Below are 72,089 nucleotides of genomic sequence, written 5' to 3' on the forward strand. Positions count from 1 at the left end.
TGGATTCGTGGCTACGTATTGTTTAAATTTGTTTTTATCCTGGAATGTCTTGATTTCTCCATTTATAGTGAACGAAAGCTTGGCTGGGTATAGTAGTCTGGGCTTGCATCCATGGTCTCTTAGCTTCTGCAGTACTTCTATCCAGGACCTTCTGGCTTTCATTGTTTCCATAGAGAAATCAGGTGTAAGTCTGATTGGTTTACCTTTATAAGTTACTTGGCCTTTTTCCTTTGCAGCTCTTAGTATTCTTTCTTTAACCTGTATATTTTGTGTTTTGATTATTATATGGCGAGGGGATGTTTTCCTTTGATCCAGTCTGTTTGGTGTTCTATATGCTTCTTGAATATTCAAAGGAATATCTTTCTTTATGTTGGGAAAGTTTTCTTCCATAATTTTGTTCAAAATATTTTCTGGGCCTTTGATCTGTGACTCTTCTCCTTCTTCTATTCCTATTATTCTTAGATTTGGTCTTTTTATTGTGTCCCATATTTCCTGAATGTTTTGTGATGAGAATTTGTTGGCTTTGCAGTTTTCTTTGATCAGAGCGTTTATTTTCTCTATGTTGTCCTCAGAATCTGAGATTCTTTCTTCTATTTCTTGTATTCTATTGATTATGCTTGTTTCTGTAGGCTCTGCTCGTTGACCTAGATTTTCCATATCCAGCTGGTCCTCAGTTTGTGTTTTCTTCCTTGCTTCCATTTCAGTTTTCAATTCTTGAACTGTTTCCATTACCTGTTTGATCGTTCTTTCTTGGTTTCCCAGGGTATTATGTACGTATTTACTCATTTCTTCAAATTTTTGGTTATACTTCTCATCCATTTCTATAAGGGCATTTTTCACATGTTGTTTAAGGGACTCTACAGCTTTCATAAAGTCAATTTTTTCCACTTCTTCTGTGTTATGGTGTTGGAGACCTTCTGTTGTAAGATCGTTGGGTTCTGGTGTTTTCATGTTGTTTTTCAGATTATTGGGTGAATTCTTTCCTTGGCGCCTGCCCATCTCCTCCTATCGATGCTATCTAAGGGGTCTTTTAAAACTGGTTCAGGTTCCCCTGCTGGCCAGGGGCTCCTCTTACAAAATGCCCTTGCTCTGTTTCCTGGTTCCTGCCGGGGGCCAAGATCCCTCTCACCCCTCAGAAAGGTCTTCAGGAATAGGACCCGGCTCCTCCTTTGCCAGGGACCTCCCCAACCGAAGGCCTACCTCTTTGGTTTAATTGTAGTGGGGCGATCTGTTCTTGGTGTTGTGCGCGGTCCCTGCAGCCTGCTTCTCCTGCTGGGACGGTTCCCGCCGCCAGTAGCCTGTGTTCCCTGCTGCCGCTCTGGTCCCAGTGGGTCCCCGCCCGCTGCGCTGGGCGTCCTCCGGCCGCGTTCCGCCGCCCGGTGTTCCGGCCGCGTTCCGCCGCCCGGTGTTCCGGCCGCGTTCCGCCGCCCGGTGTTCCGGCCGCGTTCCGCCGCCCGGTGTTCCGGCCGCGTTCCGCCGCCCGGTGTTCCGGCCGCGTTCCGCCGCCCGGTGTTCCGGCCGCGTTCCGCCGCCCGGTGTTCCGGCCGCGTTCCGCCGCCCGGTGTTCCGGCCGCGTTCCGCCGCCCGGTGTTCCGGCCGCGTTCCGCCGCCCGGTGTTCCGGCCGCGTTCCGCCGCCCGGTGTTCCGGCCGCGTTCCGCCGCCCGGTGTTCCGGCCGCGTTCCGCCGCCCGGTGTTCCGGCCGCGTTCCGCCGCCCGGTGTTCCGGCCGCGTTCCGCCGCCCGGTGTTCCGGCCGCGTTCCGCCGCCCGGTGTTCCGGCCGCGTTGCGTTCCGCCGCCCGGTGTTCCGGCCGCGTTGCGTTCCGCCGCCCGGTGTTCCGGCCGCGTTGCGTTCCGCCGCCCGGTGTTCCGGCCGCGTTGCGTTCCGCCGCCCGGTGTTCCGGCCGCGTTGCGTTCCGCCGCCCGGTGTTCCGGCCGCGTTGCGTTCCGCCGCCCGGTGTTCCGGCCGCGTTGCGTTCCGCCGCCCGGTGTTCCGGCCGCGTTGCGTTCCGCCGCCCGGTGTTCCGGCCGCGTTGCGTTCCGCCGCCCGGTGTTCCGGCCGCGTTGCGTTCCGCCGCCCGGTGTTCCGGCCGCGTTGCGTTCCGCCGCCCGGTGTTCCGGCCGCGTTGCGTTCCGCCGCCCGGTGTTCCGGCCGCGTTGCGTTCCGCCGCCCGGTGTTCCGGCCGCGTTGCGTTCCGCCGCCCGGTGTTCCGGCCGCGTTGCGTTCCGCCGCCCGGTGTTCCGGCCGCGTTGCGTTCCGCCGCCCGGTGTTCCGGCCGCGTTGCGTTCCGCCGCCCGGTGTTCCGGCCGCGTTGCGTTCCGCCGCCCGGTGTTCCGGCCGCGTTGCGTTCCGCCGCCCGGTGTTCCGGCCGCGTTGCGTTCCGCCGCCCGGTGTTCCGGCCGCGTTGCGTTCCGCCGCCCGGTGTTCCGGCCGCGTTGCGTTCCGCCGCCCGGTGTTCCGGCCGCGTTCTGAACATATATCTTTGAGACTATTGGCCACTGAGTTCTCACTGACAATGCAAAAGTCCAGAGGATTTTATCATTTTTCATGGTTATTCTCTGGAATTTGATGGAAAAACTGTATTACTGAAAATACCACTTAATGAACCTGATAAATTCAAATCTTTATGGACCTAGAACTAGGTCTTGTACTGGTATTGTCTGTACTTTTATAGTAATAAAAGGGAGTACAATAGCTATAGGATATGAAATGTAACATCAGTTATAACTAGCTGTGACCACTTCCAGGTACAATAATTATCATCTTGGCAAGATGTGCCCATCACTTTAACAGTAGCCCAGATGTCATGGGAGAAACTAACCATATTTAGATTGTGTTAAACTCCTAATTTTGATATAAAAACATTCTACACATGTGATTCCAAGGTCTGAAGTTTTTCCATTAAATATAATACCACATCTTTGGAAATTATATGGATAGCATTAAGATTGCCGTGCTGGAGAGATACTCTATCTGCTAACCTATCATGACTTTTTAACAAATTTTGATTGTCAAATTCAACAGTATGAATTCTTTCAGATAATTTCTCAGTATCCTTTGACATGGATTCAATTTTGTCTGTCAAATTAATGTGACCCTTTTCAATAGTATTAATTTTTTCAGGTAACTTTTGATTGTCAATGGTATTAAACCTGTCAGTTAGCTATTCATTATTAATGACTTATTCTTGGCTGTTATTATACCATTTTCTTAAGGATGCAATATGAAGAAAAAAACTGTAACATGAAGAAAAAAACAAATATCCAATAAATATCACCATAACCATATAAGGCTTGAAGAATACAATCCATAGCATTAGCAAAATAGTTACTAAAATTTTCCATGATAATGTCTTCAGCAATCATATAGCTTTCAAGTCCATTGATTTATTAATTAATAAAATATATGCCTGGTATGATTTCTGATAGATTATAAAAGACTGCTTTAGGTGTAATAATCTTTTTTTCCACATGACCCACTCAGCTTACCTTCTCTTACAGCACCTTGTAGGGAAAAGGGCATGGCAGAGAAATTGAAATCTAACCATAGTCACTAACTTACTCAAAGTCCTTCTTAATTTGAAGTAACTTTCTCTATGTAACTATGGCAAACACAGCAGTTTTGTCACATAAAATATATCTTCCACGACATGTTGTCAAACAGTCATCTAAATATTTATTTTATATCACTAGATTCATTCTTAAGTTGGATCAGAAAAGCTTCATTTTGCAGGGGCAGCGGTTAACATAGGGGCATATAGCTACTCAGAGAGCATTTACATGCATTCCCCCAGTGTAGCCTGCCTAGGAGAATGACTCATGATGTTCCATTGTTAGCTAAAGAATTGTTGGTAAGTGATGACTGCTGGAGAAGCCAATGACATTTGCTTTCATTGTAAGGCCACTCGTAGATTACACAAGCTTTTCTGTTGTGTAGCTCTATACCCAAGGGCACGCAAGCAGGACTAATTGGATTCAAGGGTTTGTTTCCTTAAAAAGATAGAATATGAAATGGTAAGGGAATAGATAAGAGTGATTGGGAGAGTGGTAATGAGAGGAGTTTGGGGTGGCTATAGTATGGATACATTGCATACATTTGTACGATTTTAAAGAATAAATTAAACTATTACTTTGAAGAGATACACAAATTTTTTAGTTACTATCTCAGCATAAGAATTAAACTTATCACTCATTTCCTCCCCAAACAAGAAACATTCTATTTTCTGAGGATCAAATATATAATCTAATTGAATAAAGAAAATTAAAATTAAGATAATAGATGATGAAATATATCTTGGTTATTAATTCAAACTTCTTTTTTCTTTCAGCCCTATAACATGGTAAAATAATATGTATATCAAAAATTTTAATAAATTTTATTTTTTGACAGATTCATATACGTATTTAATAAATTCTGAAGCTTGTTACTCACCACCACACCAGCTACTTTATAATCCACCCCTATTAGATCCTCTCTGTCATAAAAGGTATTTTCTACATTTATATCTTCTTTCTTGATTTTTCCAACACCTTGAGTTTGACTGGAGCCCTCTTGGGACTATGAGCTTGAAGAAGTTTATTGAAGTGGGCACAATTCTGAAATTGATTGCTATCCTTCCCCCAGAACTCATCAGTAGCTAATCGTTCTACTGGGAGTTCTAGTGCTCCGTGAGCCCCTCCAAGATCCATGATTGAGTTTTGACAGGCTCAATCTTGTCTAGTTTCACTTCATCTTCTGGGAGATCATGATTGCCATGGCTGTGTTCTTCCAGAAGGTAGCATTTTACAGACTTTCTAGCTTCCGGCCTTAGCCTCACTTCTTTTTTTTTTTTTTCTACTTGTCCACAATGATCCCTGAGACCTGAGGTAATGTGAGTCATATCAGTACCTAGTTTTTAGTGCCTGGCATTCAACATCTCTGTATTCTCAGCACTGTGAACATATATTTTTGCTGCAATCTTACTATTCACTACCAATAGATGTTTCTCTATTGAAGGTAGAAAATAATATGTGTCCATGAGTAAAATATTGAGAGGCAACTTGGTACCATATCAAATGACCTTAACAACAGTAATAAGATCTGAGGCTGTGGAGGAAGGGGTACCCTCATCCATTGCTGGTGGGAATGCAATCTTGTGCAACCACTGTGGAAGTCAGTGTTTCGTTTTCTCAGGAAATTCGGGATCAACCTACCCCTGGACCCAGCAATACCACTCTTGGGAATTTACCCAAGAGATGCTCTATCACATGTCAAAAGCATTTGTTCAACTATGTTCATAGCAGTATTATTTGTGATAGCCAGAACCTGGAAACAACCTAGATGCCCTTCAATGGAAGAATGGATGAAGAATGTATGGAATATATACACACTAGAGTACTACGCTGCTGCGGTAAAAAACAATGACTTCTCTAATTTTGCATGCAAATGGATGGAAATAGAAAACACTATCCTGAGTGAGTTATCCCAGACACAAAAAGATGAACATGGGATGTACTCACTCATAATTGGTTTCTAGCCATAAATAGGGGTCACGGAGTCTACAATAGGCGAACCTAAAGAAGCTGAGTAAGAAGGTGAATCCAAGGAAAAACATATAGTTATCCTCTTGGATAAGGGAAGTAGACAAAATTGCCGGGAGAAAAGTGGGATCTTGGGGGTGGGGTGGGATGGGGGTAAGGGGAGATGGGGAGAGAAAAGGTAGAAGGGATGGAGGGGGGACTTGGGGAAACAGGAGGATCGGGATAAAGGAAGGTTGGATAGGGGAGCACGGAACCACAATTCTTAGTTAAGGGACCCACTTTAGGGTGGGCAGGAGAATTGACATTAGAGGGGCTCCCAGGTGCCCAAGCTGAGGCCCCCAGTTAGTTCCTTGGGCAGCTGGGGATAGGGAACCTGAAAGGACCCTATCCTAGAGCAATACTGATGAATATCTTGCATATCATCCTAGAACTTTCATCTGGCAACGGATGGAGATAAAGACAGAGACCCACACTGGAGCACTGGACCGAGCTCCCAAGGTCCCAATGAGGAGCAGAAGGAGGGAGAACATGAGCAAAGAAGTCGGGACCACGAGGGGTGAACCCACCCACTGAGACAGTGGAGCTGATCTACTGGGAGCTCACCAAGGCCAGCTGGACTGCTACCAAAAAAGCATGGGATAAAACTGGACTCTCTGAACATGGCGAACAATGAGGGCTGATGAGACGCCAAAGACAATGGCACGTGGCTTTGATCCTACGCAATCTGCTGGCTTGGTGCGAGCCTAGCCAGTTTGGATGTTCACCTTCCTAGACATGGACGGAGGGGGGAGGACCTAGGACTTACCACAGGACAGGGAACCCTGACTGCTCTTTGGACTGGAGAGGGAGGGGGAGAGGAGTGGGGGGAAGGGGAGAGGGGTGGGAGGAGGGGGAGAAGAGTGGGAGGAGGGGGAGAAGAGTGGGAGGAGGGGGAGGGAAATGGGAGGCTGGGAGGAGGTGGAAATTTGTTTTTTTCTTTCTTTATTGTCCTTTTATCAATAAAAAAAAAAACTAAAAACAAACAAAAAAAAAAAGATCTCCGTTAAAGCTTAAAACTACTTCAGAGCCCGGCGGTGTAGTGGTGTAAAATGACTGCAGACAGATTGTAAAAAGTATATACAGCTTTAATGTAGAAATAGACTTACAGTACCACAGTTCCCATGGAGAACAGGAAGCAGAAAGGGTGGCTGGGAACAAGCCTTGCAGATTTATAGGTAAACATTAGCCTGAGGCGAACACGCCCACAATGGGCTGGACTTGGACTTATCCCTACAGGGCGATGGTGGCACATGCCTTTAATCCCAGAGCTCAGGAGGGAGAGGCAGGCGGATCTCTGTGAGTTCGAGGCCACCCTGGTCTACAAGAGCTAGTTCCACTTTTTGGGTCTGGCTTACCTCATTCAGGATAGTGTTGTCTATTTCTATCCATTTGTATGCAAAATTCAAGAAGTCCTTGTTTTTTACTGCTAAGTAATACTCTAATATGTATATATTCCATACATTCTTCATCCATTCTTCCATTAAAGGGCATCTAGGTTGTTTCCAGGTTCTGGCTATTACAAACAATGCTGCTATGAACATAGTTGAGCATACACTTTTGTTGTATGATAGGGCCTCTCTTGGGTATATTCCCAAGAGTGGTACTGCTGGGTCCAGGGATAGGTTGATCCCGAATTTCTTGAGAAACCGCCACACTGCTTTCCAGAGTGGTTGCACAAGTACTCAAGAACAATGGTAATGGGTTTTTGATCCTACTGCACGTACTGGCTTTGGGGGAGCCTAGGCAGTCTGGATGCTCACCTTACTAGACCTGGATGGAGGTGGGTGGTTCTTGGGCTTCCCACAGGTCAGGGAACCCTGATTGCTCTTGGAGCTGATGAGGGAGGGGGACTTGATGGGGGAGGGGGAGGAAAATGGGAGGCGGTGGCGGCGGGGAGGAGGCAGAAATCCTTAAGTATATAAATAAATTAAAAAAAAAGAGCTAGTTCCAGGACAGGAACCAAAAAAAGCTACGGAGTAACCCTATCTTGAAAATCCAAAAACAAAAAACAAAACAAACAAAAAAAAAAACCCCATAATTCAGGCATGGGCTTTTGGCAGAATTTACATTACCAAACATGTAAGGTGGACTGTAAGTAAAATAAATGATGTGATACTTCCCTATAAATGTTATGCCATTTTTGTACCAGTGGGAAAGTTTTTCAGTCAAGTTGTTATAACACATAGAATTCAAAACTGTTCAACAGTGGACGCCTTTTCTGCACAAATAACCTGTTCTGCACTGCAAATGCTAACCAGCAGGAGAATGTTTCGAATTAGATCCAGTTTCATTTCTGTATGTCTTGCAACAAAGTGCAAAGTGCATAGTGTCTTTAGCAATTGGATCTGACCAACACTACCTCATGATCAAGCAAGAGGAATGGCAAAATTCTGAATTTTTTGGAGAGCCTCTGAAATCTCCCTTACCAACATCAGAAGGTAATTCAGACTGAGCACTGCGATTTTTTTTTATCGAGTAATACACTGCTTATAAGAGGAACATTATCCATCTTATCAAACACCTCTCTTGAAACTTTCTCATTTTTAGCTTGCATAATTAACTTGTATTTTGAATCAACACAGAGTAGTTAGTTTTCATGAGACTAACTCAGTGTCTTTTGTTCTGGTTAAATCTCTCTCCATCTCTTCTCACATTTCTCCTTCCTCCACTTTTCCCATGATGAGACTTTCTATTTCCAATAACTCCTCTATATATTTTCATATGGTATAGTATATCTTCTATACCTCCCAGCCTTAAGGAAAACCCCATAATATTAGTGCTTTTGTAACTTTCCTAGTTTTGACAGGTATTCCAAAGTAGCAGAAAAATATAAAGATTCAAAAACAGAATACTCACATGAAATACAGCATGTGATTTTTTTTTCTTTATGGGCCAACTTACCTCATTATGCATTTATTTTTTTCAGTTTCAGTAATTTTCCTTGGAAAAGTTGGTTTAATTTCTTTTCCTAGATGGCTAATACTTTGTAACATGTTATAATATTTATTTTCATTTGCATGACTTCTTTTGGGAATTCTCTAAACAGATACATGAGCCTTTTTAAAACAGATTTTTCTCCATGTTTACCTTTTTGACTTTTTGTGTGTAATCTAAATATTAATCTTCTGTTGGATCAATATCTTGCAAAGATTTCCTCTAATTATGTGAGCTGCATTTTCACTTGACTGAAAGGTTTTTTTCCTCTCCAGAGTGTTTTACTATCTATAATTTGCGAAGTTCTGTTTATCAGTAGACAGTCTTATTTCCAGAGCATAGGGAGTCAGATGAACTCCTGTTTAAAGGATATTCTAGAACATTTCATCTAACAGATTCAGTTTTTTATGTTAAATTTGGGTTGATTTTTAATGCAGGATGAGAGATAAGAATTTTTTTCCTCTTCTACAAGTTGAAATACAGTTTTTCTAGCACAGTTTTTGAACATGTTATCTTCTCTACAACATATACTTTTGGCATACTTGACAAATATCAGATGGCGAAAAGTTCTGTGTGCTTGTATCTAGTTTCTCTATTCTATTTCACTGATCTGTCCAACTCTTTTGTGACAATACCTTGGGTCTTCTCTCTTGTTACATTACTTTTTTTTTGTGATCCTGTATATTTGGTGTATTGTGGTCTTGTGGTAAATGTATTAACAATTCTTTGGTTATATTTGAATATTTTTCCGTAATTATACTTAAAATAATTTTTCCTTTTTTTCTTTTTTTCTTTTTTCTTTTTTTTTTTTGGATTTTCGAGACAGGGTTTCTCTGTAGCTTTTGGTTCCTGTCCTGCAACTGGCTCTTGAAGACCAGGCTGTTCTCAAACTCACAGAGATCCGCTTGCCTCTGCCTCCCAAGTGCTGGGATTAAAGGCGTGCGCCACCACCGCCTGGCACTTAAAATAATTTTTGTATCTTTTACTTGAATTATTCTACTTTGTTTATGCCCATAAATGTGTAAATTTGGTCTTTTTTGATAGTCATTTTTATCAAATAATTTTTATTGATACTGTCCCCATTCTATTTTAAATTCATTATATTTTTTATTTATATTCAATATTTCTACATTACATACAGGCAAGTGAAATTTTTTTCTGTGAGATGCTTAACCATTACATGTTTTACTTACATCATTTATTATTGATTTGCTTATTTTGATTTTGTTGTTTACTTTGAGCACCATTTCAGCTTCTGTTTTCTTCTTTTTTTCTGGATCTTTATTAAATTTTATTTTCTTATCATTATTTTTTCCAGTTCATTCAACACTTATCCTAATTATTATCATTAGATTCTTAGAATCGAGTTTCTGAAAAATGGTCATAGTTCTTCTCTGCCATGAAAAGGTTTGAGTAGTGTATTTATTTTTGTTTTAATATAAATGTATACATGTATATGATGCATAGTATTGCACTATATAAGTCACCATAATTGTAAATCATTATTGATTAGCAACAGACCACATGAGATCAAAGAGACTATGAATACAGCCTATCAGAGCACTGTAAATTTATTCAAAATATAATTAAACAATTTGTGATTTTTTTAGGCATGGATATTATGGCAATAACCAGCACTTTCTGATAAGATTAAACAATACTCAATAAGATCAAATACATACCTCAGGCCATTATATGAACCAAGATTTCTGGAAAGATAGGTAATGATCCTTTTATTTTGCTTAATGCAAATAGAATTAAAATTACTCTTCAGACTTTTTGTTATACACCAAGTTTAGTGAATCTCTCAACCATCATCAAAGAAACTTTTTCCTGTAGGAGATGGCAAAAACTACATAGATCTACAAATAATAAAAATTCTGTGAATAAAATCCTGTGGAAGAGTCATCCCTTAAAAGGATATCTATAACACACACATACACACACACAATATTGTAGAAGTCAGAATTGGTATATGACTATTAGGGAAATATAGACAGACATTCAGATGTAGTAAGACAGTTTTACATATAAAAAATATTTTCTCTGTCAGAATTCACAAGTCTTGAAAAATTTAAAGACATATACAATTTAAGCATAGAGATGGAGGACAGGAAACCCCACACATATTCGATAAGGATGTGTGCCTTGTGGTTCTGATAAACTCTGGTGAATTGTTGCACTTACAAGCATAACGCGACCGAAAATATTTAAAAAGAGAACACAGCATTACGTTGGTGTGGACAAGAGCTGGATCTAGGAAAAGGCATAGAAGGGGCATGAAATTGCATTAAATACAACATATAAAATTCTTGAAGTGTTAACAGAAAGACTCTTAAAAAGATGGCAATAAATTAAAGAAGCTTTTATTGAAAGATCATTAAATATTTTCCGCAGGTAATGCCTAAATGAATAATGTTCTCTTTCCTTCATGTATTTAAATTCTAATAGATAGGAAACCATGTACAAATAAATGTTTATTGGAAGGTTAAAGACTCAACTCAATTATAATAATCTTTATTTAGATGTAATTAATCCTTATATAGTAACTGGTACATATGTAGTAACATAGCAGTTATGTGTGTATGTATTACATATATGTATGTAGTAACCAATTACTATGTAACTGGTACATATGTAGCAACACACCAGTTATGTATGTATGTATCACATATATGTTTGTAGTAACCAGTTACTATGTAATGGTTAATTATATCTAGATTTTCACACATTTTATAAATGAACTGACATTTATCATAGGGTCCTATGAAACAACAATAAATTAGACTCACTGGAAAATACACAATTATGTAGAAAATGTAAATTAAAAATGAATTTTAACAGTATGGCAGGTACTATGTGTCAGCAAAAGAGACATTATCACATGTAGCCTATCACAGGAGATTGTCAGAAATGTATTTCAAGGTAATTTCTTTCATAGTTGAATTAAACAAAGAAAATGAAACTTGGTTCATGTTTTGACCATATATTAGATGAAACAAGGCCAAGCATTACTCTACTAAGCCCTCATAATTCTAGAAAATGTGTAAAAATTATTATAGACATAGTAACAAACAGTATAAATTTTTTTTTCCTTATTCCATCATCAGTAATGGATTTCTCCACATAGATTTTTCCTGAGCCACCTAGAAATTGTTTATAGGGTTTCAATTGCTTTGAAGAGACACCATGGCATTGGCAACTCTTATAAGAAAATATTTAATTTACAAAGCATAGTTATCGTTCAGAGGTTTGGGTTCATTATTATCATGGTGGGAAGCATGGTGGTACGCAGATGTGGTGCTGGAGAAGTAGATGAAGGTCATACATCTTGCAGGCCACAGAAAGTTGACTAAGACACTGAGCCTATCTTGAGCATAGCAAACTTTAAAGCCTGCCCCTACAGTGACACACTTCCTCCAACACGATTATACATAGACCATCAAAGACAAACCTCCTAATAGTGCCTCTCTCTAATAGATTATGGAGACCAATTGCATTCAAACTGCCACAAAAGTAATTGTTCAGAATTTTTTATTTATTTATTTATTTATTTATTTATTTATTTAGGATTTCTGCCTCCCCCCCTCATCCGCCTCCCATTCCCCCCCCCCCGTCCCCCGATCAAGTCACCCTCCCTCATCTGCTCGAAGAGCAATCAGGGTTCCCTGACCTGTGGGAAGCCCAAGGACCACCCACCTCTATCCAGGTCTCCAAAGGTGAGCATCCAAACTGCCTAGGCTCCCCCAAAGCCAGTACGTGCAGTAGGATCAAAAACCCACTGCGATTGTTCCTGAGTTCTCAGTATTCCTCATTGTCCTCTATGTTCAGCTAGTCCGGATTTATCCCATGCTTTTTCAGACCCAGGCCAGCTGGCCTTGGTGAGTTCCCCATAGAACATCCCCAGAATTTTTATACACTGATAATATTGATATTATTGATAATAAAATATGAGAAATCAAAACAGCAATATCACAAGCTTATTGATGCAAAGTTATTTTTGCTTGATAGATGCTTGGAATGATTTGCAGAGCTGGGTAAATAGGGACTAATCTGAAAAGTAAATAAACTATGATCATAATCCAACCTATAGAAACTGGCACAAAATAGGGAAATAAAAGGAAAAGGAGGAAAAATGTATGCAGACACTTTGAACAGAAGAGATCGTCTAGGTATGGGTCATCAGGAAAACTACTGCAAAGTTATAAAACTCAGATAGACATCTAAACCTTAATATCCTGTAAGAGACACTAAATCCCGCCACAGAGTCTCTATTCACTCAGTTTTAAATTCCTGATTATTGAGCAAAAACATCTCATTAAAGTAAAAGATAAAAAAGGATTTATAAGATAAAGTGCACAATCTTCTGCTTAGAAGATATTACCTCAGAGTGACATTAGGTCTGTAATTAGATGTAAGCACCTTAGGAAATAAGACACATACTCTGATATATTCCTTATCAGTCTCTTGAAGTTTACTAGCCCATGATATATGGCACTTAAAATTGTATTCTATTTTGCAAATATGAAATATTGACTCTTCATTTCTTTTTTTTTTTATTTTATTTTATTTTCGAGACAGGTTTCCTGTAGCTTTTGAGCCTGCCCTGAAGCTAGCTCTTGTAGACTAGGATGACCTCAAACTCACAGAGATCCACCTACCTCTGCCTCCTGAGTGCTGGGATTAAAGGCGTGCACCATGACCACCTAGCTGAACCTTCATTTCTTTAAATGATTGTGCACCCCTCCTTTATAGTTCTTCAAATTAATTCATTTTCATAAAGTATATACTTTGTTAATATTTTTCATATTTTAGCCAATTACATAAAACTTCAGTTCACAAAATATTTAATTAGTAAAAGAGATATAGATAAATATAGAACTTTATAATTGTATAGGAAAATGTATTATTTAATTATTCTTTATTTTAAAAGATTATCAAATAGCTTATTCCTACAGTGTAATAATTGTCATAATTAAATATCACATTTTGAGTTTGCAGAGATGGTTCAGCTTTTGGAAATTCTTGCTCATCTTCCAGAGTACCTTTATCTGTATCTCAATACCCACATAAAGTGAATCACAGCATTCTATAACTTCAGCTTTAAGGGATCCAAGTTCTTCTTCTTGCCTCCGCAGACATATTACACATGTGACATAAGCTCACACAGATATGGACACATGAACGCACAAAAGTAAAAAGAAACAAAATAAGCTTTTTTTTTCAAAATAGAACATCTTATTTAGAAAAGATGCAACTCAATTTCAAAGTAAAATAATTCTATACTGCTTTTTTCATATTAAGTTCACTGAGAACCTTGTGACTTTACCCAGGTAAGTAATATATTAAAAAGAAAGAAAAAACAACATTATGACTTATAATCTTCTTGAACTAATTTTATAAGTATTTTCTTGAAATAAAAATTAACTATATTCATCATATGTAATGACCCATAATCTTTGCTTTGTGTTATGTCTTTGTATAGTTTAATGATAGGTCTGACAAAATATGTTCACTCGTACAATAGTGGCACAAATGTTCAGCAATACCCCACACCACTTACCGTATGGATTTAAGTCCTATTTCTCAAGATGGAACATATGTCTGGAACCATTATAGAGGGGAAAAAAAAAACAGTGACAAGACAGTCAATTTTCACTAAAGAAGAACCTCCTTACTACTGCTATTCTCATCAAAGAATACTTTTGGAACATCGTTCAAGAATGGTTTTCCATGAGGAAAATTCGGAATGCCTGTAAGAAAACGCCAATAAACCAAGATAAGAGTCTTACGACCTCATTTTCATAAAAAAAAAACAGAATTGTTCTTAGAATATGCTTTTGTGCCTCTCCTATGTGTAGTGGATATGAGTGAGTTTATTTCAGCTGACTCATTACAACTTGCTATTGTTATTACTTTATGTACCTCCATGGAAAAAACATGTTTTTGCCATGTGCAGCTTGTCTACCATGTGAAACTTGCCCTTGTGATTGCACGTTGTTCTCATGAGACTCCTTTTAACCCTCAGAGTATACATTGATAATCTGAATAACGTTGGCTGTTTCATGAGACTTTAGTACACCTCATATATAGGCTCCATTCTCCCAGGCCCCATTGCCTGTAGAACAGAAAGAAACTGTTCACCAAAGAGGAACCTGAAATCGGCTGAGTGCAGGGACACTACAGAAGTATCTGTCTGTGAATAATAGGGCAGAAACTGGGAAAGGTTTTGCCTTCTCTTGAACTTGTGCAACATTTTTTTTTAAAAAAAAGTAGTAGCACAGTTTTGTTAAAATAACTATTAGATTGTTTGCAAGTTGTTTATGAGTATAACCCCTAGATTCCAGAAGAATAAACTTTAGAGAAAGAAGTATGGGACAGGGTCAAAAGAATATTGAAAAAAACATATAGCAAGGTGAAAAGATCCCAGTTCAGATTGGGATCACATGGGCATTAATTTGTACAGTTGTAAAAATTATTAAGGAAGATAAGCAGGATATCAGTCACAAAGAAGAGAGGGTAAATTCCATGAATGAATATAAACTGCATGATCAAACCTTGAAATTGATAAAAGGCAGAAACAGAGATTTAACCTGTTCAAGACAATCAAAAGTAAATCAGCACAGCTGTGGCCATGCCAGGGACAGTTCTCTTAGCTCCACTACCAGAGCCTCCTTTAAATTTGCATCCTCCGTTGTCTGAAAATGATCCTGGAACATAGCATGAGGAATTTGATAATCAACCCAATCTTATATTCACTCCTCTTCCTGATGAAGAGTTAGGAGATCCAATGAAAACGCGAAGTTTACAACCTAGACATGCTAGAGCCTGGCAGGGATAGGGAATTTGTTTGCCAATTAATCCCCAGTCGTATGAAATGCTCTTGGTATTTCCAATTAACTATCCAATTTATTGTAAAATTCTAAGAGAAAAGATGGTGTTGTATAGTCCTGCCATATTAACTTGAGAGCCAGCAACTATTTGAATTCACACTAAAAGACTCTTTTTTCCCACTACTTTCAAGCATATTTTTTACTCCATTAAATTGTCTCCTTCAGTTTAAGATAATAAACATTTGAAATGGATTTATTTACAGCGAACAGTACCTAAAATATTGTGTGTCTATCTTTGATTTCTTGTTTGATTAGTGAGTCACTATTATGCATGGTGCTTTCTCTGCTGTAGTATTGTATTATTCACAGTGTTTAAAATTTGCTTGCTTATAGGATACGCATGTATCCACTGACAATTTGATTTATCTACAACATCTCAAGTGAAAATGACACTGGATATCTAGTGTTTATAAAACAAAAATGGGCACAATATCAGAACATGGACTAAGAAGGCCTAAGAATGAAGCTGTTAGCAGAATTTTATGTGCTTTTGAGAAAACTCCTAGAAAACGAGACAAGAGTCTTATGATCTGCTTTTCTTCAACAAAACATTCAATTATCAACTCCATTCTCCAAGGTCCCATTTCCTCAAAAGTAGTAAAAAGGACATGGTTTTAGAGGCTCCTAGAGACATACACCTATAGATTAGTGTGTCTCTCAACACTTATCAGAAAGACTTTATGACATCTAACACAGAGACAACTGGTAAAAGTGCATAGAAAAAGAATTGGATTGCTTTGTGGGACATCAACAGCATAACACTACCACAAGGCTAAAATACTGTTGAAGAGGTGATGAAATATTGTAAGTGTCAAAAGTGGCGGATTACTACAGGAAATGTTTTTCTGAACATAATACGACAACTGCATATATGAAACCACAATGTAGGAAAAAATGCCAAAGTCCTATGAAATCTCATTTGCAAACTCCCAGTGTGCAGGAGGGGTGTTGGTAGTGACAAGAGGATAAACAGCAATGAAGCTGAACCCCTAACTGAATGGAGACATGGGCATTGGTCAGTCAACCATGTCTCTGGGCCGACTCCACACCCAAGAGACATTGGCAAACATAAATTGGACTTCATGAGGAGAAAGAAGGGAGAAAGGGAAAGAGGGAGAGAAAATGAGAGAGACAGAACAAGATGTGGTGTAGGAAAGAAGGAAGGTGTAGAAATGGTAGAAGTTAGGGCAAAGGCAGCGTATAATCAAAATAGTGAGAAATTATAAAAAAAAACAAGAAAAATAATTAGAACATTCTCATTTGATGTGATAGTACAAGACAGTAATCAAAGAACTGATAAAGTTTAAATGGATGGACCCTGAAAAATAATGAGTATCATTGACTGCATACTAGGATCTTCTTACTCTGTCATATCATTTCTCTTCTGTTAAATAACTTACTGTCTAGTCATCAATAAATAGTTATTTCGCTGCTAGCAAAATATTATTTATGTTAGAAATGGATAAAGAAATAGCCAAAAACAAAGAGGATTCTTTCAACTCTAAGCTGATATGTAACAAATACTGATTGTTCACTTTTCAAATTACATTTAACGTTAATTATCAGATAGATAGTAATTAGTAATCATTACTAATTACTTCATACTTTTTCACTTGATACATATGTTTATCCTTGGGTCCACTAATAAAATATAAGGACAATGCTTCTTCCAAACAAAGAGATGTTTCATTGTATTGTACAAAGTGTTGCTAGATTTTTAAAAGTGTTTAGTACTAGTTTTCTACTTAATTTCATCATTTACTCAGTAGCTTAGCAATTACAAACAGTTTATAATATAGGAAAAATGCTTTTTATCACACACATACAAAGTATCTGTGAATTTTATTAACTTGGTGATAATAATTATTACCCCAGAGAAAAAAATTAATTATTTTGTATTGCCATCAAAAGAGCATTCAGCTTCTACCTTTAATCAAAATGTATTATTCTTAGTAACACAAGTTATATAACACTGAAAACATTTATAGCTGTATTCTATAATTGTATGTCTCCTAAAATAACATAGAAGTAGGAAATCACAAAATATTTTCACAATCTCTTTAGCATTTCACTTCCCATAACAAAATGTCTCTAACTTTCCAAAGGATGTGATTAGCATGGAACGCCACCATGTAGACAGATGTCCTCTAAGAATCTTACCTTTATGTTGGTGAAGGGCTCCTCTAAAGCCTGACATTTGAAATGTGGTAGAATCTAAGGTGGCGGAGACTTCAGGGAGCTCAAATAGAGAATTCTGTTTGGAAAAATGTTGGCTCAGAAGCAATGAAACACATCTTGAGTTTTAATTTTGGATGAGGATTTAGACTGAGATCAGACTGCTATTGCAAGCATCACCCACCGAGTGAGCACTGCTCTGTGTGCCCCACAGTCACCAGCAGCCCACAGAGTGCGGAAGACACTGCTTTTTTATAGAGCGTTGAACTTTCCTGTTTTCACACCTCCTTCACACGCAGCTGGAGCGCCTTGAAGTCTCAGTAATAGTTTGGTTCATTGCTGCTGCTAGAAGACTCAGTTTTCATATTTTTAGACATTCACTAAACGGGACAAAACATACCAGGAATTTATGTGATTGAAAAAGCATTCCCACTATCATTGTATACTTTCAATATTTTTCCTTCAAATTAAAATTTCCTTGGCTGAAATTAATAATAATGCATACTCACAAAATTGACATTCTCTTACACTCTTTATGAAAAATTAACTCATACTAGTGTTATTAAATAACTAACTTACCAGCATTCTTGTAAATTGTCTAATAACATTTCAAAATCTATTAATATAAATAACATTATATATTATTTGTTTTTAAATGTATCTGTAAAAAAAGAAAAAAAAGAAAATTTGAACTGGAGATAATATATATATATATATATATATATATATATATATATATATACCAGCAGTATGTAATATTTACATATGCTTTATATACATATGTATGTGCTGACACATATATGGTTAGCCCTGTTAAATTAATATGGATCTTAATTATTTTTAATTTGTTATAAATGCATGTATCTGCAAATATTATTGCCTTTTTATATAGTTTTCCATTAACAACTTAAACTCCCATTATATAGAGTTAGGTAATCTTTCAAAATCATAGTGAATAAATATTAATCCAGTATATCAAGTTCCATAACACTCAGCTACTTGTCCTCATGTACATACACAGATCAAACCACACATGTGCCAGTAGAAGAACAATAACTTTTTGCTTGGTATAATAAATTATTGACAGTGCTACTTATAAATATATTCAATATTAAGATTGAATAAAAATACAAAGTATAAAAATTAGTGATTTTGTTCTAATCATTTCCTGAAATACATTTATATAATATGATGATTCTGTGTTTTCAGAACCAATTCATAATTTATGTTCCATAAACATTTGTGGCTATATTTTACTAGCTAACTCTTACATTTGAACTTTCAATTTTCTTTTCTGTTTCAGTACCTACAAACAAATGTTGAAAATAAGACTCTACTGGTAGTGTAATGTATTTAACTGTTGTAACCAGGGAGATGACAATTTTTTTTAAACTTCAATGAAAGTATTTTATTAGGTTAACGTGTATAATTTAAACTACATTACGATATTCTCTACAACCTAGAATGAATGCCATATAGTTTATAGAATTTATGCTGCATATATATAGATGTACTGAGATGTATCATCATCTCTCTGATGGCATATAACATCTAAATGTGCTCAGATCAGACATCTAAGGTCCTCAGGTCATCACAACTGAAACCAAAAGACGTCAAGCCGATATGAACACACTTAATATTCTCATGTAAGATTTTTAGGAAAGGGGCGGCAGCTTGTTAGGTTGGTTTGAAAGTGACTGTAGAAAGGGGGAAGACCAGATTGGTGACTACCTTAATTGGCATCATCCAGAAGTTGATGGAATCAGATGAAGAGATGCAGAGCTAAGCAGTAAGCAGAGCCTCTTGGGACCAGAAACAGTTGACCCGAGTTAGTGAGAGCTCACTTACTCTGGACTGAGAGCAGGGGAGTCTGCATACCACCAAACTAGGCCTACTGAATGTGGGTGACAATTGTGTGGACTTGGCAGTCTGTGGGGCCACTGGCAGTGGGACGAGGTTTTATCCCTAGTGATTGAACTGGTGTTTTGGAGCCCATTATTTTTGAAGGGATACCATGCTCAGCCTAGAGATAGGAGAAAGGGCCTTGGACCTGCCTCAAATTGATGCATCAGACTTTGTTGACACCCTTGGGAAGTTTTTCCCTCTCTGAGGAGTGGATAGGGGGCTAGGGTAGGAGAAGAGTGGGGAAGAGGGAGGAGAGGAGGGAGTGGGACCTGGGATAGGTGACCTGGGATAGGTATGTAAAATGAGTGTAAAATGAGATAATAATAATGAAAAATTGTAGAAGATGGATGCTGGTTTCAGGGTTTTGTAGTTGCACAGAAAATCTGAAGTGTGGATTCCCAAGTGGGCAGAGGCTTCCTTGGTTTACCATTCTCCATCTGCCAAGAGAAATAACACATGGGCTCTTATCACTCTGTTGCCATGTAGGGTACACAGGCAGAGTGAATGTAGGTGCTTGCCAGCTGTCCACAGTTAAACATCCAAAATGGAGTCAGAGTCTACTATAATGTGACAGAATAAACTATGGACAAGCAAGTTATCATTGGTTAAAATAGGAAGCTCAATTTTATTTAACTACAAAAAAGATTATTCTCTGAAACCATTTTAGATTCCATGTCTGCAGTTGTACTCATTATAGTGAGTAATACCGTATAATATATGCATCCATGCATCACATTGTAGCAAATTCAGCTGAAGAACTCTGTCTATCACTGTAAGAGTCTGTTTTTAACATAGGCAATATGTCTGACTTGGTTGCTGCCAGCATGGCATTTCCAATTTTCTTAAGCATCTTTGAGTTTTGTCTTTAAGAAATAAAATTGCATCCTTCCAATTTCTTACACGGCATTGCTATCAAAGGGATTTTCACTCATATCTCTATGACTTCTCCTCAAAGCACATGCCAACACCACAGACAGAATTTTCTTCAGCCTAAAATTATTTTTCCTGTCTTTTCATGTTTTTTATAAACCTCCTAATACAATGAAAAATTGCACTACTTGATGAATATTCAGAGTGATGTTGCAGTTTTTCCAAGATATTCTCAGTGGATCTTCATTTCAGAGCAAAAGCAAAAACAAAAGTCACGAGTGACATAGAGGGTATTTTAGTTCACTTGCTTCACTTAGAGTTCAATTTACAAAATACTATCAGTAACTATTCAAGATGACCCCCAATTCACTTTTACACATGGATTTCTAATTCATGAATTTACTTAAATAATTTATTAGTGTATGAGGGTATTATGAAAATACTTTCACTAACTCAAAGAATTTCATACAATAAATATGTTTTGGTCCTATTCTCCCCAAACCCTTAGTTCCCACTACATATACACCAACAACCCTGTTCCAGTTAATTGCATGGCCTTTTTAAGATTTACTAGTTACTGCCATGTTGAATCTAAATCAACCCCTTTTAATTAAATGTAGACATTTATGACTTCATAAGTGATGCTTTTATTAAGCTCATGAAAGCTATACAATACTTACAAGTTTCTAAATCTGACTTAGTATGTTAGCATAATATTAAATGATTCAGAAGCCTACTCAAAATATTATATAATACTCATATTAAAGATGTTAATATTTTGAGATATTCTTTTCCCTAAAGTTTTATGTTAACATGCATTTTTGAAAACAGTACTCTTTGGGTTTTATATAATTAAAAATAAGTTTAAATTTCTCTTTATGATTCTGTCAGATTTGTTTTTAATTAGGATGAAATTTAAAGTATTAATTTCTGAGGTGAGAACAATAAACAAAGATTAAGACCATGAGAGACTCAACAAGAGAGTGGATGCTACAGGTTTGTCCACACTTTGAACAACACAATAATGTCATTTACAAAGTTCCTTGCTGAGGACTGTAATCATTTAAAAATATTTTAAAACTATGAGGGAAAATATTTTGCACATTAAAGTATTATTTTACTTTCATAAAATATAGACAATAAAACCATAAAGAAATGAGAAATGAAGCTTTTACTTTTATTATTCTGTAATGAGAAATTATTATGGGAATTGAGAAGAAAGAGAAATATTAGAAATTTACAACAAGGATGTTCGATGTCCTTTTGTATCTGTGGAAAGAGAACATAAGACAATCTAGTTGTCTAAATATGCTAATTTCACAGTAGATTTTATAAAGTAGATGAAATTTACATACATTGACACTAGATAGTTCTGATGGATACTTTCTATTTCTCCAAACATTTCTAATATTTTAATCCACCTTTATAATAATTTAAGCAATAATAAACACACTGAGATATGAAGTCGGCAATTCTTCATGGTAGAAAGTTATTCTAAATCTTCTAGGATGTTTAGCAATAATCCTGGCTTCAGCCCACTAGATGCCAGTAAAAATGAATGCCTGCTTTCATTTTTAGCATTAGAAATATCTGCAGACTTTGCCAAGTGCTGTCTGTGGGGGAGGGGAAATACCACAACACCCAGTTGAGAACCATTAAGTTAGAAAAGCAGAATCATTAGTCAATATTGGTAATCACAATGCAGTTTAAGAACAAGACAATGAAAAACAGATCTCCGGAAAAGGTGATTTAGTCAGTGAAGAGAAAAAATGGGGGAATCTAAAAGATAATGTGAAAACAGTAAACAGATGATGTGAAATGGTTCAAATAAAAACCATGGTGAAGAGAGTCTGACCAAGACAGGGTGCCTATGAAAGATTTTATTACATATTACTGTTTCAAAATAGCTACTTATTGCAAATGTGTTTGCATCTGTGCAACAATAATAGTTAGAGAAGAGGTTATGAACATAAAAGAGAATATGGACTCAGGAGAAGTTCCATAATTAGAGAGGGGCTTGGATATGCTGTAAACAACAATAACAAAAATCAATGATGCTGTGCTCATGTTCTCAAGCCTGTGCATATTATGATGGCATTGCCTATGAATAGGAATCAGTGTTAACGAGAATGAAGCACTTTCAATAATATCAGGGCTGCTTTTGAAGCATTGTAAGCTGTAATTTATGATTGTAGCTATTCCCAGTGACCTTAAGCCTTAAAATATTTAGAATTAAGTCATTACCTATATAATATTTCAGAATATAACTCAGAAACACATGACAAGTCAACACAAATATCTCTAGTGAGCATTCAGATTAGATCTAGCATTTACCAAATTTTTCTTATCTGAAACCAAATTTTCAGGACAAATGCAATAGAAAAACCTAAATGAGAAAACTTTAAGTGTGCCTTTACATAATAAAGATACAAATATTTAATACTTACATTTATTTTAGTAAAACTGATGAAGGTGAGCCTGGATCTAAAAATTATTTTGACCTAACACACTCACTGAAACCTATACATGCCCTTTAGAAGGCATGTTTGAGGACTGTAGGAAAATAATAGAAAAGGAAATTTTCTAGATGACTCAGTGGGCCTGGAAGCCACTGTGTGATATTTTTTCCTAGGGAGACAATGAAGAAATGTCTGTTCATATGAGAAATCGACCAACACAAAAGTCACTAGAGTCTAATTTAAGAACTAATGGGACTTTGGGAATGAGATATTGGAATATGAGTGAGAGCTTACTTACATAAGGAGAAAGAACTCAAAGATACTGCTTCAAGGAAAGTCAAAAGCAACATGGAGGTCGCTCACATACTGGAAATGGAGGCTGTAATACACAACCTACAGGCAGCTCAACGGGTTGGAGGGTGTCATTTACCTCAAGCCGATTGTCTGAAGGTCTTCCTGGCATCTGGTACTGCTTCCAGGGTGTTCCACTGTTCTCTGCTTCTTACTTTTTTTTTTTAGTTATAACTTTTATAGAATCTTTGTGTATTTCTCATCCTGCATTGCGATTCTACTTATCTCCATGATCTCGCTGCATCCACCTTTGTGCTTGTAACCTGCCCCTACATCAAACCAAACTGACAAGAACAACTAAAAAATAGAAGCTACACAAAAACAAAGAAATTGCTTCTTTAAGGCTGTTTGGCTCATATGTTTGTTTGCTGTCCCTTTTGTGGGCTGAGCTCCTGTTAGGCAGCTCAGCTGTTTTGGAGTGTCTCTTTAGTCTCTTCAACTTATACGTGCTTGAGGAGGGCAAAACCTAAGAATATCTGGTTAGTTCCAGAAAATGACTCAATCTTTTGACTTGTTATTTTGTAGGTTTAGCTTCAGCAAGCTTCCCTGAAGGATGGAATGTTTCACCTCTCCTTAAAATAGCTTCTTGCTTCCACATCCTTCCTAAGCTTCTGTTTCTCACAAGCTTCCTTCCATGATTGAAGGTTTTAACCTCTGAGGGACCTGCTCCACAAGAGAAGTTCCTTAGAAACAGTTTCTTGATAGAAAAATGGACAAGCAATGTGTACATAGGAGTTTTCCATGAAACAAGGGCATTCGGTTTATAAGAGCAGAAGTATAAATAGAGGACTTCAATCTACGTTGCTTATATCACGGTAAACTGGGTACCCATCACAAATGCTCCATATCTACAAAGCATATGACTTAACTTTATTGATGTTGAAAAGTGTGTATCATGGGTGGCCGTGGGGCACACCGTTAATCACAGCACTTGGGAGGCAGAGGCAGGTGGATCTCTGTGTGTTCGAGGCTATCCTGGTCTATAAAGCGAGCTCCAGATAGGTTCCAAAGATAGAGAGAAATCCTGTCCCACCCCCCACCCCCCGAAAAAAGAAGAAAGAAAACGTGTGTGGAAAAGTTATATTGTATGCAATGATACAAAATATTTGAAAAAAAATTTCTTATTGTCTACTTCCCATTACTCCTTATTTCATCTAATCCTGTTTTTTCTCCACCTGAGTAACCTGACAACTTTTATTTCTCCAGGTATTCATTAGAAGTCATTATTCAAACTTCTAGTTGGTAAGTTTTCATTATAAAAATGAAGTTATTTGAAAAGAAAAAAATGAAATAGTTTTAACTTACATTGCAAAGGTCATTCAGTGTTAAACATAATATAACATTTGAAAAAATATTTTAAAATAAAGAATTATTGACTAAATTATTGCTGAAATCATTCTACATTTCAAATGACCTTCAATTCTAAATGAATGTTCATGATTTCATGTGTATCTGTCTTGTTCCATCATAATGAATATTACTTTTCTAAATTACATGTGGAAATTTTGGTAGTGATGAATTTTCTATATGTTGTGAATATGTTTTCTTACCATTGATTAATAAAAAATTAAAAATTAAATTAAAAAATCTTCAGTACATTACACTAATTTATAGTTTCTTCATAATATTTATATTCTTTTAAGTTCAATTATAAAATTTATATATTTTTATTTCAAAATGGAGAAACTTGCTTACATAATAACAATTTTATATTTTTATAATTTTATTGTCTTATTGTATTTTATCTTTGAAGATACTCTGTTCGCTTCTGTTTGTCAATTCCCAAATAAACATTCTGAGGCTTACTATTTATTACAAACTATTTGGTTGATGACTCTGGTTTCTTACAGTATAGCTCTTATATACAAGTAAACCCATTTCTAATAATCTGTGTATTGTCACGTGTTCCATGGATTACTCCTCCAGTGGCTGATGGTGTCTTCCTGACTGTGCCCTTTTTTTCTTTTTTTAAAAAAATATTTATTTATTTATTTATTATGTATACAATATTCTGTTTGTGTGTATGCCTGCAGGCCAGAAGAGGGCACCAGACCCCTTTACAGATGGTTGTGAGCCACCATGTGGTTGGTGGGAATTGAACTCAGGACCTTTGGAAGAGCAGGCAATGCTCTTAACCTCTGAGCCATCTCTCCAGCACCCTCCTCCCCCCTTTTTTTCTTTTTATCTTTGCTTGGATTTCCTGCCTGGCTTTATTCTGCCTTGCTACTGCTAAGCCGGTTTCTTTATTAATCAATGGTAATAAAACATATTGACAGCGTGTAGGAAGGCATCCTGCATCAAGATATTGCTAGTATTTCATGTAAATAATTTTTTGTCAAGTGATGAATATATATATTTTTTAAAGAAGAGTTTTTCTTTTCTATCTTTCTTTTTTCTTTTTCTAGAGACAAGGTTTCTATGTAGCTTTGGAGCCTGTCCTGGAACTTGCTCTTATTGACTAGGCTGACCTCGAACTCACAGAGATCTGCCTGCCTCTGCCTCCCGAGTGCTGGGATTAAAGGTGTGCTCCACCACCACCAGGCCAAAGAAGAATTTCAATAGAAAAAAAAAAAGGAACTATAAAACCAATGGTCAGTGTGTGCTAGTTAAATGGGAATGAAGTTGTTCTGTTTGAATGGAGAATGCTTATTGTGAGAAAAAAAAATTGGCTCCAAGACCTCCAGCTCCTGCTGCAGGGTCTTCTTGGCTCCGAACAACCGTCCCCTCCCCCTCAAGTTCGCCCCAGGGGTAAATAAACAATGATACCTTGAACTACTGAGTGAGATAACCCAGACCCAAAAAGAGGAATATGGTATGTACTCACTCATAAGCGGATTCTAGCCAAAAACAAAGGACATTGAGCCTATAGTTCGTGATCCCAGAGAAGCTAAATAAGAAGGTGAACCCAAAGAACAACATTTATCTATCCTCCTGGATATTGGAAGTTGACAAGATCGTCGGGCAAAAGTTGGGAGCAGGCGGGTGGGGGTGCATTGGGGGTAAGGGGAAATTGGGAGAGAGAAGGGAGAAGGGGAGGATTGGGGAGAGCTTGGGGGAATGGGATAATTGAGATGGAGGAAGGGTGGATATGGAAACAGGGAAGAAGTTATTCTAACCAAGGGAGCCACTTTAGGGTTAGCTAGAGTCTTGGCTCTAGAGGGGCTCCCAGGTGACCAAGAGAATTTCCCCCAACTAGTTCTGTGGGCAGCAGAGGAGAGGGTGTCTGAACGGGCCTTATCCTATAGCCACACTGATGAATATCTTGCATATCACCATAGAATCTTCATCCGGTGTTGGATGGAGATTACAGAGACCCACATTGGAGCACTGGACTGAGCTCCCAAGGTCCAAATGAGGAGTAGAAGGAGGGTGAACATGTGCAAGAAAGTCAGGACCCTGAGGGGTGCACCCACCCACTGAGACAATGGGACTGATCCAATGGCCAGCTGGACTGGGACTGATGGAGCTTGTGATCAAACTGGACTCTCTGAATGTGGCTGACAATGAGGGCTGACTGAGAAGCCAAGGACAATGACACTGAGTTTTGATTCTACTGTATGGACCGGCCTTGTGGGAGCCTAGTCTGTTTGGATGCTCACCTTCACCTTCCCAGACCTGGATGGAGGGGGGAAGACCTTGGACTTTCCACAGGGCAGGAAACCCTGACTGCTCTTAGGACTGGAGAGGGAGGGGGGAAGGCGTGAGGGGAGTGGGAAGGAAATGGGAGAGAGGAGGAGGTGGAAATTTTTAATAAATAAATAAGTAAATAAATTTAAAAAAGTTTCTTGACCTTATAAAGATAAAGTCATAGAGATTATAATTATGTAGTTTACATCTAAAAGCTCTGCTTCCTTCTAAATTATATGAGCCTGTGTCCATAGTCTACATAATGATCTTATAACTGCTTTGCCAAGGTAGTTGCACCTTAGCACAATTAGAAAATAAACACATTAAAAATAAACAACAATGAGAATCTTATTGGTTCTTAAAACTCTTCCCAGACAATTTTAGGACGCTGTTTATTTATTTCTTTGAAACATAGCTTTCTCAATATAACCATAATAAAATGTTGAAATAGAAATGAAATACTCAAAGAAGGAGTACACAAAAAAACTAAAATATTAGTATCCACGGCCCTATACTAGAACAAGTCAACACTGTTGTTTTAACAGAGATGTCCGTATATGACATTTCCCTAGGAAATCAAAGGATAAAAGAGAAAAAAATATTTATTGAAAAGATGATATTTACAATTTAAGGATATTTTTGAGGAATACTTAGACATATGCAGTATATACAAAATATTGTCAGGTTCTTCTTATTATGTCACTAACATTTCCGTCCAGAGATAATTGGTTATTGGCAGCAAAGGACTTTGATAATATTTTTAAAGCACCCATAGCATATAATATTTGTGGGATTTCAGAATATATAAAAACTATGGAGAAGACAGAGAAATTATATCACCGCAGTAGAACCAGGTAATAAATGATTACAGTAGTGTTTCAGTTCTGGTATCCACCCACTGAAAAATGCACATGTTTCAGTAAATGGAAAACACAGACTTTAGTCGTCACACCTATCCTCTTTGTGATAAGAAAAGGAAGCCTATAAAGAATGAGTAGCTCTCCTCTTTTGGCAATAAAAACCTGCCTACTTATGCCTTGCAAGAAAACTATAGATAATTTATTATGTAGATATAAAGGCATTAAAATACTTTCTTAAGATTTCCAATATAAACCATTGAGTAAGTAAGATAAATGTCAGCTGAAATAAATCAAGACACATATTAGTCTTGAGACATTCACTAAGGTAATAAATATATAAACCATGCAATAATCAGCAATGCCAGAGTTGCAAGGCATAAGGGATGATAAAGATATCAACTCTCAACACAGATGAATCAAACTCATAGACAGTGAACAAGTATTTGGCTTTGCTGTTTTCATCAAGAATTAAATAATGAGTCCCTAGATATCATGTGTTTTATAACAACTTAGTCAACCATAGTAATGCCTTTTCAATTTACCATAAAATCAGAGCTTAAGGTCTGCAGCTTATGGGGTTGACTCCTATTCTGCACCTTTCTAGGACCAGGAAAAAATTCCACTTGTCATCAACCAACTAAAAACTATTAGGGTTTAGGAAACCTTCCTGAAATTCACTAATTTGCATAACTAGTTCATATTTCAGGAGACATTCTTAGCAAGAGTTTCTGTTTTATTGAATGAAAATATTTCAAATTATACCGATGGAACCAAAGGGAAAGATATTCAGGGTTAAAACTTCAGAAAATTTCAAGTATAAGGAAATCTATCTAATGAAGTTAGCAATATACCTTACCAGTAAATTAATAATTTGTGTATTCTGAGACACACTTTTTGTGCTTTTTATTTTAAAAAAATCTCTTTAATAGGGTCATAAAATGAAAATATAAGAATAAGATCTGGTAAAGAGTATTTTTTTATCTATAAAATACTCAAACTGGAAAATTTGTCATTAAACAGTAGAAAATTCTAAAAGATAACATTTTTCTTGAGTCAATGTGCATGTGAGAATCAGTGAGAAAGCAGTGTCATGTGTTGTAACTGGATTACATATGACAATGCATAATTGGAAATTATAGGACTTTATTTTCAAAGGTATGTATCTGGGAGTGGCATATGACCTGAAGAATGATAACATTATGGTATCTGTTATTATAATAACAGAATGATAACAAACCTTACCTTGTGTGTGCTTCCACCTAAGCTCATACAAAACTGAAGCACTTTCCAACTTAAAAGCATAGTTTGGAATAATCAAAATGCTTGTTGAATCTCCGAAGTATTTTATTGCCTAAAGTAGCATATTTTGTTGTGTTGTCTTATCCTCTTTGGGGCTTCCCTTTCAAGATAATATAATGACCTTATCTCATATGTATTCTAAAAGTGTCCTAAGCCATTCATGTAATTCTAATAGCTTCTATAGTGAAGTTCTAATAGCTCTGAATTAAAAATGAATAAGTGAAGAGTTATGATTAATAATTAATACATTTTTTTATTTTTCATAGTTGATTATCATCATTTTGTAAAAGTAATTCCCAAAAATGTATTGTTTGCTATTGGGAAAAGACACCAGAGCTCCTGCATATTTGAATACTATGTAGAGTTCTTTAAAATAATGTATAAATACCTTTCACAGAAATTTATATATGTAGAAAACAATGTCTTAAAATTAAAAAAGTTTAGAAAAACAATAACATTTTGAAACCTAGTAGAATTTAGGATTTTTGTGGATTTAATATAATGTTAAGAGACTGGCTGACTTTTAGCAAGGACGGAAGAGTACTGAAAATGATGATCTGGCTATATTTCACAAGCTCCAGCTTAAAGTTAAGTTTTTACTGATGGGTAGGCTCTTTTCTGGTTACGAGCTGCTTCATGGGCTATAACCAAGCAAAGTTCAATGTTTCTGAAACACAGAAACCACACACACACACACACACACACACACACACACACACACACACACACACACACACACACCCCATACATATACAGCCAGGGACACAGAGCCAGGGAAACACAAACAGGACATATACAGATAAAGAGACACAGACACACACACATACACACACAATACACTGAAATAATTTAAACACTTTTAAAGTTTTAAAACATAAAGATTTATACTTGATAATACTGAAATATTGTAGTTCTTATCTTTCACTCAGACAACACAGCATCAGCCTTTAGACAAATGGTGTTTTCATGGTTTCTAAATGGTTTTTATTTCTTGTTTCTAATCATTTATCATAGATATATTAGTATTTACTCACTGTGACCCAGAGAGTAAATTTAGTTTAGCAGTAACACTAATTTTGTTTACTAATTTCTGAACTTATATGGACTCCTCAGCTTTTTAATTATTCATTCAAAACATCACTTTTTGGTTTATTATGACACTGTTTATTCTGGTTTTTTTTTTTTTTTTTTTGAGACAAGGGTTTCTGGTTGTCCTGGAACTCTGTTCTAAAACCAGGGTGGCCTGGAACTCATAAAAATCAGTCTGCCTCTGCCTTCCAGTCCTGGGATTTAACACATGTGGTACCACACCCTTTACTATCTTAAGAGAAATAGCCAGGTGGTGGTGGTGCAGGCCTTTGATCCCAGAACTTGGGAGGCAGAAGCAGGTGGATCTCTTTAAGTTTAAGGTGAGTAGTCCACAAGAGTTAATTTCAGGACAGGCACCAAAGTTATTCAGAGAAACTATTTCAAAAAATTTGCATACATACATACATGCATACCACACCCAGCACTGTTTACTATTTTAAGAGAAATAGGCAGGTGGTGGTGGTGCAGGCTTTTAACCCCAGAACTTGGAAGGCAGAGGCAGGTGGATCTCTTTAAGTTTAAGGCGAGTCTAGATATTTTTTACTAGTTTCAGGACGGGCACCAAAGTTATTCAGAGAAACTGTTTCAAAAAATTTACATACATACCTACATGCATACACATGTGTATGCATGTAGGTATGTATGCAAAATCCCTGAGTTTTGCATATGCCAATACCTTTTAGAGTTCTTGTTATTAGTTCCTTGTATGATTAATATCCAGGTCATCATCTAATTCAAATTCAACAGGAAATTTGTTCCTATTAAATACTAGAAATATTAAAATTTGTTCCTACCAAATACTACTACTACTAACCTATATTTTAAAATATTAACTCTCTTAAGGATTTGATGATAATCATTTAGCAGTTTATTTGTGAATTATACAGGTGATCATATTTAATGACAATGAATGAGTTGACACATGTTTAGTAATCCCGCATCATTTCTCTAGTGAAATATCTGCCAATATTTCCATAGGTGATTATTAATTTGGAATGCTGACTATTAGCTTTCTGTATATTTTGGAAACAGTTCTTCATCAAAAGTATACTTTAAACATATTTTCTTCAAGTTAAGTGTTGGGACCGATTGGAGTCCTGGCTTTCAGCTGCTCTTCCCTGCTAGAGCCTTCTAATTGAAGTTACTAAAAGCTGTGCTTTGCCTAGAGGATCAGAGGATAGAATTTTCACCTGTTGGCCATTGACTGCTGGGTAGGTAAGCCTCCATGGTGCTATAAAAGAAGGGCTTTTGTGCCAGTAAAAAAAAAAAATGGATCCAATAGCAGGGAAACGCCTTGAGTGATAAAAACAGGTATATTTATGAAAATGTGAAAAAGTGAGTTGGTTCTGTAGTCAAGTGAATCATGTGATGGATGGAGACAACAAATTTCCATAATCTGTCCCCTGATCTTTAAACAAAGCAAGGAGCACATACCAAATAAAGGCAAAATGACACCCTCACACACAGTCTAAATAAGTGTAATGTTTACCTATATTGGAAATGGGGACTATTTCCTGATATTATTCAGTGAGTATTAGAGGTCTAAAAATTTTAAATAGATAATATAACCAAAAGAAGATGATATACTGGGCAACCAATCTTTTTCAAAAGTGAAAATGGTAGAAAATTAATGCAGATAAAACAAAACAAGAAGCAGAATTCAAGTTAAAGTGATTATGAACTACAATAGCATGGTAGACTGAATAATATTTTATATCTTAGCCACCCAAAATGCATTTCAATTCTAGTTGAATCTTGAGACATGTACATATATATATATATATATATATATATAATATGAGATATATTATCATTTATTAAATATATTTATATGCAACAATATGACCAATTATTCTAGGTTATAAGAAGCATACCTTACATCCAGGTACAAAGGTAATAATTGAATACCAACAACAATAAGATCGTTTCAGAAAACCACAACCAGTAAAAATGCAAAGTTGTGGAGCTCAATTCGAAAGAATACACCTGTGAACCAAGCCCTCACCAAAAACTCAAGGAACATTAGATGAAGGAGCCTTGAAAATATGCATTCAGTTAAAATTACACAGACTAAACATGATATATTTATGAACATATGTGTATGTTCATATATATTCACGTAACATATACACACATGCAATAATTACTAAAGAAAAGTTGATGAACTTGCAAATGGGTAAGAAGTACATAGGATGGCATGGATGGAGGAAATGGAAGGGACAAATGATGCAATTGTATTATCATTTCAAAAATAACTTTAAAATGATTTACAAACTTGTAATCTACAGTAAGAGAAGTCACAGTGAAAGCAAGGAGGATGAAAACTATGCTGTCTAAGGTTCAATAATTCTAAGGAGCAGAAGAGTCTGAGAGCAACAAAACAGATCCTCTCTGAGGCCCATGAGATTGTTATCTGTCTTTGGGTATCTACAAACGGCAACAGAAATCTCTAAGTACGTTTTTACGAGTATAGATGGCAATATGCTGTTAAACTAATAGAAACACATAAATATTAACTAGTTATTTGCAAGTAATATCTACATATAATTTTGATCATATTAAAATGTGAAAAAATGACATTTAAAAATTAGAGAAATATTTTTCAATTTCAGCAGACAACTTAGTTTTGGAACCTAGGGTAGGTGCTAAATTACCTCAGTTTTGCTCTTGTCTTTTGTTTAGTGGAAAGCTGACCCATATATCATATAATTATCCTGGGAAATAAATGAGAATGGCTATATAGCAAAAAGTATCTAAAGGAAAATTGACATTTTATACCTACGTTCACATTTATGCTTTTAATGTCACAAATGTCAGACATTGTCCTAAAGGAAGCATGAGAAATATGCTTTCTATTATACAGTGAATGTCACTGTATGCACAGGAAGCCAGGAAAGGCAGGGGTGCGAGGAGAATGTTGCACTGGTGGCTGTAGAATGAGAAGGTTCTGTTGCACCATTGAATTTACAAAACCTCAGATTACCTGCACAAATTCTGCATAACTTTGAGGTAATGATTATGTTATGGAAGGAGGAGGGAGTTATGGGGTTCCACTTCTCACCAGGATGAACATTTAGGAAAATGTTAATGGCAAAAATAAACATTTCCCTTGCTGGTCATGGCACTTATTCCTGTAAACAAACTCTCACTTCTGCTCCTTAAACAACTCTAATGAAATGCATAGGTCACCAAAAGGAGAAGAAAATGGCATGAATGCAAAAGATGGCTTTGTTGGGAAAAGGAAGAAATTAATGTGAGTCGGAGGGTTATAAGAGAGTATAACCGCTGTGGGTATGACTGAACTATACTCTGTGTGATTGCACCATAAAGACAACATTACAATTTATAATGTCTATACTTTTAACAAAATTTGTATAAATAAATCTCACCATGTTTGAACATATTTCACTTTCAGTGAAAAGGAATGTTTAAATGAAAATTTAATGAATTATAAATGTTTATTTCTCAAAATTTAGTCACTAATATCAAGTCTAATTAACATTTTTTCACAACATTTTAAATAGTCTTCAAAATATTTTATAATTTTTTTCAAAATGTTGAGCCACTATTGTATAGCAGGTAAGATGCACAATGCTAGTGACTTTGTTAATTTTATAAATGTTGAAGACATGTTATACAAATCAAAGAGGTTTGCTAGTCTATCTAAAAAGGATAAATCATTAATCCATAAACATCAAGACTATGCTAATATTATACTAATAATTAAAAACAGGTAAACTTTCAGGCAATTATGGTATATTTCAGCTTTTGCAAAAGCTTACATATCACTGATAAAAATGTGTAGAGACAAGAGACCTCTTTGGTCTGAGGATTCCGTAGAAGTAAAACTAGTTGCTTGCTGTTCTGCTTCTATGATCTTTCAGCTTTCATCCCATAATATCTGACTCTGGGTTTTTATTATTAAAACAAATTAAAAATCATGCAAGAAAAATAAAAATTATCAAAAAATTAATTCAATATGGAAAGTGGGAATATTGGTTATACTTTGAAATATATCCATCTTTATATGTGTTTATAATATATGCATGTAATTTCTATGTTTAAGTTTTGTAGTTTTCTAATATAAAAGTAACCAGGATATGTTTCTTTCTGGATAGAAAATGACCGAGGTTATTGTATTTTGTGTGTATGTCTGTATTCATTATAAATAGCACTGCTACAGAAAAAAAAAAGAAAAGTGGCCATGTAGACTGTGCAAGAAACAATGGTACAAGCACATAGTGAATAATAACGCTTTCGGCACCACTTCAAATGATTTGTTGTTGTCTTTATAATGATTAGACTGTTTCTGGAAAACCACCAGATGCTCATAACATTAAGGTTAGTTCAATGTTTATTCTGTGTTGTAGAGGCCATGCGTCACTTCCAATTTTCTGCATTTTCTCTTTCGGCGATTGCTTGCTCTTGATGAAATTTGCATTCGCTGTCATAATTCTAATTTGAAAATATTTTGCCAGCAACGTATATAGTGCATTGTCCTCACATTAAATTTTTCTCTTAGATTTCTTAAAGATGAATTTTTAATATTCAAGGCCACACACTTCATCAAGCTCGAAGCCTACACATTTTCTCTGTTATCCCCTACACGTGTCTGAGATTTTCAGAACATCTTAGGAAGCACTGCTTTGTCACTCTCCACTACCTGTGCACTGTGCAGTAGGTCTTATTTCATCATCTGGTAAAATGTGCTTGAGATGGAAAGAATGTAACTATTTCAGTCTCTTCTAATGTGACAATCATTTCAACCAGCACTCGCAGAAGAGTAAATAAAACAATGATTCTTTTCTGATGTAAAACTGAAGCATAGTAATGGGGGCAAGAGGAGGTGGCAGAGGAGCTGGAAGGGATGAGTGTGGGAGGAGAAACTGCTCAGGAGACATAGTATGAGAGAAGTGGGCAGTAGGAGGGGGAACTGTAGATAGTGTCCTCTTGCACCACAAGAGTAAAGGATGAGAAATTAGGTCTGGGAACAGCGAGAAGAGAATGTCTGTGAGTAGCCTACCTGGATTTCTGCCAGGCACATGATTTCTTTATGTAGCCGTAAATGTCCCAGAACTATCTCTATAGACCAGATTGCCCTCAAACTCAGATATTATCCCGGCTTTGCCTCCTGAAAGCCGGGATTAGAGGTGTATGGCACTATTTATGACTTTTGGTTACTTATTCAATAATTATATTAATTTATGTTTATGTTAATAATATGTAAAAAATGAATGCTTTTCGTTGGAGAAAATCAGGAATGAAATCAGAAAAACTAAGAAATACGGTAATGATGATGCTTGCTATTAACCACTATATGAATTGAGACCTAGGGTAGAACAAAACGGCAGAGCCAAAATAAGCTTACACTGAACTTTAATACATTGGAATTGTTTGTACTTTACACTAGTGTTTCTGTCAAAGGATAATGATAATCAGAACATAACAGCTCTAAGGTACGCAAATATTGCAGATTTTAAACATAAAATCTACCAACATCGATAATAAAAAATATTTTTAAAAAGCCTTACTGACAGTGAAAGTAATGTCACCAAACATTAATATTATATGCATATGAGAATAAAATAGTTAAGGAATTTTATTGCCAATTATAAAGTATTTAATTGCTAAAGAATTATTCTGAGTGTTTCTCACATATTTCTTTTCTTTATTTTTTGGGGGGGGGGTGGTTCGAGACAGGGTTTCTCTGTAGCTTTGGTGCCTGTCCCGGAACTAGCTCTTGTAGACTAGGCTGGCCTCGAACTCCCAGAGATCCACCTGCCTCTGCCTCCCAAGTGCTGGGATTAAAGGCGTGCGCCACCACCGCCCGGCTCTCACGTATTACTATAAGACAAAATAATACTAAAGCAAAGCACTGTATGTCAGTTCTAATGGACACTTTCATCACATCAGAATAAAGTTATTTATGTGTCCTAAACTTCTTTTTGAAATCTGAATGAATCGCTTTTTGGAAATGAAATTAAAGTCATTTTAAAACAATATTTTCATCAGATCAGTATCTTTGAAAGGAAGCTTTAGTTGTGACTGAGCATTTCTGTGAAATTCCATTATTTGCTAAAAGAAATCCAGATTAGGGATTATTATATTTTTTTAATCTTTTTTTCACTAAATAATGTATTAACACTTTGATGAATGCAAATCTCTTTACATTGACTTATCTATGGAAAGTTTATATGCAGTACAAGTATCCTATGCAATCTCATACAATTTATGGACTCCTTAAATAACACAATTGTTACTATGCACTTTATTTTCAGTATCAATCAGAAGGGTGGAAGGAAATTTAGAAATAAACCTGAGATCCTGTGATCACTGTCTTACACTAAAGTGAGAAGTCTGGAGAAACATTAAATATTATTTTCAGGATATCATTGGTTATTTCTGCTGAGTAATAATATTGCATTGAGTAAATGTACTACATCCATTTCACAACATCATAAAATTTTCAGGTAAATGTATAGAACTAAAAAAAAAAAGTCCTGAGTGAGATAATCCAGACCCAGAAAGACAAACATGGTGTGTACTCACTCAAAAGTGGTTACTAGATGTTATGACTCAAATGGACTTAATAGACATCGATAGAATATTCCATCCAAACATAAAAGAATATACCTTCTTTTCAGTACTTAATGGAACCTTCTCAAAAATTGACCACATACTAGGTAACAAAACGAACTGCTCTTAGATATAAAGTAAATGATAACCAGGCTACAATCTACAACCCTAGAGAAGCTCCGTAACAAGGATGACTCTAAGAGGCTCACACATGGATGAGCCAGGAAGGGAAAAGAGACTAGTTCTCCTGAGTAAACTGGGTGTGAGGCAGGGTAGAGGAGAGGAGGGGAGATAGATGATAATATGAGGGAAAAAGAGAGGCAGGGCACGGAGCAGAGAAAAATGTAGAGCTGGATAAAAAAATAAAAATAAATAAAATAAAATGTTTGATGGCTGTTTGGAGGAACTGTGTACGGAAGAGGATGAAGCATGGCCTTGCTTGAGGAGATATGCCACTGAGGTGTGGGGTTTGGTGTTCCCACACAGTCCACAACAAATGCCGTCTCTTTCTCTCTTCCTCCAACTAGTGGAATTCACAGAAACTGTCAGCTACTTCTCCACTACCATGTCTGGCTGCCTGCAGACATGATTCCTGCCATTATGGCATTGTACTATCCCATTTCAATTGAAGCAATCCCCAAATCTAATGTTTTCTTTTGTAAGTTACCTTGGACATGCTATCTCTTCACAACAATATAAAAGTAGCTAAGACATACATTTTCTTTCCTTTGCTTACAGGGCATCTGATTACCATCAACCCAATATTAAAAAAAAATACATTGCATTTTATGAAAGTTTTTCAGGTCAGACCATGTATTTTTATTGATGTTGCTTTAACACTATTAAGATGCAATTTCATATATTTTGTCATTTCTAAACTTCAACATTTTAACATCTTTTGAAAGCACTTGTTTACTATACTAAATTTTCTCAGAATGAAAAGCAGAAAAGCAAGTAATAAAAATTTTTTTTAAAAATATTTTATGTCAGTATTCAGCATATTATTACTATCAATAACTAGCTAACATTTCTCATTCAAATAAAAATTTCCTCCCTTCTTTCTCTGAGATCACATTTTTTTCTTCTATTTTTTCCAATTAATAGTAATTTAGAACTTCTCAAAGTTCTAAATAATTTTGTTTCTTTCCTTGTTTTGTTTTTTAGATAATATTTTTTCAATTAATCAGTATTTAGAACTTTTCAAATAATTTTGCTTCTTTTCTTGTTTTGTTTTTTAGATTTTTTTTTTTTTACATAGTCTTGACTAGCCTGGAACTTGCTATGTAGAACAGGTGGGTCTTGAATTAACAGAGATCCAGCTTCCTCTGGTTCCTGAATAATGGCATTATAGGTATCTGTAAACAGATCTTGATCAATGATTGCTACTTTTTAATTTTAACCTTTATTATATTTAATTATTATTTTAGTCAGAGGACTGAGAGTGATCCTCTCTTTAGATTAAATTTTCAGACAGGGTGATGAGCCAGAGTCAGTGTGTATAGCCTATAGAGTCTTCTTAGTTTTCTCCATTTGTTACCCTTCACACACACACACACACACACACACACACACACACACACACACACAGGCAGACACATATTTGAGAAAAGAAAAAAGTTTTCTCACATGTGGATGACTGAGGTCAACAACAGTTGTTATTCTCCTGAAGACCTCACTTTATTTTTAAAAGAGAATCTCTCAATCAGATATGTGACTTACCAAGTATGCTAGACTTTGTAACCTCAGAGAGACTTCAGTCTCCACTCATCACGCTGGGAAAGCTAACTCACTCTACCACCATGCCTAGATTTACACTGAGGCTGTAGGATAAAATTATGTTCAGTTCCCCTTTTATACAATATTTACCAAATTCCCTTCTAATAAAATCTACTAGTTATAACTTCTTCAATACCATTTCACTCTTTCACCTAATGCAAATTGAATATAACACTCAAGATAAGATGATATCAAAATCAATTGATCAATATTGTGTCAAAAGAAAGAAAATTACTGCTAAATATGTCTTTATACTTTACAGAATTCCCTGCCCTTTGTAACGTATAAATATGACTTTGAACAACATGTATCCTTTCCCGGCTGAGCTGTTAGTGACTAGGCGGTGTACCATTCTCTCTAATGGTGAGAGAAGAAGTCATATCTTTTGTGAATCTGATATTTCCACTAGATAAACATGATCTTTTAGTTTACATAAATTCTTTAATTATTCTGGTTGAGCATAGTGGTTGAGAAAATGTATTAATTATTTAGTTAATTAATTGTTATTAACAGAATAATCTATAGACCAAGTATTAACCTGCATCATACAGTTATAATTTACTTAAAAGTTAAAATATGATTAAAATTTAGTTCAAAATGAAAATGCAAGTTCATAGCATGAGAAAGCTAATATAATTAAGTTTTTTAAGAAAAGAAAGTAAGCAAAAGAAGATAGGGGTTTTAAAAATGCCTAAGAGGGAGAAAAATATACTTATGACAGGGTACATGGGTAATTGGGAAAAATTTTATCAGACAAGCTTAACAGCCCAGGTTCAAATTTCTAGAATGTCTAAGAAGCTGGGTATAGTTGCACATATCTACAGTCTCACTGCTCCTTTAGCATTATGAGTAACATCAACAGGTAGCGTAGGATGCTCAGTGGAAAACCATGAAGGCCCTGTTACAAATGGAGCTTAACAAATGACCAACCTGATGTTGACATTTAGGTAGTGGACTTTAGACAAGTGAATACACACACACAAAACCAAGAGAAACACAATTCCTACAACATATTTTCCCAAACAAGGTAGGAAATGAACAGAAAATAGTTGAGCGAAAGGTTATTGTGAAGGCTTAAAGGTTGACAATATCGGACTAGTGAGGATTATGTGTCCAGGTGGCACTGGTGGCCTTACCAGCCCTTTCAGAAGGTTTTCATTTTATTTTCAATCTTTGGACGTTACACTGTAGTTCATTGGAGAAATCACATGGTCCTTCATTCACTCATTTGTTTTGAACACAACAAGATAAACATACACATGTTGTATTAAGATGCCTAACACTTTTGATCAATATGCTTTTATTTTGTTTTCTATAACTGGAAGTGGTTTGAGTATCTTAGAAATTTGACATTCTAAGTGATACTTCCTGTCACCTTTAATTAAACAACTTGCTCATCACTAAGAGGAGATAATTTTCTCACTTCTGAAATGCAGGTAAATATTTCCATATGGTTATCTCTGCTATTAAGTTAATACTTTCGTAATTAAAAACAGAAAAATATAAATGAAAAATTGATTCTGTGCTATCTAATAAAGAATAGAATGACCAAAGACTACCCACGTTACTTCTTGGGAATGTGGGTGTCATGTTCTCTAGACTGCTATCTGCTCTTTTAGTTTGATGGCATCTTCTGGGGGATTCTGAGAAAATGAGGATGGTGAAGTCCTGAGAGAATCAGCTGTAACCTTTGTTGTCCAGTCTCTGTACAATGGGAAATCGCAATGCTCATCTGAAGTCCTGGTTAAAAGAGACTGTAAGGCTGAGCCAGCTCAGCCAGCTGCCCTGAAGTTGTTCTGGATGCAAGACTCTCAGGAAACTGCAACAGAGGCACTCTGAGAGCCTGGATCACCTGGACTACCCATATTTAAGGATGTTTTTCCCTTGCTCTGAAAACACACATTTTCAAAGATTGCATATATAATTATATCGACACAAGTATGGACTGTGTTGTACACAAGCCAGTCAAAGATGATTATTTTTTATTTTATGTTTGAGCAAGTAGAATATATGTACCCTGACTTGTAGTTTATTTCATTATGTCTAGAGCAAGGATTTTCAGGTGGTCCCCCAATCAAATCTGATCTCTATCAAGCTACAATAATCCTCAGGCTTTCACTTTCTATGGGGAAAAAAATAACCTCTTCCACAACACAGCATATTTTTGACTTCTGTTTTGAAGTTAAGGCATTTTAAAAAATATACAAGTTGGTTTAATTTAGCAGTTTTCATAATCCAATATCTCTCAGCTATTATTTTACAAGATGCCATATAGTGTCCAGACTCTTTTTTGGCTTATTCTTTTTATATTATTTTATTTTTCTCTTTATATGCTTTAATTTATTTATTCTAAACTATTTTTTTCTGTGACTGATGATACCCCATTCTCTTTTGTTTTTAAGACTACGCACATTTTTAGAACACTCTGTAACCGGTTTAGAGTTGTTATCCATCTGGGTTTGTCTTTACTGAGTGCCTACAGAGTTCTCTGATCACACGAGGCATATCTTAAACTGCTGTGTCAGCTGCCATGTCGCTCAGCTTAGCACATGTGATGATGCCTGGCTCCTGCCTCCAGGCAGCAGCCAGTAGCTATGCCTCTGTATTCCACCAAGCAGCAGCCTGCTTGAGAGAGGACAGGATTAGGAAGCTACATCTGTCTCCTGGTCCAGAACTTTCCTTAGACTTCTCAGGCCATATGTTTGGATATTCAAGCTCCCACATTGAACACCATAAATAACAGACTTTTCTTTTGAGACTGCCAGCTCACAAACAAATGACATGGAGACTTATTATTAATTATGAAAGTTTGGTCTTGGCATAGGCTTGTACCAAACTTGCTCTTCTAACTTAAATTAACACAAATATTTTAATCTATATTCCTCCACATGCTCATTATATCATCTTCATTATGCTAATTCTGGTTATCCCACATATGGCTGGAGAATCCTCATTTCTTCTTTCTAGAACTCTCTGTCCCTAGAAGTTTCCACCTAACCTCTTTCTGCCCAGCTACTGCCCACTAAGATCTTCATTAAATCAAATAAAGTGACACAACTCCACACAGTGTAAAGTAATATCCCCCAACAGATTTGTTTGTCTTAGATCTTCAATAATTATGCTTTACTTGAAAGACAAACAAATCATGATCATAAGTTTCAATAACAATTTGCAAACACAATTTAGTTTATTTAGTGCATAAGTCAATATGCTCCAGAGTTTAAATGCTGTCAAAGTGTGGCACTAACTTTGGCAGTCAAGTAAATTTCATGACTAGTAATGAAGATAGCATACTCTAGTTGTCATTAACATATACTCAGCATGAGCTTACTAACAGAAACTTTGTCAAAGGTATTTATGTCTATTGGAGAGGACAGACTATATCAACATACTTTTTAAGCTCGAAGTTGTAAGTAGGGACAATTTAGAGTCTTTTAGTTTGGTTGGTTTTTTTTTATTGGGGGGGGGTGGGGGTTTTCAAAACAAGTTTTCTCTGTGAAATAATCATCCTGAATGTCCTGCAACTCATTTTGTAGACCAGGCTGACCTTGAACTCACAGAGATCTCCCTACCTCTGCCTCCTGAGTGCTGAGATTAAAGGTGAGCACCACCATCACCCAGCAATTTGGAGCAATGATACACAAAATAACTATATCATTCTTGTCCTTAATATAGCAGTAAAAAAATATCTACTGGAATTTATAAGAAATCGATGTTAAATATTTGACTCAAATATCTCAATATACTCAAAGTCATTTCCTGGTCATTGTGAAATATATAACCAAAGACATTATACACTATCACATAACAATAGAAGAGATATGATATGATATGATAGTAATTAGACATAGTTCTGAAATTGTTAATTGTACTTGGTTTTTAAGTAAATGTACTCATGGTGACAGATGTCTTAAAGAAAATTTTATCGACTTGATTATGCAAGTGATATATTCAAATTTCAGCACAACTTCAAAGGATTTCAGAATTTCAACGTATGTCCTTCATTTAAAAACAAAGCTAACTTTTAGTCTCTGTTCATGAATATTGCTTACAACACTGAAAAATCTTCCCTAAATAATTGCAGTAAAGAGCCGGGCGGTGGTGGCACACGCCTTTAATCCCAGCACTCGGGAGGCAGAGGCAGGTGGATCTCTGTGAGTTCGAGACCAGCCTGGTCTACAAGAGCTAGTTCCAGGACAGGCTCCAAAACCACAGAGAAACCCTGTCTTGAAAAACAACAACAACAAAAAATTGCAGTAAAGCTTAAATATATATGTTTAAATATATGTGTATATGTATTTATATGTGTAGATAAGTGTATGTACATATATATGTATTTATACCAACCTTTATAATATCACTTCAATGTATTTTAATGTATCAAAACTCAATGATAATAAGAAGCAAATGAATGCAAAATATGAAAATCCTCTTATTTTCCATGATAGAATCATCAATATAATATCCTTGGTTGTATAAATACTTCCAGTAAAATATCAGGAAATAAAATTGTATTTGTGTCTACATACTCTTATTACATTTTACACTTTATAAATTTCTTGGGATAATTAATTGTAATAAAAATTCATAGTTTGAGTGAACATAGCAGACAATGAGGACTACTGAGAACTCAAGAACAATGGCAATGGGTTTTTGATCCTACTGCACGTACTGGCTTTGTGGGAGCCTAGGCAGTTTGGATGCTCACCTTACTAGACCTGGATGGAGGTGGGTGGTCCTTGGACTCCCCACAGGGCAGAGAACCCTGATTGCTCTTGGAGCTGATGAGGGAGGGGGACTTGATCGGGGGAGGGGGAGGGAAATGGGAGGCGGTGGCGGCGGGGAGGAGGCAGAAATTCTTAATAAATAAATAAATTAGAAAAAAAAAGAGACTTTAGATATCTATCTGGAATATGCCACTTTTCTCCCTACACGGTTTCCTGTTATTCCCCATTCCTACATTACAAGAGCAATGAATGAGTTATGTTCTTTAAAATTGACAGAATATTCTTTAACAGAAAAACATCTTCTCAAATATTATATGATGTTGCTATTGTGATTTGTTTGGATCAGAGAAATCCTGCTGGTTTTATGATGAGCTGAAAGGAACAGAGAGCAAGATTAAACAAGCCTAATGTGACTGACACCTACAAGTCTGCAAGCATGATTTCATATGTCACTATCAAATCTTCAAAGAGAACAAAACAGATGCTACTTGGCAAATTGCTACTATGCATCTCTATTTCCAAAACTTGTAGACTTTCATTTCCCAAATTTACACGAGAGAGAGATCTTCCTATCCCAGTATTTGTGTTTGTGTGTGTGTGCATATGTCTATGTATGTATTTAAAAAAAGCACTAAACCCTTTATTTTGCTTAGGCCCTGACCACTATTCTAAATTTTGGACTTCCCAAATTTTCACTGTACATGTGGGGAAAATATAGTGGATTTTATATTTTGCACCAACATTATTTGATTGTGTACAATGGATTTTTCTTCTTTGTTGATCCACCTTGTTCTGGTATTAATTTTCTTGGAAAACCATTTTCTTAGAAAACTGTATTCATGGAAAACAATCCAATTTCAAGGTCAAAATTTTCCTCTGACTCTGTTCTTCCTGACTAATTGTACTTAAGTGTTTCACATATAAGTAAATTCAAAACAAAAAAAAACATAAAGTCAGTGGATGGAGAGTGACAGAGTGTGCAAGCTGAAGGAACTGGAAATTGTTTTGCTCTTAACATTTCTGCTTGCTGAAATCTGCACCCAGAGTGTTCTATCCTCATAAGGTTCCCTAAAGTCTAAATATTTGAATGTGTGTAAGGAAGTTCTGGCATGGCTCTTGTAGAGTAAGTGCTTATGACACATTTTGCTGGTACTGTTAACACAGCACAGAAACTCCAAGTTCAAGATGCATTTTGACAATGTACATTCCTTTTCTTTTTCTGAATTAGTTCCTAGCCTGGTGATAATGGAAAACATATATTTACATTACTTCTGCTTCAATTTCTTTTCACTGTAATGAAAAGAAAACACCCCATAGTTATAGTTACATAAATTAACCACATACTCGGTAACAGAACAAACCTCAACAGATACAAAAAAATGGAGTAACCCCATGTATCTTATCGGATCACCATGGCTTAAAACTAGAATTCAACATAAACACTAATTCCAGAAAGCCAACAAACACATAGAAATTAAACAATACTCACCTGAATCATCAATGAGTAAAGGAAGAAATTAAAGACTTTCTAAAATTCAATGAAAATGACCACACAACATACCCAAATTTGTGGGAAACAATGAAAGGAGTGGTTAGAAGAAAGCTCATAACATTAAATGCCTATATAAAGAAGCTAAAAAAAAATCCCACACTAGTAAAACAAAACAACAACAAAAAAAAAACCATACTCACCCAAGAGAACTAGATGGTAAGAAATAATCAAATTGAGAGCTGAAAAAAAAAAAACAAATAGAAACAGAAAAAAACAATACAAAGAATCAATGAGACACAGGGTTGGTTTTTTTGGGAAAATCAACTAAATAGACAAACCTTTATCCAAACTAAAAAAAAAAAAAAAAAAAGGCAGAGAAAGAATATTCAAATTAACAAAATCAAAAATGAAAAGGGGAACATAACAACAGACAAAGAAAATCCAGAAAATCATCAGGTCATATTTTGAAAACCTGTACTCCACAAAATTGGAAAACTTAAAAAAAATAGTCTACTTTCTGGATAAGTATCACTTACCAAAATTAAATCGAAACCAGATAAGCAAATTAAACATATCTATATCTGCTAATTTAATAGAAACAGTCACTAGAAGTTTCACAAGCAGAAAAAGCCCAGGACAAGATGGTTTCTTGTAGAAGAAATTCTACAAGATTTTCTTTTCTTTCTCTCTTTTTTATTTTTAAAAGATTTTTAAAGAACTAATATCAATACTCCTCAAATTTTTCCACACAATAGCAATAGAAGGAACATTGCCAAATGTGTTTTATGAGGCTACAATTATCCTGATACCCAAACCACATAAAGTCACTACTAAGAAAGATAATTACAGACCAATCTCACTCATGAACATTGATGCAAAAATACTAAATAAAATACTGGCAAATTGAATTCAAGAACCATCATTCACCATGATCAATTTGGCTTCATCCCAGAGATGTAGGGATATTTCAACATACAAAAATGTGTCAAGATAATTCACCATATAAACAAGCTGAAAAATAAAAACCACATGATCATCTCATTAGATGCCGAAAAAGCTTTTGAGAAAATACAACATCCCTTCAAGATAAAGGTCTTGGAGAGAGAAGAGATACAAGGAACATACCTAAACATAATGGTTGTTACATGAATATATTCATATGCATATATATTCTTAAATAAAATGCACTAGGTTTGTATAATGTTAATTGTATGTGTTATTTCTAGAGGACCATTTTTTTTTGGGTAACCAATGGAGTGCTCCCCACAAGGTCCTTTCTGTGGGAAAAGGAGGGGGAAAAGGTGAGCTTACTTAGTTACCAATGAGTTTCAATATTCAGAACTTTTCTTCTGTGAATCCTCACATCTTGTCTTCTTCACAGCTCTACTGTGTATAAAACTGTCAGTATCTTTTCTTTTGTAGTTAACTGTTTTGTGTGTGTGTGTAAGACATATACATATATATGTATGTATGTGTGTGTATGCATGTATATGTTTGTACATATGTATATATGAATGAAATATAGATCAATTGGCATATTTACATATAATTGTTATTTATTTATTTCTCTATTTATTATGTTTGTTTGTTTTTGACCACACCACTGGGTGATTACCAAATTTTAAGGCCCTCCCATCTCTGCTTTTGTTGGACTAAGACTCACCTAGTGTGTCAAGGAATTTTTTAATGTAGTTGCTCATAATTAAACTCGCATACTCAAGTAACACCATATTGACTGAACAAGCAGTATTTATATATTTGGGAATATACACGGTAATATACCGATAACATACACTGTATAAAATAGAAATTAATAAAAATGCAATAAATGTAAAAGATAGCCAAGAGGAGTTCACGGAAGGAGGAAAGGGAAAAAGGAGGACAAAATGATAATTACAGAAAAGAGAGTAACTACAGAAAGCTCTCCTCATCATGTTTATGTAGTAAGAACTTGACCAACTGAGCTGTCTTCCGTGCCCCATTCCACTTCTTTAGCTGTGTGATGACCCTCAAGTTTACATTGCTCACTCTGGCTTTCCTTCTCAGCATAACCACGTGTGTTAAATGAAAAGTCAGAGGATTCACATATCCCTCAGGTTTAGATTCATCTTACAGGATTTAGGACGTGAATAAAGGCTTTCCTCACTTTTATTTGACACATTAAGTGTCAAATCTGGCAATCAGGAAAGTCAGCTCTCATGTCTCCTATGCTCAGCTGAGCACTTAGAGGTATCAGATGTCTAGCCCCTAGTCAATATTCTTCAGTGCTTAGAATTAAGGTAAAAAAAATGAACAGTGAATCAAACATCAAAGGTTAGAAATTTAAATAATATTGACTTTTATTTTCTTACCAGAGTATATATATGCTATAGACATTGCCTGAGAAAATATTGCCTGCCCTGAAAAAGAAACAGAGTAGAGCAAATAATGAATGTAGATTTAAAATTCTCTCTGTAAGTCTGAGCACTCCTTCACAATTACTGTTGATGCTCTGGTATAATCTTTATTGTCATCCCTTCTCTTTGCAGTGATTTAATTTCCAGGGACTCTTCCAGGTAATTTAACATTTAATCAAAAGTCAGGATATGTACTTTTAAATCAGTGATAAGTGCTAAAGTGGATATTGGATGCCACATTTTATTAGAAACGTACTATGGACACTTCACTGTTTAATTGGATTTGTGCGTGTGCGTTTTCTGAAGTCATATGCATCTACCCTAATAATTTGTCTATGATGAAAACATTTTTTTTGATTATTCAAGTAGCTTCCAATCTAAAGTTATTCAGAAACCATTGTACTTTTCTTAAAATCATGTTTGCAAACAAAACATATTAGAATAAATTAATATGGATATGTAATATTTATATTGTATATGATATACATAAGCTTAGTTTACATAGAATAGGTAAAAGTTAACAATTTCATCTATTGTACTCTATTTATGACAATAGAAATATTCATAATTTCAAAGAATCCTTCTATTAGATATTTAGCATCATGTATGCAATATTGCAGAAATCTAATTGCGGTGTTTATTGCAAGTTATAAATGTGATTAAGTTATACAAATCATCTTGAACCAGTGTAATAAAACTTTCAGGTAAACCTAAGAAAAATTATTCTCACAGAAACTCAATTAAGATCATCAGTGAAATTAAAGCAATAAGAACAAGGTAACTAATCTTCCATGTTACAAATATAAATTTAAATATTCACATCTATAAAATGTCCTCATTTATTATTTAAACTTTCAAATAACATCCATATACTATTAGCATTAAACTTTTGTTTTAAACCATAGAAAAATATGCAATGTTCAGTTGAATAATTTTATTATAAATCTTAATGGAATCATAAATAATAATTTGATTTGTAATGTGTAAGAAATATGACCAGTTGTAGAAATCAATTGAGGAAATGAACATAGTCCATGGAACTCAGTGGATTTCTTCATTTAGTATCATAAATATTTTGTTTAACAAAACATTTATGGCAAAGCAATGAAAAGAAATTGATGTTCAGTTTAGTTTTCAGTCATAGAAATATGATCACATGCTATTGTTCATGATGATCTGAAGAATTATTACAAGCACTTGTCACTTGTATCTGAGTAATTATCTTGAGAAATTATAATATAGAGAGTTTAACACCAAAAGTGAAATTCATAATAGCAAAACTGCAACAATCAGCAAAATTTGATACTACCATAATGTGGTTTTAGTTATGACAGTCACTCATATGCCACATTAAAAATTGAACACGGAGTGTAAAGTTTTTTGTATTTATAAAATACATGGAGTTTTGTTTCTAATGAATTAACCTAAATCTTTAGATTTTCATAAAATACTAAAATTCTTAAAGAAAAAGACCTGTTTCTTTAAAATTAATTTATCAATGGCTTAAGACATTGGCATTTGAAAAAAAAATAGTCATAGAAATTAATCGCTAGGGCTGCTTATACCATGAAATTAAGCTGTTTATTCTTTAATGGAGCTATCAGTTTGGGGATGCTAACAACCAATAAGATGGTGCTCCACTGAGAAATAAAGAACAGAAGATTAAAGACTGTATTTTCAGAATATGTACATTTTAAGTCAATTAAAATAGGAAATATGCATGAGATAGGCAAATATCTTATTTTGAAAAAAATATAAATTGCCTTGTATTCACATGTAATGACAAAGATAAACCAAGATTTCCCAGATATCTCAGAAATAAAAACTATATTTTTGTAAATATTATTATATAACGTATATAGGTATGTTATAGTTTAGTCTTTTAATAAAATTTTATTTTTCCCAAGCAATATAAATGTTGTTTTATTTATTTTTTATTTTATTTTCTCCTATGAAATACCTTTCTCAGTCTAGATATGGGGGAGGGTCTTGGTCCTGCCTCATTTGATATGACCATCTTTGTTGACTCCCCAAGCAAGGCCTCACCCTCTCTGAGCAATGGATGGGGGCTGAGGTGGGGTGAAGATGGGGGGAGTGGGAGGACAGGACGGAGAGGTAACTGGTATGTAAAATAAGATTGTTTACTAAATTAAAAATAGTAAGTTTCACCAAAAATCAAGTTCAGATATTAAAACTATAGTAGAGATTATGCCTATGATTATGCTTGAGAGTCATGTATATTAATTTTTGTTTGTTAAGTATCATTAAATAATATTTCACAAGTTATACATCTATTAAAGTAAAAATATTGCACATATGGTTATAGGCACACTCCTAATAAATGAGTTATAGGTGTCTTTCATTTTTAATATTTAGTATTAATAATTATAAAATATCACAGAAAATAAAGTATTATATTGTACAAAATGCTGCTAAGTGCTAAAAGAGAAATACTAAGAAATTTTCATAGTATGTCACTAATAATCATTATATCACCTAAAATATAAGGCTTAAAATAAACTAGATCTTAGACCAAAAATAATTTTTCAAATGATTGAGGAATTATTAGCTTAAGTCATGAATTCTGAATTAATATAGACTAATATAAATTATTCAATATAAATTTATAAATAATATAAATTTAAAGAACATGTGAAAAAGAAGGAAGACAAAGGAGAAATGAAGAACAAAATAGAGAAAGGGACATTAATTGTTAACTTTTAATATCATAATTAACCAACCAAAAAGGAGGACATGGCAATTAGTTCTCCAATACAAAATGGTCAGCTAAAACAGATGCAGAGCAACTTAAACTCTAACTTCTTGAATATGCTTGAGTTACCATAGAGTGTAATAACTGTGTCATTTATCTTTTCCTGATTTCTACTTATTTTTTTTAAATCAGTCTATATTCTGGGATGTTTTGTAGCTACACATACAATCTCTCTGATTTACACTAGTAAATATCATTTTTCTGGATTGTTGCTCTTTTTTAATAAGTGTTTGAAATTAACATGTGACTTGTGAGGAATCTGAAAAAAATGAGGGAGAAAGTCATCGTAGGAGCAAATGATAAGCAATTTAAAATGACAAGGATGTTTAGATCTCTGTTGTTGAGATAGGTTGAAGTTATGAGAATGTCTCTTCATTCAGAAGAGAAAAAAATGTATTAGGCAATACACCCATTTAAAAGATTGACTAAATAGAGCACTGTGCATTTCAAGTTTATATAATATACATATATAATATTTGTAATATAATAATACTTCAATATATATATTGAAGTGTTAGAATAGAAAAGTATGACGTTTATTTTCTTGAAGTTCTATTTAGGAGTTTCCAATATCAAATATTCATATCTTTCTTGAGTATTTGATTTTAGTGACTCAGAAAGAGCTATAAAGTGTATGACTGATTAAAGATATGACAAAGTCATATGTTATGGCTTGTTTTTATTTACCTAGTTAGAGGGAGATACAGAATTAATGAATTTAATGACATGGTTAATTGAAAGAAATATGAAAAGATAAATAAGCATACAGTTCATAGACAGATAGATATTTTCCCTGAATTATACTTCTTGTATCAAATTATTTCAATAGGACAGTTGCAGTAGTATACTCTATAATAGTAGCATGATGCTTTATGCATCTTGAAAGTATTCAGATTTATAAAGTAATAGAATTGACAACATTTAAATGATATTTATAGCCATATAAAATTAACAACTAGGACATCTACATAAAATTCACAGTGAGCTAAAAGATTTATCAAAAGAATAGAAAAATGTATCTATAATATTAGGATAAATTTTACTGAGGTAAAATTTTTCTTGTTAAGATTTTTCTTTTCTTATAGTATTTCCTAATATGTTATTTTATTTTTAAAGGGAACATTCCATTGGATTCAAATGGATAGCTAAGATTCGGGCACAGAAACATTTGTTCATAGCATTCTGCATGTTTTATAGTCTTTGATAATGATAATTATGATGATGATGGTGATTATGATGATGATTACATACACAATTACACAATATGCTCTCAAGGCAATAATATCAGGTAATTGCACCCAAATTCACAATAAAAGTTCATTTCTCACATTTGTACATTGTTACATTGAAAAATCATGCTGGAAATACTAAACACTAATACAAGACTATATAATTTACCCATGAGCTAAATATTTAGAATGCTTTAGAAAGCTATTTCCCTAACATGACAATTATACTTATTCTTCCAAGCCTTAAAATATTATTTTCTATGGACTTTAATTAAAAAGTTTTTATTTATATTGATATCATTATTCTCACTTTATATATGAAGAATTGAGACTCAACTTACAACCAATCTCACTATACAATTATATACATCCATTAAATAAGTAAAACCCATTCATAAGCCATTTCCTGGGAATCTGGGCATTGTTCTCTAGATTACTTCCGGTTGTTTATGGGTGCCAGTATCTTTGAGGGAACCTTGAGAAAATCAGGATAATCATTAAAGTCCTAGTTGTAGCAGTTTGTGAGGCTGGACCATCTCAGCCAGGAGCCCTGAAGATTTTGTGGATTCAGAATTCCAAGGAGATTTCCACAGATGTGTTCTGAGATGTTGAATCATCTGTGCTACCCATTTTTATTGGTGTCTGGTTTCCTTACTCTGAAAACATATAAGCTTTTAAAGGTAACATACATATCTGCAATAATATAAGTATAGACTGTATTTTGTACATAAACTAGCCAAAATGATTTTTTTGCTTTATGTTTGAGCATAACACGTATATATTACTTTTGTACATTGTATATGTTACAAATGGTTTGTAGTTCTAGGTTTATTTCTTTATATCTCTAGCTAGGATTGTCAGTTAATCTTCCCTGACCAAACCTGATCCATATCACCTGGAATGAATCCACAGTCCCTCATTTCCTGTAGAAATCAAAGTATAGCCTCTTTCTCAAAGTAAGACATGTTTTTACTTCTAGTTCAATGTGAAGACAATTTTAAAATATGTGTATTGGTTTAGTCCAGAAGTTTCCATAATCCAATATGTCTGAGCAGTTCTTGCCCCACCATTAGCACTCAGAAAGTTCAAAGACAACCAATAACACACAGGGTCCAGACTCCTTATTTTCCATCTTTGTGTGGCTTTTTTTCTTTATATTCCTTTATTCTTCCTTTAAAATTCTTTTCTATGACTGTCTATACCAATTCTCTTTTCTCTTCCAAGTGTGTGGACATTTTTTAAACACACTGTACCCATTTACAGGTTTTTTTTTCCCATCTGTGTCTGTCCTTACTTGATATCTGCAGTATTTTCTCTCTGCATGAGAGAAGTAAACTGCCTTGGGGCTTAGTTCATAGAGTGCTGGTGGAGCTTGCTCTGGTAGTGCTCATGCTATTGGCTCAAACCTTCAAGCAACAGCTGGGAGACATACCTCTGCACCATGACCAGCATAGCAGACGTGTTTTACTCCAATTTTGGATGCTTAGAACCTCTTTAAAACTTTCTCGGGTCTTATAAGGATGTAGGCCAGGGGCATTTTGGCACTATTTGTAGGTGGGGTTTCTTTGTCTACTGGCAGCTGCCCCAAATAACCATGAAGAAACTTATTATTAATTGTAAATGCTTGGCCATTAGCTTACGCTGGTTTTTAGCTAGCTCTTATAATTTAAATAAACTCTTTTCTTTTAATCTCTGTATTTTCTGAGGCTCGTTACTTCATGTACATACTTCCTATCTTGCTACTCTGCATCTCGTAATGTCGCCTATGATTCTGTCCCTCTCTCCAGCATTCTCTGAGCCCCAAAAGTTCTGCTTAGCCATAGGCCAATTAGCTTTTTATTTTTATTTATTTTTTTTATTTTTTGTTTCTTTATTTTGTTTTGAGATAAAACCAATGTAGCACAATTAATAAAAACCCAGAGACAGGTATTGGGGTTCAACCTGAAGGTCAGAAGAGCAAAAGAGTCAGCCACTGACTCTCTCCTCTACCTCAGTCTAAAATGGTGATCCTACCTCCATGATGCCTCAGAATGAGACTGACTCTTTCTTCCTGTCTTATATTCCTCTCTAGTGCTGGGATTAAAGGCATGCACCACTACCATCCAGTTTCTACAGCAAACTACTAAAATATAGATGAAATAACACTGCCAACCTCTATAGAATACTAGCCAATCAGAATCTCAATATTTGTATTCCCAATTGACTACAAGCATATATTTTTGTTCCTGCCCTTTAAGTGGGAAATTATAAGTGTTCAACATTATACCCCCTATCTTACATGTCTACATGTACATATCTTACATGTCTACATGAACATTTTAAACAGAGTCTGAAAAGATGCATCTATCTAGCATTTAATATGACATGTCTTTGGATGCAGCTGTTCTGTTTATCTATTCGGATTAACTGCTGAAGTTCTTTTTTTAATTTTTTTTCTTATTGAGAAAAGGGAAAAAAGTTTCCGCCTGCTCCCAGACTCCCATTTCCCTCCCCCTCCTCCCGGCCTTCTCCCCCTCCCCCCACTCCTCTCCCCCTCCCTCTACAGTCCAAAGAACAGTCAGGGTTCCCTGCCCTGTGGAAAGTCCAAGGTCCTCCCCCCTCCGTCCATGTCTAGGAAGGTGAACATCCAAACTGGCTAGGCTCCCACAAAGCCAGAACATGAAGTAGGATCAAAACCCTGTGCCATTGTCCTTGTCTTCTCATCAGCCCTCATTGTTCGCCATGTTCAGAGAGTCCGGTTTTATCCCATGCTTTTTCAGTCACAGTCCTGCTGGCCTTGGTGAGCTCCCAATAGATCAGCTCCACTGTCTCAGTGGGTGGGTGCACCCCTCGTGGTCCTGACTTCCTTGCTCATGTTCTCCCTCCTTCTGCTCCTCATTGGGACCTTGGGAGTTCAGTCCAGTGCTCCAATGTGGGTCTCTGTCTCTATCTCCATCCATCACCAGGTGAAGGTTCTATGGTGATATGCAAGACATTCGTCAGTATTGCTCTAGGATAGGGTCATTTCAGGTTCCCTATCCTCAGCTGCCCAAGGAACTAACTGGGGACATCGTCTTGGGCTCCTGGGAGCCACTCTAGTTTCAAGTCTCTTGCAAACCCTAAGGTGGCTCCCTTAACTAAGAATTGTGCTTCTGTGCTATCCAACCTTCCTTTATCCCAAGCATCCTTTTTCCCCAAGTTCCCCCATCCCCCCTTCTCACTTTTCTCTCCCCATCTCCCCTTACCCCCATCCCACCCCATCCCCAAGATCCCAATTTTCTCCCCGGCAATGTTGTCTACTTCCCATAGGCAAGAGGATAACTATATGTTTTTCCTTGGGTTCACCTTCTTATTTGGCTTCTTTAGGTTCACCAATTATAGACTCCGTGACCGTTATTTATGGCTAGAAACCAATTATGAATGAGTACATTCCATGTATATCTTGTTGGGTCTGGGTTACCTCACTCAGTATAGTGTTTTCTATTTCCATCCATTTGCATGCAAAATTCGAGAAGTCATTGTTTTTTACCGCAGCGTAGTACTCTAATGTGTATATATTCCACACTTTCTTCATCCATTCTTCCATTGAAGGGCATCTAGGTTGTTTCCAGGTTCTGGCTATTACAAATAATACTGCTATGAACATAATTGAACAAATGATTTTGTCATATGATAGGGCATCTCTAGGGTATATTCCCAGGAGTGGTATTGCTGGGTCCAGGGGTAGGTTGATCCCGAATTTCCTGAAAAACCGAAACACTGATTTCCAAAGTGGTTGCACAAGATTGCTTTCCCACCAGCAATGGATGAGGGTACCCCTTCCTCCACAACCTCTCCAGCAAAGGCTATCATTGGTGTTTTTGATTTTAGCCATTCTGACAGGTGTAAGATGATATCTCAAAGTTGTTTTGATTTGCATTTCCCTGATTGCTAAGGAGATTGAGCATGACCTTAAATGTCTTTTGGCCATTTGAACTTCTTCTGTTGAGAATTCTCTGTTCAGTTCAGTGTTCCATTTTTTAATTGGGTTAATTAGCATTTTAAAGTCTAGTTTCTTGAGTTCTCTATATATTTTGGAGATCAGACCTTTGTCTGTTGGTGAAGATCTTCTCCCAGTCAGTAGGTTGCCTTTTTGTCTTAGTGACAGTGTCCTTTGCTTTACAGAAGCTTCTTAGTTTTAGTAGGTCCCATTTATTCAATGCTGCCCTTAACGTCTGTGCTGCTGGGGTTATACCTAGGAAGCGATCTCCTGTGCCCATCTGTTGTAGGGTATTTCCCACTTTCTCTTCTATCAGGTTCAGTGTGTTCGGACTGATATTGATGTCTTTGATCCATTTGGACTTGAGTTTTGTGCATGGTGATAGATATGGGTCTATTTTCATTCTTCTACAGGTTGGCATCAGGTTGTGCCAGCACCATTTGTTGAAGATGCTTTCTTTCTTCCATTGTATACTTTTGGCTCCTTTATCAAAAATGAGGTGTTCATAGGTTTGTGGCTTAAAATTTGGGTCTTCTATACGATTCCATTGGTCGACTTCTCTGTTTTTATGCCAGTACCACAACTCCAAAAAATCAGTCGCCCTCTTATACACAAAGGATATGGAAGCACAGAGGGAAACCAGAGAAGCTTCACCTTTCACGATAGCCACAAACAGCATAAAATATCTTGGGGTAACTCTAACCAAGGAAGTGAAAGATCTATTTGACAAGAACTTTAAGGCATTGAAGAAAGAAATTGAAGAGGATACCAGAAAATGGAAGGACCTCCCTTGCTTTGGATTGGGAGGATCAACATAGTAAAAATGGCAATTCTACCAAAGGCAATTTATAGATTCAATGCAATCCCCATCAAGGTCCCATCAAATTTCTTCACAGATCTTGAGAGGACAATAATCAACTTTATATGGAAAAACAAAAGACCCAGGATAGCCAAAACAATCCTATACAATAAAGGATCTTCTGGGGGCATTACCATCCCTGACTTCAAACTCTATTACAGAGCTACAGTAATTAAAACAATTAGCTTTTTATTAACAATGAGAGTAACGTGTCCTCACAGTGTCCAGAAAAATTATTCCACAGCAGCTAACTCTTATAGAAATGTAGTAATAAAATGACCCCTAAGGACATTCCGCTGTACTCATAGATCTGTGTGCTCACCACTCATTAGAGAAGATTCCTCCTAAAGCAGACAAGAATAAACACACAGACTCACAGCCTGGGAATATGCAAAGTGAGAAACCTTGTAACAGCAATTCCTCAATTAGACATCTTCATCAAATTCCTCCCGTCTGAACTCATATAAGTGGAAATAGAAAGGCTGTAGTAGCCAGAGTACAAAGAAGTCACCAAATATTATGGCTTTCTAAATCATTATTCCATCACATAGAAGTTCACAGGACTAGGGTGTCATGCACAGTACCAGCATGGGTTTGTACCAGAAGATACCCTAGAGCTAAGTGAACACATGCTCTGATCCCAGACATTGAAGCTATCTCCAGTTGATGGCTAATTGCAATTGAAAATGTGTCTCATTGAGGATGCAAATCACTCTTAAGGGTACACCACATGTACCCTTTCCCAAATTACATATTTAAATCTCATACTGACATTGTTGGCACATTTTGAAAGCATAGTTTTATCAAAAAGTAGAAAATTCTAAATTTTCATGGTGTTAGGTCATTTGAAATCATTTTCACCTGCTAACAGCAGCTCATTAAGAAAAGTTCCGTGTTTTAGTCTACAGAATATCTTCATTCCACCATGTCTGTAACTATAAAATCAAGTCATTTTGAATAGTGAGAGCTATTAGATTACATATATTTTCTAATGATATATTCTAGCTTTACAAATCAATGGATAACATTGTAATAGTTACTTCTAATTTCTGTTGAAAATAGATTCCTCTCTAATATTGTTCATGCTGACTACAATTTCTGCTCTCTTCCCTCCTCCCATTTTCTGCAAGCTGCCCCATCTCCCCTCTTACCAAACCTATCCCCTGTGATATTTCTAATCTTTTAGTTTTATTATTGTATTGCACTGTTATTATACATGTATTAATATCTGTAGCAAATTTAGGCCTGGTAACATCAGAGTCCGGGAATTGAATCTGGGTCCTATTAAAGACCATCTATTACTGTCATAGTTTTGATTGATTACAAAATATTCTTTGATCACATTCATTCCTCCATTACCTTCTATTTTTATGTGGTTCGTTCATGCTTCTCTTCCCTAATAACCACTCCAACCTCATTTCCTGTCTATGCAATAAAGTGTTTTGCTGTTGTTATTGTGGTTTGTTTGTTTTTGTTTTGTTTCCAGACAGTAAAAAGTAGGATTCTATCCCATCATCCAATCTGTGTTTTTTATACTTTATTGGTTTGCAATTAGCATCATTATCTAAAAATTGTTATTTTCATTATATAAAAATGTTCTTAAGTTGTAATAATAGATACTTTTCTTGGGTAATTTGAGTACTTTATTTACTCATAATGAATTTCTAGTTTATTGAGGTGTTAGTTATGTGAAAGCCTCGAGATCTCAATTAGATCCCCAGCTACTGCATAGTAAAAAGGGGAAAAAAACTGTTACTCTTTTGCCCCAACCTCCACATTTGTTAATGGCACAAACATCCGTGTACAGACAAACGCACGAACACACACACACACACACACACACACACACACACACACAAACAAAATAATTAGGATGCAATAAAATATAAAGCATTTTAAAAAACAAAATTCTACTGCTTTTCTGTTCTCCAAGAACATGTAGTTGGAAATATTTAAATTTCCAAGATATAAAATATATAGAAATCAGGAGTTGCCAAAAAGGTACATGAAAATCTTTTTAAAAAATAAAATTTCAGTATTTTATTTCAAATTTTAATGTTATATTAGAGGAAAAATACATTTTTGCTGATATGAATATAGTATAGTGTGTGATAGAATTTCATAGCAAAACATAAGTTTTATACAAACATTTATATTATACTAGCACTGAAAAAAATAATTTAAAGTTACATAACCAGAAATAATACATGCATTTGTATAGTGGTAAATACTACACTACAAAACTCTGTATAAGCAAATGCTATAATCTTTTTGAGTAATGTTGGTAACTAAAAAGCAAGATATAATGTATAATAAATTTTAATGAACTCATATACAGTACACAAGACAAGGTAAATATGAATAAAATTTCATGTTATGGAAACAGCAAAATATAATAAACTTTAATAACATTTTTATATAGTTAGCTTCAGTACATGCAGACAAACAAATATTTCAGTAAAAAGATTTCAAATGAACAAAAGTAGCAATAAAAATAACATATTTTAAGGAATTTCAATTCATACACATGCACCAACTGATGATAAATATTACTAAATGTTAATGTTGTGTAAGCAGGAGTAAGCAAATAAATTGATATCTACAGTAACTATTCTTAAGTAAGATCACTTTTCAGCTGTCAACATGTTGGTCTCAAAACTGGTAACATATAAGTCTTCATTTCTGAAGCATAAATATAAATTGGGAATTGTATATCACTACATGAGTAAGGTTTTAAATTACAGTTATATATCAACTTCTGTAGTCTTGGAGTCTTACACGGTATGTTATTAGAACCTATTCTTGGCAGAAGCCCTTAGAATCCCCTAATTTCTCAACAGCTACACCCACTTATTCCCCTTTTCATTCTTTATTTAGGACTGAGGTTAGGGAGAATTACCCTAATACCCAGAATAGTTGTTTGCATTTTCAAGTGCAGTTTGAATATAGCATATGTTTCATCCCCTTTTTCCTGAATCAGACAAGATTTATATTTTTAAATTCATAGTTAAGTACTTGAACCATTCCCTCTCTCTAAATTTAAATGTTTTGGTGTGTGTGTGTGTGTGTGTGTGTGTGTGTGTGTGTCTGTGTGTGTGCAGCTATCCTAATGGATAGCAAAGTTACTGGAAAATATTTTTGAGACATCAGTTTCTCTACACAGCCCTACTTGTCCTGTAACTCACTATGTAAACCGGACTGGCCTCTAACTTGCAGACATATTCCTGCCTCTGTCTCCTAAGAACTGAGATGAAAAGTTTGTGCCACCATGCTGAGCCCAGAATTCCTACCTTTAGTTTTCTACCTGTGTTACTTACATTCCAGTTGAAGGAAAGATCTAGAACTTGATATATGAGAACTTTGTGGCATTCATCCTGTGATAGGAAAAAAGAGAACAGCCTTTAATCATGTTACTAGATACACTACAAATATTTCAGGGATATTTAGTCTTAGTCTTTGAATTTATAATATATATATATATATATATATATATATATATATATATATATATATTCCTATTGGTAAGGATAATAGAGTACTACTATCTAATTCCTTATCACTTTGCAATATACAACAGGTTGCTACTGTATATTGCCAGAGTGCTACAATTTTGTTATTCTATCAATATCTATTGCCACATATTTTGCTTTTATACACTTTATTTTTAATATTAAAAGCCAATATTCTCCTATATGCATTTATTAATCATTAATTTATTCATAAGTTCTGGATCCAATGGAAAGAAAGAAATACACTCAGAACTTATCAGGTGATGTCTGAAGCTTGAAATCTTTTCTCTGATCTAGAAATCAGTTTCAGGGAGAAAAATGAAATCCACTGGAGGAAGCAGGCGTCATTCCAATAAGCTGAGAATTAAGTTCCTCCAGTAACCTTTGAATACAATTGTCACTGAACCAGCAGATAAATAAGAGAAAGGATGATTAGAATGCTTAGATGGCTGATTAGTAGTGAAAATTGGACATTGAACTACAAATGCATGGTGAAGACAAGAAGCAGTTTATCTTGGATAAGGTATATTTCTTAAAAAATCTGATATAGTCAATGTAGAATGACAAAATACAGTTTCACAAGTCTGGTAATTTTAAGCAGCAGAGAGCTTGTTCTTATATTTCCAGAAAAGAATAAGAAAATCATGACTAAAATGGTGACATATTTGGTTCCTAATAAGTGTCTTATTTTTATTTTATTATTTTTTTTACTTTTATGGGTCTTTTATGGGGAGACAGAACAAGGGAGGAAGACATGCACACAAAAGCTAAAAGGGGAGGGAGTAACAGAGAAAAGGGGGAGAGAGAGAAGAGAGAGAAAAAGGAAAAAATGAAAGGAAAGGAGGGAGAGATGAAGGTATGGAGAAAAAAAAACTTTGTGTTTTTATTCTTGTATAAACATGGACTCTTACGGACCCTAAATTTCATAACCTCACATAAACCAATGAATTCACAAAATGGCCACTTGTAAATATTTACACATTGGAAACATTAGCTCCTCTTTTAAGTATTCATTCTATAAATAGGTCACTTGATTCTACCATGTCCTCTGATTAACACCAATTCAAGAACAAATTACTAGCACTTAAGTTTAGGTGTAATATAGATGCTATAGACTTTCTAATGTAATCATTTGGGTCACCTTTTCTCAACATAGCATTTTCGTTTTGCTTCTTCTTTGTCTGGGTAATGACAGCAGACTGAGCCTTTCCTCTTCCCTGAATTCTACTACTCTGCTCACCTCGCCTATACTTCCTGCCTGGCTAGTGTCCACTCACTGTTTTATTAAACTAGTCAGAGCAACGAATCTTTACAGGGTGCAAGAGCATTATCCGACAGCAACTGCTGCCCAGAAAAATCCCTAGTTTTTGTTTGTTTTACATAGTTTGCATAGTTTCGTCCATTTTCTTCTTTAGTTTGAATTTTAACTATTTTTATATTCTACAAATTGTTTTTGAAGTATTATTAGATTTGAATGATCAGAGAATATTTATCATTATATCCTCTTGTTAGTTTTTATAAAATATGTTCTGCTTTAATGAAAACCTGTTTACTATTTTTTTCAATAATTTATGATTTTAAATTTCATTAAAAGAATTTTTTTGCCTGTACTAAATGTTAAAACTTTCTTGAAAATATTGGTTTTAATTTTAATTTGTAGTCGAGTTTGAGGCTAACTTTTTAAAAAGACAAAAGATTAGGCTGATGATTCTATGTATTTCTCCAGAGAGTGATGCTCAAATTCTCTAGCAGGGTGAGGGGCACTCAAAAATCTCACTCTAAAAGGGAAATTGAATAGATGGTGGGCTGAGTAGTGTGGATGGAGAGAGGACATGGGAACAGGAGGGTTCAAATTGGGGGAGAATGGAGGTAGAGAGAACTGGAATCGGGCATATCCGGAATGAGCTAGAAACATAATTAAAAGGAAACTCCCAGGAATGTATGAGGGTGAGCTAAGATAACACTCCTAGCAATGGTGAATATGGAGTCTGATGCAGCCATCTTCTGTAACCAGGCAAGACTTCCAGTTGAGGGATTGAAACCCCAACCCAGCAACCTAAACTTTGATTTCAAATTTGCCTTGAATAAAAGATATGGTGGACGAAAGGTGTCACAGAAATTATGGAAATGGCCAACCAATGACTAATCCAGCCTGAGACCCATACCATGAGAGGTAAGTATCACTGACACTGCCTGGAGGACAGGGGAAAGAGGCTGAGCATCACAGAGACCTGGGATAAAACCAATCATGACTGGCAAAAAAAAAAAAAAAAAGTCAATGAAATGATTCCCAAAGATATTTTTCTATACTCAAAGATTGCTACCTAGCCCAAATACCAGAAAAGAGCAACAAATGAAAAGAGTTTCATAGACTTTCATCCAAACATTAGTAAGACCTCAAAGAATCTTGTAAAAGATTGGAAAGACAGATTGTGAGGGAAGGAAGAGTGAAGGACATCATAAGAAAATCACAGAATCAACTAACCTGGCCCTAGGGATCCACAGAGACTGAACCACCAACCAGACAACTTACATGGGGCTGTCCTAGGCAATCTGCATCTGCTTTACAAGTGACAACAGTTTAGCTTGATCTTCTTGTGAGATCAGGGGCTGTCTCTAACTATGTGACCTCTTTTTGAGCCCATTTCATCCTATTGTGTTGCCTTGTCCAACCAAAATAGAAGGGGAGGTGCCTAGTCTTACTGTAACTTGGAATACCATGACTGGCTGTCTTTCAAGGGGCATCTGAACATTTTTGAATATAAAGGAAGAGGAGTGGATATGAGGGGACAGGGGTGTTTAGGAAAGGGAATGAGAAGAGAGGAGGGAGGGAGGGGAAACTGTAATCAGACTGGAGAAATAATTAATTAATAAAAATAAATTTTTTAAATTCTGCCATTAAGAGATTCTGTTTATGTCTCTTTTTAGATTATCTGTTATATCCTGTTGATTTCTCATCCATATACTTTTGCCAATACCAAAAATTCTGACTCCTGTAGTTCTATCTTGAAACAGATCTCAGTAGTCTATAATTGCTTGCATTGCTTCACCTGAGAGAGGGAGAATTCAATGAAAAGAAACAGAAGGAAAAGGGAAGGAAGGAAAGAAGTAAGAAGAAAAAAGATAAATAAATAAATAACCAACTTAGGCTAACCATTCTTTATCTCAAAGTCCTATGTCATTTGTTAATTGCAAGCTTCTTCAGTTCCAAATATGGGAATTAAAATTAAACATTAATCCAGGAATTTTATACTATGCATTGTTTGTGTCTTGAAGTCTATTACATTTGAAAGTTATTGTTTTTTCTTAGTATTGATATGTGATTTTTTTTTATGAAATGTATGGTGTTCTCAACAGTATTTAGTAACAGGAAGAGGGGAAAGTGTAACTGCCTCTCTAGAAATACATTTGTATTTTCAAATCACATGACTAAGAGAGACATGTTTGTTCAATTTCTTAATTACATGAATACACAAACACCATTTTGCCTTTCCTTTGGTAAAACACAGTTAAGTCCTTTATCTCGTACAGGAAATATATATCTATATTTACTAAATCCACTATCAATAATTTTCACAGCAAAATAATTGTTTCTAAGATTGAAGTTCAAGCATCATGTATACTTGGTGTACATGTAAATTTATAGTATGTTATTGCTGCAGAAGTTTCTTTACTGGGATGGGCAAGAGACAGTCAGTCACAAGATGAGCTTTTCTTCCTAAAGAGAGATAATAGAGGTTAATGTTTTCTCTCTTGTTCTCTGTTTAAATTAGATATGATAGTATCCTAAATTCATAATTACTTTTATAGTCTCTTATGTACATATAACCTACCAATGCACACTTGGCATCCAAGTATGCTTCTTACTTATCCACGTTGGAAAAGCAATTCTTTTATTGACACATTTTATTGATTTTCCTAATTCTATAATAAATACATGTGGAGAGCTGGCAGGTTGTAAGAGATTGAACCCATTGACGTTTATGTGATGACTCATCAGTTACACTCTGAAGTATAGAAATCACCCTTGGAGGGTCTGTGTAGAGAACAGTACCCATATGGACTGTCTTTTTCAAGTTCTTTCCTTTCTAGGTGTGCCAGGATGTTACTTCTGGTTCATCAGGAGTACTATTAAAACTAATGGTAGAAAAATATGAAATAGTTACCTTAAGTTCTTCCTATTGAATGTCTGAGTTCATTCTGCTGCCAAATGAGGTTTAAGTATGTAAAAATGTAGTCTTCTTTTGCCTAAAAGTTCAACGTATTTATATATAACCATTTATTTGTAAAGTCTTTTTTTTTATTTTTTTTATTGATAAAAGGAGAATAAAGAAAAGAAAGAAAAAAAAACAAATTTCCACCTCCTCCCAGCCTTCCATTTCCCTCCCCCTCCTCCCATTCTTCTCCCCCTCCTTCCCACCCCTCTCCCCTTCCCCCCACTTTTCTCCCCCTCCCTCTCCAGTCCAAAGAGCAGTCAGGGTTCCCTGCCCTGTGGTAAGTCCTAGGTCCTCCCCCCTCCGTCCATATCTAGGAAGGTGAACATCCAAACTGGCTAGGCTCCCACAAAGCCAGCACATTGCGTTGGATCAAAACCACGTGCCATTGTCCTTGGCGTCTCATCAGCCCTTATTGTTCGTCATGTTCAGAGAGTCCAGTTTTATCCCATGCTTTTTTTGGTAACAGTCCAGCTGGCCTTGGTGAGCTCCCAGTAGATCAGCTCCACTGTCTCAGTGGGTGGGTGCACCCCTCGTGGTCCTGCCTTCTTTGCTCATGTTCTCCCTCCTTCTGCTCCTCCTTGGGACCTTGGGAGCTCTATCCAGTGTTCCAGTGTGGGTCTCTGTCTCTATCTCCATCCATCGCCAGATGAAAGTTCTAGGATGATATGCATGATATTCGTCAGTATTGCTCTAGGATAGGGTCATTTCAGGTTCCCTATCCTCAGCTGCCCAAGGAACTAACTGGGGACCTCAGCTTGGGCACCTGGGAGCCCCTCTAGGGTCAAGTCTCCTGCCCATCCTAGTGGGAAATACCCTACAACAGATGGGCACAGGTGATCGCTTCTTAGGTATAACCCCAGAAGCACAGACATTAAGGGCAACATTGAATAAATGGGACCTACTAAAACTGAGAAGCTTCTGTAAAGCAAAGGACACTGTCACTAAGACACAAAGGCAACCTACTGACTGGGAGAAGATCTTCACCAACCCCACAACAGACAAAGGTCTGATCTCCAAAATATATAGAGAACTCAAGAAACTAGACTTTAAAATGCTAATTAACCCAATTAAAAAATGGGGCACTGAACTGAACAGAGAATTCTCAACAGAAGTTCAAATGGCCAAAAGACACTTAAGGTCCTGCTCAATCTCCTTAGCAATCAGGGAAATGCAAATCAAAACAACTTTGAGATATCATCTTACACCTGTCAGAATGGCTAAAGTCAAAAACACCAAGGATAGCCTTTGCTGGAGAGGCTGTGGAGGAAGGGGTACACTCATCCATTGCTGGTGGGAATGCAATCTTGTGCAACCACTGTGGAAGTCAGTGTTTCGGTTTCTCAGGAAATTCGGGATCAACCTACCCCTGGACCCAGCAATACCACTCTTGGGAATTTACCCAAGAGATGCTCTAACATATGTCAAAAGCATTTGTTCAACTATGTTCATAGCAGTATTATTTGTAATAGCCAGAACCTGGAAACAACCTAGATGCCCTTCAATGGAAGAATGGATGAAGAAAGTATGGAATATATACACATTAGAGTATTACGCTGCGGTAAAAAACAATGACTTCTCGAATTTTGAATGCAAATGGATGGAAATAGAAAACACTATCCTGAGTGAGGTATCCCAGACCCAAAAAGATGAACATGGGTTGTACTCACTCATAATTGGTTTCTAGCCATAAATAGGGGTCACGGAGTCTACAATAGGCGAATCTAAAGAAGCTAAGTAAGAAGGTGAACCCAAGGAAAAACATATAGTTATCCTCTTGGATAAGGGAAGTAGACAAAATTGCCGGGGAGAAAAGTAGGATGTTGGGGGTGGGGTGTGATGGGGGTAAGGGGAGATGGGGAGAGAAAAGGTAGAAGGAAAGGAGGGGGGACTTGGGGAAACAGGAGGATCGGGATAAAGGAAGGTTGGATAGGGGAGCATGTAAAGTCTTTTATTATAAGTAAAATAGTAGCATATGTGGAATGAGCATCATTAAAGGAAATGAAGCTAAAAGAACTGTAAAACTTTTTTGTCTTTTCTACCTCTGCATCGCCTCTTCATTTGCTTTAGTAGCACTGAGAGCTATGGTATGTCATGCCGTATACCATGGCCCAAACAACATTACTTGCAAAATTTCATTGTTCAAAGAGTTATTTATCTGATTCAAAGACTCTTGCTTCTGGCACACCTAGAGCCTCACGTTGCTCCTCTCAGGTATTCTGCTGTTGCTCCAAGTCACAGAGATCCTGTGGCTATGATTCTGCAGGACTAGTAACTTTACAAATTCCAGCAGGTCGTAGATCGGGTAAATATTGATGTGGGCGGGCTCACATATCTGCAAGTGTACCACACAGAAGAATGAAGTGTTTTGTTTGTTTTTGGTGTTTTTTTTTTGTTGGTGATATTTTAATTTAATTAAAATTTTTATGCTTTTTAGAAATTTTCCTTTGTGAGGGACACAGGTGAATAGGGTGGATTTGGAAAGACTGGGATGTGAGTTGTTTTGGGGTGCACAATGTGAAATTCCCAAAGAATCAATAAATAAATGGTATTAAAACAAAAAAAAAGACAAATAGAAAAGTAAACTGTAAAATCCAAAGAAATATTGAGAAAAATGTGACAAAGGAACTTAGAGAATCAGTCTCTCCTCTCTCTGATGGGGGAAATTGTCAACATGTTCTTTACCTGACACCCCCATCTTCCTGGTGTCCATGTGTTTTTTCATCACTGCCTGAGGCAAAACCCCAGTGATTGAAAAGAAAGCTTTTATATGGGGAATTCCTTTGCTCAAGACATTTTCCTGGAGGAGAAATAAAGAATTGAATTTATAGATGATGAATTACTATAGCTGTATTAGGAGATTGGATTCTGTGTTGCAAGTTCGTAGATTCGAAGTTGAAGATTCAATTCACAAAGTGTAATAATAGGAAACTGCCATAGCAGGGAATTATTGAGTACCTATTAGAAGAAAGTGTAGATGCAAATACACCTGCATTGTATAGTCATTGTAGTAATCACTTGAAAAATTAAAAGATTTTCAAAAGTGGAAATACATACACCACTGATAAATTCTTGATTTTTTATTATATGCTACTTGCAAAAATTAAGAAAACAAGGAACTCAGGACCACAAGGGGTACACCCACACACTGAGACAATGGGGATGTTCTACGGGGAACTCACCAAGGCCAGCTGGCCTGGGCCTGGAAAAGCCTGGGATAAAACCGTACTCTCTGAACATAGCGGACAATGAGGACTACTGACAACTCAAGAACAATGGCAATGGGTTTCTGATCCTACTGCACGTATTGGCTTTGTGGGAGCCTAGGCAGTTTGGATGCTCAACTTACTAGACCTGGATGGAGGAGGGGGTTCCTTGGACTTCCCACAGGACAGGGAACCCTGATTGCTTTTTTTCCATTTGAATCACTAGCAAATCTTATGTGATTGGAAATTGATCTGGGACAAGGAGATCTACCTCTTTAAAGGCAATATGCCTATCCCTTTTCTGATGTTATCAACTTCAGAGTTACTTTCCATGCTTCAAAAAGTACTTCATTGGTTAATGAAAGTAATGCATACATATGGTTCTTCTAAATGCATACAAGTGGATACACAGTGTGTAAAGTGACTTTTTTTGCTTATTAGTTCAGACAATAAATAATTCTTCCAATTAATCGTGGTCATAAAGTTTAATTAACAATAAAGGCATTGCTGAGAAAATTGATTGTGTCAAAGATTCAGAAGCATGCCTCATACTTTCTGCACACCGGGTGTAGTTCATCAGCATTTTTAGATGCAACGTAAGCTCCTGACGAAGTTCGGTGACTTATTTAATCGTTCTCAAATTCTGAGGGGATGATTCTGAAACAGTCATCTTTTCCCCTTTCAGCCCAACTCTTCCCTATTTTTTTTTCCTATTCTCCTAGGGAGTTTATTTTTCTCTAGTTGATTTTTTGTTTTCCATTTTATATTGGAACAACTTACTGTGCATTTTCACCGAACATTCTCCTTAATTTTCTGTGTGAGGAAAGAAACATAATCTCTATGTTTTTCCTTTGTTTTTGAAATGTTCCAGACTCTTGTGGCTTTTATATTAGCAGATATATACTCTGAGCAAAGGGTATGGGTTTTGCTTTCTCTTAAATTTATGTGAAGGTCTGCCATCCCAATTCAAAGTTTGCATATTACATACAACGTCCAGAATGGAATGTGCACCATTTGGATCACAAGTCTTAGCAGTTCCTATGAATTTTGTTTAAAGGATAAAATAGAAGTGTCTCATCTTTACAGAAGAAACTTTTGTTTAAAGAAAGTGATGTGTCATTATTTTCTCTGGGGAAATATGAGAGTTCTAATGACAGGTGTTGACACATGAGGTATTTTATTAACATGATAATTCATTGCCATATCTGAATAGACAATAACCTATAACTAAGTTTCTTTGTCAAACATTGAACAACTTTGAAAATGGAACAAATAAAAGAAACAAAATAAATTTAAAAGGTAAATTTCAATATGATTGCTTTTATTTTTGATATTATAGTGTAATTGTATTATTTCCCATCTACTTTCACTTTTCAAATGCTTTCATTTTAAACCTCCCATATATCTCAATAGTCTACTTAAAGAAAATGAATGCATGTCTAAATTAGAGGCTACTGACTCCACAAGGAAATAATAATAAATATAGCAATGACAGCGTGTTACAGAAATAAAATGCAGATTCTAATTTACTATCAAAAGGAAATAAATTTATGTAATTAAGGTGAAAAATTCTGACAAGGATGACCAATTCAATGTTTTTTGTTTCATTAAAACTAATACACTATATGATCATGAACATCAAATATTCTATTTATGTACATTACATTTAACTTTGAATGTTCTTAAATTTGTATAGGTTTAATGTATAACAAAGGAGTCTTAGTATTATGTTTAAATTTAATTTATGTTTAAAATAAAAAATAAATTTGTGCTTAGCCAAAATAATTTATGTTGCGAAGCTACTATTATAATAGTAGTAGTTTTAGTTTGCACAGAGACAATTTTCAAGTGTTTTAGGCGTGTTTAAATTTTCTGTCCTACATGTATGTTGTCTCAAAGCAATTAACTAACAGAGATAATTTTAACAAACAAAGATTGCTGAAACATTAATTACTAAAGACTACTTAATCTAAGTTGGTCTATATTTTTATGCTAAATCAAGACTATGCAGTTCATTTATTCTAAGAGTTTATGTTAATAGGCATATTATTTTATATTAAGATATGACTGGTAATAATAGAGTATTCTGAGATATGGATATATGAATAGATTGAGAAATGTTGATCTAGAATTCAATTTTTTTACATTCTTTAGAATATATATATAATGATTAATTAGGTTCTTAGTTCATTTTAGATGTTATAATAAAATATCATGCATTTTGTTTTTTATGAGCAAGAGAATATTATTTAGCATAGTTCAACAAGCTAAAAAGATCACATTGTCGGGAAATTCAGTGCCTGCAAAGATACTGTTTCCTGCTACACGGAAGTACCTCTGATTGTGAGTTTACATTACTGAAGGGGTAGATTAACTCCTTGAAATCTTTTTATAATGGATCTAGTCATAAAGATTTTGCTTCAATGATGAATCACTTTCCATCCAAACTTCCTTCTATCTAACATAACCAACTTACAAGTTAGAATATCAACATATGAATTTGTGGAAGCACAAGTATTCACAGCATAGTAAATATTGTAATCAATAAAAGTTAATGACAAACTAATAGATGCAGAAGAGACATCGAGAAATATTTTTTTCAAGACAAGAAAGGAATATCTAATTTTAACCAAGGTAAAATAAGATAAATTTTTGCTAAAATAAAATAAAAAGCATGGGTATTCTAAAATGAGGAAAAAGTTAAGAGAAATTTAAATTCAAAGACCTATTTGGATTAGAAAGTTGTAGAAAATTCATATGAAAAACTGCTTTTCCCAACTGAAATAAAATTTGAGGGTCATGTAGATAGTTTCTTTTTAATTGTGGTAATTATTCTGGCATTAAATATTCCTTTTTAAAAGAAAAAAACCACACAGCACACTGAATGTAGAGAGATAGAGCTGCTGGAGCCTTCACTCTATTTCTTCTCACTGTGAGGCACTCTCCAGGCTGCAGTAAGAGAAACCTAGACAACAACCCACCAACAAAAACCTGCCTGCCTGCAAAATGTGCTGGGGCCAAGGTGGAGCAATACATGAGGGAATGACCAACCAATATTTGTTTTGATTTGTGAGTCTGGGTTGCCAGGAACAGAAGACTAGACCGACCATAGTCCTAGCAGAGAACCTAAAATGACTGGAAATAAAAAAAAAATAACAATAACAGCAAAAACAATGAAAGTATGTCTAATGTCATTTGACTTTACTTTTAGATGAGTGCCTTGTCCAGTCATCATAGGAGTGACATCTTTTGACCGAAGATGGAAGCAGGTACACAGACTTAAGATCAGAAATTATGTGAGTCAGAGTCTAAAGCGGAAGTCTCTCTTGAGTGCTTTCCCTCCGAGGTGGGAAACTCCATCTATGGAAGAGATGTAGGAAAGATTTTTGAAGCCAGAGGGGATGAATAACACCAGGAATACTTGGTCCACTGAATCAATTAAATGGGATGAAAATTGGCTCTCAGAGACTGAAGTGAGAAGCATGGGGAGTATATGGGCCTGCACTAGGTCCTCTGTGTATGTGATATGACTGTTATCCTTCTTGGTACTTTGTGGGACTCATAAAAGTAAGAGCTGGTGGGTCTCTGATTCTTTTGCTTGATCTTAGGACTCCTTTTCTCCCATTGGTTTTATTTGTCCCATCACATTATGAAAACTTTTGTTTTGTCCTATTGTACCATGTTTTGTCCCATTTCGCTGCTCTCCATGGAGTCCTGCTCTTTTCTGAAGAGGGAATAGAGGGTGAGTGGTTCTTGTGGAAAGGGGAAGTGGGAGGGAGCTGGGAGGAATGGAGGAAGGGGGAACTATGATCAGCGTATATTATATGAAGAATCTGTTTTCAAAAAAATAGACAAAAGCACAACCAAAAAAGATTCTGCTAATGTAGAAACAGAATGCTTTCCTCTCTGATAGAATAAAGTGTTGTTGAGAAAGGCCTACTTTATAAAGTAAACCTCTGAGAGTGTGGAATTTCACACAAAATTAACAATCCTCACAGGCTCAGGGCAGGACTCAACTTTAGTTATACCCTACGCTTCATTCAGTTCAATAAATTCACCAAACAGGTTCAACTCTAACAGGCATATAATATCATTTTCTTTATTCAAAAGTCAGTAATAAGTGGTTTTAGCATCCATGGTAGCTGAGATACTGTGTAGTTTTATATAATGAACATAGTTTCTCCAAATCGAAGGTACACTCTCAGGGTGGAAACATCCTTTGATACGCTTATTTTTTACTCTGCTGTGAAACATGAGAAGTACATATAAATCTCCTAAAATAAAAAATTTCCAATATTTTTCAGAAGTTTCTTAAATATTGGAAAAATCACATGAACTACACTTTCTTCCTTTATTCTCATTTTCTTTTCCTTTTCATTATATTTTTTGTTTGAGATTGTTGTTGCAAAAAAAATCACAGTTCTCATCTTAAAGAAAATAAGAGAAAGTTTATTCTAGAGCTATTTTGAGTGACCATGACCTGGAAACAAAGATTCTAGTAACTACAAATTCCATGTTCCAATATAGAAGCAGTTTCATGTACTTTTTATAGTTTTACTACAACAACTACAAGGAAAAATTATAAATCAGGAAAGCTCAAAATACATTGGTAGAGGTCCAACAAGATGAAGAAAACTCTTCTTTAGACCCAAGTTACTATCGCATGACATTCCTAACTTTTGGGTTAATGGAATCTAGCATTCTGCAAAATTAATGGATTTCAAATAGTTTCAATTTATCAGTCGCAAAATATTTATACCAACAAAGGTATAAACAAAGAGGTGGGCAATAAAGGGCTATTCAAGAAAGCCAGACACAGATCAGGATAAGGTAATCAGTTTCTGGACTAGGACAAGTTCAGTGACTCCACAGCCCTAAAATTCTAATCAGCCAATTATTGAAAACATAGCATGTTTTCAGGAGTTTTCATGCACAAGGTGGAAGACAAGGCATCATATGTTATTTATTCTACCACTGAGTTTCTACCAATATCAGTTGCTTCATTACTTTTGAAGAAGAACAGCTGTCAATGTAGTTTGGAATCCCCAATGTGGAGAAGAAGCACACCATTTCTACTTTTGTACATTCTCTCCACAGTGTTTCATCCAATAAATTAATATTCTTAAACTTTAATTGTTGATACAGAAGACAATTATATTTGACATATAAAATTTTAGAAGATAACAATCAAATATATTTATTTAATACATATATAACATATAATACAAATATTTATATATTATTTATGAACATTAAAAATTTATGTATTCTTTATATAGACATACACCTGTTAGTTTGGTGGCACAAAATGAGTATCCTAAAAATAACAATAATATTACATTATTATATGTTTCT

The sequence above is a fragment of the Microtus pennsylvanicus genome, chromosome 15, assembly GCF_037038515.1.
Source record: "Microtus pennsylvanicus isolate mMicPen1 chromosome 15, mMicPen1.hap1, whole genome shotgun sequence".
NCBI lineage: Eukaryota > Metazoa > Chordata > Mammalia > Rodentia > Cricetidae > Microtus > Microtus pennsylvanicus.